Source organism: Nannobrachium achirus, assembly GCF_963921795.1.
Source record: "Nannobrachium achirus genome assembly, chromosome: 20".
NCBI lineage: Eukaryota > Metazoa > Chordata > Actinopteri > Myctophiformes > Myctophidae > Nannobrachium > Nannobrachium achirus.
Genome location: NC_137827.1, coordinates 51,425,002 through 51,485,949, shown reverse-complemented (window position 1 = coordinate 51,485,949; position 60,948 = coordinate 51,425,002). Strand labels below are relative to the sequence as shown.

The 60,948-nt window shown below is 44.1% G+C and overlaps 2 protein-coding genes across 2 annotated transcripts; both read right to left on the bottom strand.

Moving 5' to 3' along the window:
* Positions 1-2,543: 2,543 nt before the first annotated feature.
* Positions 2,544-6,093, bottom strand: LOC308306233 (stonin-2-like; the record flags this gene model as incomplete). Its single annotated transcript, XM_080751132.1, has 2 exons — positions 2,544-4,134; positions 5,869-6,093. Coding segments are annotated over 2 exons (306 nt in total), but the record flags the coding sequence as incomplete, so codon positions are not given.
* Positions 6,094-20,016: 13,923 nt separating this feature from the next.
* Positions 20,017-54,131, bottom strand: ston2 (stonin 2). Its single transcript, XM_080751131.1, has 13 exons — positions 54,060-54,131; positions 46,409-46,553; positions 46,184-46,273; positions 42,982-43,188; positions 35,591-36,217; positions 34,059-34,357; positions 31,498-31,674; positions 30,793-31,095; positions 28,811-28,951; positions 27,246-27,584; positions 25,320-25,545; positions 24,236-24,438; positions 20,017-22,452 (listed from the first exon to the last, which is right to left on the bottom strand). The coding sequence occupies exons 2-13, from the start codon at positions 46,494-46,496 to the stop codon at positions 22,372-22,374; spliced, it is 2,781 nt and encodes a 926-aa protein (XP_080607257.1). The 5' UTR covers positions 46,497-46,553; positions 54,060-54,131; the 3' UTR covers positions 20,017-22,371.
* Positions 54,132-60,948: the final 6,817 nt, after the last annotated feature.

The window sequence follows — 60,948 nt, the reverse complement described above, 5'->3', positions numbered from 1 at the left end:
ACAAAGTGAAAGAAGTAAATGTGACATGTAAGATCGTACATGTCAGTTTAACCCATAAAGATCTGAGGCCCATTCTACAAAACAATGTCTTATAAATCCTAGGTTTTCTATATTTCGTCTCTGTAAGGCAGAAACTTCTTATCTCCATATTTCAACTTTTCTTCTTTTTTTATCCCAAGATTTTGCAAGCCATTTTTCACCCAGTGCCAATTTCCTAAACTGGGCGCTGCACTCCCCCTGCCAACCTGGGGAGAGCCTCGAACTTAGCTCATGCTTCCTCCTTCATTGCACGAGGAGTGAGCTAGCCGCTTTATATCACCTGACAGGGGGAGTTTCCCTGGTAGGACGTAGCGCGTGGAAGGAACACATTATTCCAACTAGTTCCTTTCCCCTCCATGAGGCCCCCCTGGCTGATCAGGGGTCCATGGGTCTAGTAGTTCATTTCATTCCATAATGACTCATTTGTTGACAAAACCAGCCAGAGACCATTTAGATTTGATGACATCAGAAGCATTGTTAAAAAAAGAAAATAATTAAAAAAACAAAGCGTCATTTCATAACACTTTGATTTACAGTAAATCTGCACAGTAGTCTATTACATGTAGTCTATTCGTTGCACATTAGCGTGTTGTCGAGGGGAACATTTTTTGCCAAATAACTGTAAAATAAAAAAAGAGACAAAATGAACCTTTAAGAGTCTACCAGTGTTGGCTAACGTTATGTTTAAAAGTAACTAATTACGTTACAGGATCACTAGCTAAAGTATTCTGTTACGTTACAGGATTAAGAGAAAGGTAACTATTATTTTTGTGTTACCGATGGATGAAAACCCCTCTGTGAGAAAGTTTGTTTGGTAATCATTAAATCTAAAGTGCAGCCTTGAGTGAAGTTAGAGAGACCTCCAGTGTTGAGGAACTGTGCTGAACTTCACCTAGGTCTCGTCCAGAGTGTCAGCTGCACTGACGCTCTGACAGACCCGTCGCTGAATTATTAGACCGAGATTTCTCAGCCCCTACGAGCGCTCAACTTGAGTCAAAATAAACTAAACTACTTCACTACTCACTGAGTAGTGAAGTAGTTTAGTCACCAAACCCAAGGTAGTTTTGCGTTGAAATTCTCTTCTCCACGGTGGGAAACCTCTCAGCATCCCACCCACTCTGTAAAATACATTATTTTTGTCATGAAATGAGACACATCCAACTCGACCGCTGCTTATTTCCGGGTTGTGAACCGTTGTGTCTGCGGTGGCCACTCGGTGGCTCGAGGTGGGTGCGTTTTATTTCATGACAAAAATAATAGAGTGGGTGGGGCGCTGAGAGGTTTCCCACCGCAGAGAATAGACTTTCAACAACGCAAAACTACCGTTGGTTTAGTGTGTAGTGAAGTAGTTCAGTTATTATTTGACTCAAGTTGAGTGCTCGTCGGGGCTGAGAAATCCCGGTCTAGTCATTTAGCGACGGGTCTGTCAGAGCTAGACCTCACCAAGACATTCTCCTCCTTTCACCAAGAAATAAAGCAAATAATGTGAATATTCCACCACGCACTGATTTATTATTACTACTCCTACTACTTCCACCACCGTATTGAAGGAAAATCTCTCTGCCTTCTCAATCTTTCTGCCATTAAATTAATGTAATAAAAAACAACACCAGTAACATTGAATTAATGTAATAAAAACACCAGTAAAGCCGTGTCACACCAAAAGTGGTGGGTGACCTGTCGATTGGAACGATTACGCAATCACCACAGACTGCAAGGTGTCGGTCACAGATTTTCGTGTAACATCCGCTTAAGTCACTGTTGACAGAGACGAGCTCGTTCATTTATCAGGCAACAGAGCAAATGTGGAACCAAATGGACCCTCCATTGTGGAAACAAAGAACAGGGAAATATAGTACAGGTCTTAAATGTAACGAAATAACGCCATTATTTTAGAAACCGAGTACTCTACTTGCAAAAGTAATGTGTTACGTTACTCTGTTAACCCAAAAAAGGAGTCAGATTACAGTAACAGTGTTTCTTGTGTTACCCTCGACACTGTAGGTGACAAACTGTAGATCACAATGTTTTATAAAACCCACAATTTTATATGTTATATAATCTACTGTTGGATTAAGGACACTTGGATCTCTCTCTAAACCTCGACTTGTTACAAATCTGTCTTAAGTGACAGAAACACTGGAAGAAAAGGCTAATAAAAAAAAACAAGCTACTCCCTTAAAGCAAACATATTATTAACCACTAGTCATCAGTCTACAGTACATAAACATAACGAACCAATCAACGAGCTCCTGCTCATCAAACGCACCAATCACGTGTTGTGAACGTGTCAGGTGGCACAGTGGTAAAGTGCCTGCTCACCACCACCAGAGGTTGTGGGTTCCGGGGGGGGGGGGGGGGGAAGGACGGAAGGCTCTACAGGAGTCTTCAACGTTTTCAGGCCAAGGACCCCTTAGTTGAGAGAGAATGAAGCAGGGACCCCCACAACCTTTTCATAGATTCCATATAGTTTCATCATTTGACAGCACAATCGTCATTGTATTTTGTATTCATGTCAATTTGTGTTTTCAGATATTTAACCACTTGAACTGTCAGTACTTAATAAAGTTGACCTTTCACTCTGTACTTGGTCTGCTCTTTTTTCCCTCTACAAAATCTCTTTGCCTCGCACTGCGAGGCGTTGTGAGCTTGTAGTGGTTAATATAAAAAAAGGAGAAAAAAAGGTTTCTATCACACAAAGATTTGGAGGACCCCCTGTAGTGACTCCCTAGGGGTCCCGGACCCCCTGTTGAAGACCCTTGCTCTACGTCCTCCCGGTGGGGGCTCCTCACTGGCAGATGAGTCAGTAGCATACAACAGTAAGATCCTCCCGGTGGGGGCCCCTCATTGGCAGGTGAGCCAGTAGGATACAACAGTACGTCCTCCCGGTGTGGGCTAGCTCCTCACTGGCCGGTGAGTCAGTAGGATACGACAGTTTACAGTATGTCCTCCTGGTGGAGGAGGCTCCTCACTGGCAGGTGAGTCAGCAGGACACAACAGCAGTGACAACACACAAATGTGTGTGGGGAGGAATTAATTGGCGTAACGACCAAATGGGGGACAAAAGGGGGTACAAAACGAAACAAAGCAAAACAAAAACACAACTCCAAAGCGTTCATGTTTTAACAAAGTGCAAAAACTAGAGTCCATTTCCCTGTTGCTCCGCTGTCTCTTGTTCAGCCCAGAACGAACAGAGACTCTGTCTAATAGGTTCAATGCACGGCAGCCATTATGGAAAGACATTGGGGGGCTCTATTATGATCCAGGTCTTATGCCTTATGCCTTAACTTCTTTGCCTTTTTTTACTATATAGACATATTTTTTTTTATATTTCAAATAGCTGATCTGCAAGCTCACATTGTGCAGATGTAGATCAGCATTTGAAGTATTTAAAAATGTTTTTCAAAATAGTAAAAAAAGGCAAAGAAGTTAAGGCATAAATAAGACCTGGATCATAATAGAGCCCTAGGTCTCTTCCTAACTTATTATCATTGGGAAATGATAATAATGAAGGCTATGTTCCATTCTGGTCTAACCGAATCAGTGTTACCAATGATACTGATGAAGGCTCTGTTCCATTCTGGTCAGAGTCAGGGTGCTGATATTGTACATCACTGGAAACACTCTGCTACACCAGTGGGTCTCAAAGTGTGGTCCAGGGACCCTTGTGGTGACTTGAGGGTGTTTCAAATGGACCTTTACATGTGTGTGTAACTCTAAAAGTGTACAAACTGAACCAACACTCTCAAAGTTATGGAGGTCCTTGAAATTAAAAGGTTTGAGAACCACTAAATGGAACAGAGCCTTCATTAGTATCATTGGCAAAACCTGTGAAGGAATTAAGGAAGAGGCCCAGTTTCATTACAATACGGCTGGTGTGCACAGAGACTGTTGTCCCCGAGAATCCTGTATGTGCATGTCTATGGCTGTGCACACTCCCTGGGCTGGTGTGCACGTTCAGTGAGTGTCTATTAGCACACTCCCTGTGCTGGTGTGTGCACGTGCAGTGTGTGTCTATTGCTGCGCACACTCATTAGGCTGGTCAGAATTCAGTGAGTTTGCCGTGGTGCCGTCTCTCTTCTGCTCTATGGGAACCTGAGAGAGAGAGAGAGAGAGACAGACAGACAGACAGACAGACAGACATTAGATAGATACAGGAGCATCACTACAATCTCCATTTGCATTATATCTGTATTCAAACCTTGGGATCACATTGAGGGAAATGGCTCTTTTTGAGATATTCAATTATTATTTTCAGATGTTTCTTAACATCTAAACTAATATCATGTGGGACTATCATGGTATATATAACAACATATTGGACTATCATGGTCAATATTTCATGCTACATTTTGGTTAATGCTGTGAACTTTACCCAATGTAGATGTAGTGACTGTCTTTGGCCTGTAGGTGGAGACATAAGCTAATGTAAAGCATGGTGTCCTAAGCTTGTTGCATTGAAGTCTGTGTGTTTAAGACATTTCTAATTAGGTTCGTTGTTAACGAGTTCCATCAGCTGTTGTGACATATTAACCTGTTGTGTGCTTTTCATAATATTATGAGCAAAACAGCAAAACAATTTAACAAAGGCTTTGTGAATTTCACCACACCAAAGCTCGAACTACATCCCAAAGCAACAGCAGCCTGATTACAGTTTTGTAAGGCCTTAATATAATATACAGGTGGAAATACTTTAGTAAAAGGTGAAGCGGAGCCTCCGGAGGATTTCATGAACTTTAACTTGGCTCCACGCCAGCTGGAAACATTCTTTGACTGTCGACTTCCAACAGAAGCAGACAAATAGGCTCTTCTACGCACAGCAGCCATCTTGGAGAGAAATTGGGCCTCTTTCTTACTTCCTTCACAGGTCTTACCAATGATAATAATGAAGGCTCTCAAACCTTTTCAATTTCATGGACCCCCATAACTCTGAGTGTACAAATGGAGTGTACAAATGGAACCATTTGGAACCCCTCTGGACCACACTTTGAGACCCACTGGTGTAGCAGAGTGTTTCCAGAGAGCCAACATGCACAATATCAGCAATTTGGCCTGTGTCTCTTCCAAACTACCGGTGTCTCCTTGGCTTCACTGCAGACAAAATTAACTGGAAGCCAGGCTGAATGAATGAAACACCGAGGAACTCATCCCAAAATGAGTTTGGGATGTCATGTCATGTCATCTCGGCGGCACCAAACAGCCGACTTTAGGACAGGTATGACATGACATCCCAAAATGAGTTTGGGATGTCATGTCATGTCATGTCATGTCATCTCGGCGGCACCAAACAGCCGACTTTAGGACGGGTACCCCCCCACGCGACCCCTCCACCCCCAAACACCCGAACCTCTGAATGACACCATATTGTAGTCTGGACAGAGCCCAACCCATTTAAATTCTGCACTAAAAGTGAAGTGGGGTGTGCATCGGCCCTAAGGCCACCAAATTAACACTGATCTGTTTGACGGGGCTCTGGGCCGGGTAGTGACGACAGGGTTTGGAACGAGGCCCTGGGCAGGGACACTTGACAAGTAGGAACAACAGACAGACCGGTATCTTGTAGAAGTAGTGTGCGGTGTAGGGCTAACGGGACAGGTACCTTGTAGAAGTAGTGTGAGGTGTAGGTTTTAGGGCTAACGGGACAGGTACCTTGTAGAAGTAGTGTGAGGTGTAGGTTTTAGGGCTAACGGGACAGGTACCTTGTAGAAGTAGTGTGAGGTGTAGGGATAACGGGACAGGTACCTTGTAGAAGTAGTGTGAGGTGTAGAGATAACGGTACAGGTACCTTGTAGAAGTAGTGTGAGGTTTTAGGGATAACGGGACAGGTACCTTGTAGAAGTAGTGTGAGGTGTAGGTGATCCATCTCTTCGCGTCCTGTCCGTCTCCTACAGACAGGGACCTCACGGCCGCTCCGGAGGCCGTGGTGGCCGGCATGTCGAACTCCACCTCCAGGTGGCGCTCCAGGGTGGCCGGGACCTCCTGGTCGGAGCCCAGCTCCAGACGACAGAAGAAGGTGTGTGGGTGGGCCAGCGCTGAGGGGCAACAACACCACTGTTAACCTATAGAAGACAGTTTCCCAAACATGGGTCGGGACCCATTTTTTATGGGTTACGACTCGACTTCCCCCCCAAAAAAATCAATATATTGTTTTTAGAAATGAAAGAATTAGAAGAATTTTATACTTTTAAAACAAACAAACACATCTGTTTGTTTCTGAGTGACAACGCTGCCTCTCTCTGACCAAACACACGCACACGCACAACACGCACGCACGCACGCACGCACGCACGCACGCACACACACACACACACACACACACACACACACACACAGCTGGTTAAACATGTTGCCTCATGCTAGATGCAGAATAGTTATGCCTCATGCTAGATGCAAAATAGATATAGATACACCATCAAAATGCTATACAGCATATGATTTGTGAAAGTGACAAACGGGCTTCACAGTTATGTCAGGTGTGTTCATATGCTAATGGTGATGCGATTTCAGATCAATTGCTCCAGCCACTGAGGAGAAACGCTGTTACAGACAGACAGACACTCACTCAGACATTCGGAAAATTATATGTTTGATGTTTTCCCCTGTGATCACAAAATAAATGTTTGGCTACTGTGGCTCCCTTGTTGAGTGTGACCTTTAATTCATCAGCAATCAAATGTGTCCATTTGCAATGATTAAAACCATGCAGAGAAAACAGTGTTGTTGAATTTATCTACGTGTATCTACTACATCAGTGGTTCTCAACCTGTGGGTCGGGTCCCCCAATTATTTTGGGGGGGTCCCCAGATGATTTAATGTGCAACATTGTTTTCTCACTCAACAGTAAACAAACCAACATAGCGTTTAAGTGTATAGAGGGTGTCTGCTCATTTCTTAAGTGACAATTTAAGGACTTTTTTTCCCCTTGACAAATTCATTATGACAAATTAATTAGGACACATTAATTAGAGGCAGAAATTAATAGGACGAGTACGGGCTCACGTTTCACGTGTGTTGGCCTCAAATGTACTTAAAAAAGGGCAAAATGTTTGAAAACAGCAGATCTACGAGCTCACAACGCGTCGCACCGCGACGCGTTGTGAGCTCGTAGATCGGCTGTTTTCAAATAGCCGTGGTATACGACGGTTTAATAATATATAAAATGTATGTCTGCAAAGTAACTAGCAACTAAAGTTTTCAAATAATTGTAGTGGAGTACAAGTAAAAGTGGGTTGGGGGGTCCACGGTCAAGTGCTTTCAATGTTGAGGGTCCTTGAAAAGAAAAGTCAAGTCGTGAACTATTTTTGGCATTTATTTTGGACTTTTGTGTCCAGTATTTGGGTTCACGGCATGTTTGGGTGGGTCTATTTGGGTCCAGGGGGGTCAAGTGTGACCGGAGGGGGGTCCCAAACCCCACTCTGACAAAAACTGACGTGCTGTGAGCTTGTAGATCTGTATTTCTGAATGTCCAAAAGCAAGCGATACGTTATAAAATGTTGCCATAACCGGCCTTACTGGGGAGGGGACCCCCTGGTTTGCCCCCAAGGACCCCTGAGGGTTAAAAGAGTAAAAACTTTACCAAGTAGACTTCATAAATGTCTTACTGTGTTACCGTAGAGGCCTTCTGTCCTCCTTAACTCTCCACCTCGGGCCCTAATAACTCATTATTACGCATTATTGTCTGCTTTAACTGTAGAAAAATAGCAGATATACAAGCTGACCACTGATTTAGAAAAAGGATCTAGAAGACTTTCAAAGAATCGGGTCAAACATTTTCAAAGACTTGCACAAATGTTCACGGTTTAAAAAAAATAGCACACCTACAAGCTCACGGCGCGGCACCGAGTGCTCCGAGAGCGAGATGCACCGCCCTCGCTCGCATACATTTCCAAACCATGCACCGCCCCCAATTTTTTTAAGTCGACTAAGCTCCTCCCCTTCATTTACATAGGGTCGTCTGCTTTTTTTACACGCTGGGAAACACACCTTAACGCCCTCATTAGCATAATGTATGCGAGCATAATGTATGCGCACCACGCCCACACGCATTTCCAAACCACGCCCCGCCCCAAATTTTTTTAAGTCGACTAAGCTCCTCCCCTTCATTTACATACGGCCGTCTGCATTTTTTACGCGCTGGGAAACCTACCTTAACGCCCTCATTAGCATAATGTATGCGAGCATAATGTATGCGCACCACGCCCACACGCATTTCCAAACCACGCCCCGCCCCCAATTTGCATATGTCGACTAAGCTCCTCCCCTTCATTTACATACGGCCGCCTGCATTTTTTACGCGCTGGGAAACGCCACTTAACAGCCTCATTAGCATAATTTATGCGGACCACGCCCACACGCATTTCCAAACCATGCACCGCCCCCAATTTTTTTAAGTCGACTAAGCTCCTCCCCTTCATTTACACACGGTCGTCTGCTTTTTTTACGCGCTGGGAAACCTACCTTAACGCCCTCATTAGCATAATGTATGCGAGCATAATGTATGCGCACCACGCCCACACGCATTTCCAAACCACGCCCCGCCCCCAATTTGCATATGTCGACTAAGCTCCTCCCCTTCATTTACATACGGCCGTCTGCATTTTTTACGCGCTGGGAAACCTACCTTAACGCCCTCATTAGCATAATGTATGCGAGCATAATGTATGCGCACCACGCCCACACGCATTTCCAAACCACGCCCCGCCCCCAATTTGCATATGTCGACTAAGCTCCTCCCCTTCATTTACATACGGCCGCCTGCATTTTTTACGCGCTGGGAAACGCCACTTAACAGCCTCATTAGCATAATTTATGCGGACCACGCCCACACGCATTTCCAAACCATGCACCGCCCCCAATTTTTTTAAGTCGACTAAGCTCCTCCCCTTCATTTACACACGGTCGTCTGCTTTTTTTACGCGCTGGGAAACCTACCTTAACGCCCTCATTAGCATAATGTATGCGAGCATAATGTATGCGCACCACGCCCACACGCATTTCCAAACCACGCCCCGCCCCCAATTTGCATATGTCGACTAAGCTCCTCCCCTTCATTTACATACGGCCGCCTGCATTTTTTACGCGCTGGGAAACGCCACTTAACAGCCTCATTAGCATAATTTATGCGGACCACGCCCACATGCATTTCCAAACCATGCACCGCCCCAAATTTTTTTAAGTCGACTAAGCTCCTCCCCTTCATTTACACACGGTCGTCTGCTTTTTTTACGCGCTGGGAAACCTACCTTAACGCCCTCATTAGCATAATCAATGCAGACCACGCCCCCAACCTCATTAGCATAATCAATGCAGACCACGCCCCCAACCTCATTTGCATAATTAATGCAGACCACGCCCCCCAATTCGAATAATTAGGCTAATTAGCTCCGCCCCCTGCATTCGCGTGTAATTAGCAACAAGACGTGTGCGTCTCATTTACATAATTCATGCAGACCACGCCCCCAACCTCATTTGCATAATTAATGCAGACCACGCCCCAACCTCATTTGCATAAGTAATGCAGACCACGCCCCCCAATTTGAATAATTAGGCTAATTAGCTCCACCCCCTGCAACAAGACGCGCGCGTCTAATGCATGTTGTGCAGTCTCATTTACATAATTAATGCAGACCACGCCCCCAACCTCATTTGCATAATTAATGCAGACAATTCATTCATTGAATGTCCACCTTATCTATAGCGGATACCCAAGCAAAATAAATGAATGAATGAATGAATGAATGAATGAATGAATGAATGAATAAATAAATAAATAAATAAATACATAAATACATAAATACATAAATACATAAATACATAAATACATGAATGAATGAATGAATGAATGGTCAGTCTCGACAGGGGCCTTATATAATAATAATTAATGAAATAAGTAAAGCTCCTTTTAGTTGAGCTTGTACCAGGACTGTGCCTGTTCCTGCTATAGGCCTAATTTAGAACGAATCCATTCATTACCAGTAAGGCTCCCTAATCGGGAGATAAGCGACCGTAGGTCACTTATCTCCACAAATAGGGCAAAAATGTGTTTTGCCAAAATCTTCCTGATCCATGTTGATGACATGAGTGTAGACATACTGTGTAGTGATTTTCGTGATTTTAGGGCAAAATCTGTAGGAGCAGTGTCCAAAAATGTGTTTTTAAAAATCGGCCTGGAGGTGGCGCTATATGGGACAGATTCATGTTGATGGGATGAGTGTAGACATACTGTGTACCGATTTGCGTGATTTTAGGGCGAAAATTGTAGGAGCAGTGTCCAAAAATGTGTTTTGCAAGAATCGGCCTCATGGTGGCGCTAGAAGAGGGCCATGTGAGAAATGAGGGGTGGGGTCTCCGCGCCGGCAAGGCGGACGAATAGGTACCGGCCCCGGCTGTCCCGGTCGCTCCTAGCCGGAGTTACAGCATTTTATGTGAGCTGCAGTGTAGGGGGTCCTCCACTGGGGGCGCCACCACTTTTGCATCTGTTCTGGAGCACCAGGAGTCGGTGGTCCCCGGGAATTCCCCGTGAGCAGCCCCGTTGGGGTGGTCATTTGGTCATGTTTGCGCATTTGGTCATTTTTTACATCTGGGGGTCCCCCAGGGAATTTGGCATGGATCGGGGCAACGGTTGCGGAGATATAAGCAGGGAAAAAGTGTGACGTGTGAGGTGTGACAGACAGACTGACAGACAGACTGACAGACAGACGGAGGGACGGACGGACGGACGGACGGACGGAGTTACTTACACTTTGTGGTGGTTTTGATAGTAAAGTGCGACCTACGGTCGCAATAATCCATTATGTAATTCATTCATTGGGGCACTTTAATCCATTATATGTAATTTATTCATTGGCATGAGTAAAAGTAGCAATACATAGATATGGTGGAAATAGCAGATCTACAAGCTGGCTCACAGTGTAGATCGATCTGACTGACTGACTGATTGATTGATTGAGGTAATTATTACAAGTATTGCATAGATTACAGCTGGCTCTTCTTGGGGGAAATTGTGTTTCATTAAATGAATAAAGCTCCTTGTAGTTGACCTTGTACCAGTGATTTGTACTGTCATGAAACTGTACTTTTTTTCTATTGCAAACTTCTAATAAATTCTTCAATCAATCAAAAACTGAACGCACGCACGCACGCACGCACGCTGCGCAGGTCAGCTCAGCAGCTGGCTTTTTTTTTTTTGTAAAGCTCCAGCCAGAGTCAGGCGCCGAGGTGGGGGGACGGCACAAAGCCGGACTTGCGTGCTCAGGCAGCGGCCTTCGGCCGCTGCCCCCCCCCACCCCCTGGAAGTGCGGCAGACGTCAAGCCTCTAGAACCAGTCAGTAGCTCAACGTCAACAGACGGCGCTGTAGCCAAGGAATTACACCTGACCAGGAAGTGCCTCTCTGTCTCTGTGTTTACACCACGAGAGGAGAGGAGAGGAGAGTGGCTCTGTCGTCTGTACGTCTTCACTCACACTGCTAAATATGTGACAGTAATCATTCCCATAGAGTGTGTGTTCAGTAACAGTGTTAAACGGCTCTATATTGTCACAGGAATCATTCTTGTTTGTTCCCTAACAGTGTTACACTGTGATATGAAAGAATCCACACGAGGGCAGTGTTTCCATTCTCAACTCACTGAGAGGGAGTCACATCAATGTCAGCATGTGGTTTTTTCCTCTCTTTTTTTACATTTAGGGGAATGCTGCTTGTGCTGTATATTCTAGTGGACCTGTCTATTTATTACATTCACTACACTGATTTAAAAATCCGGGGTTTTCAGCTGAGAGAGAGATGAAGCAGGGACCCCCACAACCTGTTCATAGATTCCATATAGTTTCATTGTCATCAGTGTCTTTTGGATTCATGTCAATTTGTGTTTTCACATATTTAACTATATCATCATGAATATTTAATAGCAATGGTATTTTGACCGGTGTTTGCAAAGTGTTTCCTGATGTTTCCTTCAGAATGAGTCAACAGGGAATTGAGCGCAGGAAGTCATGACGTAGCTAGTTCAGGAGGGGCGAGCTAAGGGTTGACAGCGCGCCGGGGGGGCGGGGGCCAGCGGCCTCAGCCCCCCCCTTTACCCAGAGTACATTAGACCTAGCTGCACAGCTATAGTCAGTTGCTAAGCTCAACGCTGCAGGACACACACAGGTGCCACACCTGTTGCTGCTGGAAGCTGTGCTGCTGCCCATGCACCGCTCCGAGAGGGTGCCTAACTTGGCTGAGTATTTCTGGCTGTTCCTGCTATCTACTATTGCTTATTTCATGTTCTTAGCTGCCAAACTAACTTAGTTAAGAAGCTGTGTTCTGGCCAGGTAGTATGGGTAGTTTTGAGATTGTTATTCGGGTAATCGCTGATTCTAAAGTTTCAAGGTCCATATTGTCTTGCTAAAGTTGCTGGTGCCCCAGCTGAATTCTGTACTTTAGTCATGTTGCTAAAGCTAATCTAAAGGTGCTACGGGCTTGCTAACATGGCTAAATGTAAACTCAGGATCATAGAAAGTGGGCTGTGGCTACGGGCTAAATGCTAACTTATTTGTGCCCCGGTGGGCCTTTACTGGGCTACCATGAGTTAAGGGAATCTCAGTCGCTGGGTTTGTCGATGATAGCGACAGTGTTTTTGCGACTGCACGGGCCGTATCGGCTAGCATGGAGCAACAGGTTCAATGTATAGTCAGCCAAGAGCTAGCCGGTGGCTATTGCTAGCCGGCTACTCCGGTAAGGATGCTGTTAGCTGGTAAAACAACGTGCTAGCCATGTCAAGGCATAGAGCGGCGGCCCCTCGTGATAACGTGGCCCCGTAGCAAGTATGAAACACGCTAGGAGGATTCAGTTTGTAGGTTGTTGTAGGTATCGGCAGCATTCACCTAGCATCCGAGCTAGCCGAGTTCATGTCAAGCGGTGGTTTACGGCATGACGTCGTCAGCGCATACTAAACGCTGGGGATGGGATATGTAGTTCGCTAGCATGTCAAGCCAGCTGGATTCCGTGCTACAGTCTAATGTGGCAGTCGTTTGTTGCTAATGCTAATTTAAGGTGCTTATGGGTTTCGCTAACGTTGCTAAAGATTAGCGGCTGTCCAGGCTGGGTTCAAGGCAAGGATTATGGCATAAAGGTTGGGTTTGTTGTTGTGGTAAACACGGCCGAGGTCTACTTCTAACTACTGCTTCATCAAGGTAATGGTGCTCTTTCCAGCTGAGTTTGCATACTACAGATCGAGACGGGAGCAGTTGCGGCTCCTGGCTAACGTTAAAATAACTTCAGTGTGCTTGGCTTGCTTGCGACCGTTCGCTAAGGTTAACTCAGTTGCTTGTGCTTATCGGGAACAGTGGTGTATTTGTCGGGAACAGTGGCGTATTGGTGTATTTTGTCAGCCGTATCTGCTACTGTTGAGCAGCGTTCCTTCCTTGTAGTCAGCCAGGGGCTAGCTCTGCTTGTTGTAAGCCGGCTAGCTTTAACTAATGTAAGGATAGCTGCTAGTTGGTAAAACAGCTTGCTAGCCATGTTCTAGGCGCAAGTATGGCCCCGGCTGAAAACGTTGCCTCTATAAACAGCTGCTGCTTATGAGGTGCTAGTTGCTATACTTAGCAGCTACTAAATGGTTCCTGTCGCTTGTATGTCTGCGTGGGCTCCTGGAAGGAGGAAAACCCGCAAGCTCATGGGTGCCACAGTTTACGTGCAAACAATGTTTTGCGTCCGCTAACGCTAGGCGTGCTGTCGGTCTTGACGTCACCAGTTGAACTCGCTAGTGCATGCAGGGAATCGTAGTCTTCTCTAAATGCTCGGTAGCTCCAGCTAAATATTCTCTTCAGTTTCAGCACCCATCAGCTGCAGCTCATCAGCTTCAGATACTAAATTATTCGTATCATTACAGCTCCAGGCTAGAGCACTTCTGGTCCGTAAGGTTATAGTATTGGGTCACATAGCTCACTGTATGTTCTAGTAGTGTTTCCGTAGCTGCTGCACTCGGCTTCAGTGCTGGTTTACAGCTCACGCTCAAGCTGCTACATGACTGTTGTAACATCATGCGCATATCCAGGATTTCTCCTTATCCGTGGCGCCGCTATCTTGGAGGCTAAAATGGGCACATTATGGTGCTAGTGGCTCTTGCTGCCGCTGCTTCAGTCAGATACTAATGTCTCCTATAGTTTCAGCTATTGGTAGCTCCACTCAACCTGCGGCGGCATGCTAGCATAACTGCTAATAATTACAGCTAAGGCTGATGCTTGGCTGCATCATGTTTTCTTTCAGCTCATGCTAAAGCTAATACTTGTTGGTTGCTAACATTCTGTTATTATTTCAGCAAGGTATTGTTTCTACTGCATGTCAAGCTGTTACCAGGGTGTTGAGTGTTTCTGCTAACATGTTGTCATTTCTGCTCCAGTATGGCAGCTCCAGGCTAAAGCGGCACAGGTTCCACTAATCGTGTTTTACTTTATAGCTTCTTGCTGCGGCTGCTACATGTCTAACTGCTAACATAATTTCTATCCTTTCAGCTCGTGCTGGAGCTGCTGCATAGCTGCTACTACAGCAGGTCGCCATAGCAGCATGGCGCTGCAGCTGCTGAGGTTTTCTGCTAACATATTTATCATTACAGCTCCAGGCCGGAGCTGCGGCATGCCCCCTGCCACGGCATCAGGTTAGCATTGCAGCTTTATGCTAAAGCGGCTACATGTTCCACTAAATCGCGTTTTTCTTTATAGCTTCGGGCCACGGCTGCTACATGTTGCTGCTAACATCTTGTTTGTCCTTTCAGCTTCTTGCTGGAGCTGCTGCATAGCGGTTGCTACAGCATGTCATCATGGCAGCGTCGCGCTGCAGCGGCTGAGTGTTTTCTGCTAACATGTTTGTCTTTATAGTTTCGTCCACTACTGTATAATTCCATGAGACCAGTCAGGAGTCGGTTAGCACTGGAGAGGGCCAACTGCAGCTTCCGCTACCTCTGCCGCTACCATAAGCTGCCAGCCTGCCCGCCCGCCCGCCTGCCCGCCTGCCTGCCTTCCCGCCTGCCTGCCTTCCCACCTGCCTGTCGGCCCCCCGTCCGGCTGCCCGTCCACCTGCTACAGCATCAGTTAATGCTATTACTGCTGCTACCATGAGCATGAACCAGCGCTGCGTCGTGCTGGAAGCCGTGGTGCCGGCCCATCTTCCGGGGGCGCTGTCAGGCTGTGACCGTCGTCGCCACCGCCAGGTCGCAAGGGAACATGGGAAGCTGCAGTTTCAGCACCAGCGGTGGGAACTCCTTTCCCAGATGCGCTGAGGAGCCACACTCTAGCAGGTAAATAGCAACGCATTTGCTCGTTCGATTCCGTGAGCGTTCAGCCGCTCTCTAAGCTTGCTAATAATAGGCAATCATAGTTACATAGCAGCGACTTACTTGTACTGAATGTTGGGCTTTAGCCGCTCTCTAGGCTTGCATAGCTTGCCTTAAAAGGTCAAGTCGTGTATCTCGTGGAGATTCTTATTTGTGCAGCAGCAGACTCTGCAGCAGAGCGCTCTGTGGGCTGCGAAAATTTCTCGGTGATCCTAAAAGTCAGCGACCCTAGGCGTGGTTTCATTGTTATGGTCAGCTAAGCTAAGATTGTATTTTCCGCAGCAAGCACATGCGGTCACCAAGGCCAGGCTTAAGATGTGACTAGCACATGGCCTCTGAAGACTGCAGCTCGCAGTCAAAATCAGGGAAGGTACACCAGTGTCAGTCGCAGAACTAACTCTCCCTTCTGTCCTTTCATGTCCATGCTGAACACCGGGCTGTCTGCCCGACGTCCTCGTCACACGAACCCCGGAGAGAGCTGCCAGATTTGCGGCCCGATCCTGCACGCCCAGCTATCAAGCACACACAACACAGGACTGACCGAAGCGTGATGGTTCCAAGCTGGAGTTGGACGCGCTTCAGTTAACGCTTCTGCTGCTGATGCTAATAGTGCTGCAGGCACTATTAGCAGGGTTGTTCCATAGGGTTTCACTATGCTGCTTCTGCTGCGTTTACCAGGGGCATGTGCCCCCGATAGGTTGCGTGCTCAATTGCTGCTGCTGCTGCGTTTAATCGGGGCACCCGCCCCTGATAGGTTGCATGTTTACGTGCTGCTCTGTTGCGCTTCACAGGTCTTTAGAAAGAAGCTCCAAGCTCAGAGGCTCATGAGCAGCCAGGCGACGCTGGAGTGACCGAACCAGCGGTCGATTAAAGACTGATTGCGTCAAGCTGAGAGTAATCAGGGCGCTTCAGGCGGAGCCATGTATACTGTGGGAGGTTTTCTTCCCTAGCAAAGCAAGGTGGTCGGGGGTGGTAGAATATTAAAAAGGGCTGCATAAATCATGTATAAAAAATATAAAATGCATAAAAATAAAAAATAAAAATAAAAATTAAATGTATATAAATTAATAAAGTATTCTGGGTGCTGGGCGCAATGTTTTGTATGCTTAGATAGGTTAGTTTAGTTATATGCGCTTCTGGTCACAGCAGTGTCCAAGCTGTTAGGCCCGCGGAAACAAATCATCCTCACCGATGATTAGGAGCCTTATGGATTCTAAAGCATTGCGTGTTTTGGGGGGGGGACCCGCGTGGGTCCTTTCTTTGGGGGTATCGGATCATGTGTCCACGGAGAGCTTAATTCACGATATAACGTTATATATATCGTGACCCGCGGTACACTGATCCGATGGTAGAATCCATATGCCACTCCTAGGTTCCGCTTGAAGTTTAGATAGTGCTGCATTTATCCATGCTTGCTGCTTATTTCATTATGCTATCTGCTGCTCATGTCATTAGTTGCTGCTGTATTTGCTGCTTATCTCTATGTGCTATATTGCTGCTTGTATGCTTCATTCTTGTCAATAAAGCCCATTCAACCTAATGGTCGTCCCTCCTGAAATTGAGCGCAGGAAGTCATGACGTAGCTAGTTCAGGAGGGGCGAGCTAAGGGTTGACAGCGCGCCGGGGGGGCGGGGGCCAGCGGCCTCAGCCCCCCCCTTTACCCAGAGTACATTAGACCTAGCTGCACAGCTATAGTCAGTTGCTAAGCTCAACGCTGCCCCACCGCCATCCCCAGCGTCCACCTCAATGGATTATGCTTATCCCCGCTGGGGGTATCGGATCATGTGTCCACGGAGAGCTTAATTCACGATATAACGTTATATATATCGTGACCCGCGGTACACTGATCCGATGGTAGAATCCATATGCCACTCCTAGGTTCCGCTTGAAGTTTAGATAGTGCTGCATTTATCCATGCTTGCTGCTTATTTCATTATGCTATCTGCTGCTCATGTCATTAGTTGCTGCTGTATTTGCTGCTTATCTCTATGTGCTATATTGCTGCTTGTATGCTTCATTCTTGTCAATAAAGCCCATTCAACCTAATGGTCGTCCCTCCTGAAATCCTGACAAATTTTACTCTGGGATAATAATTTTGTTTGACGGTGCTGGTGGGCCGGTTATAATTTAGGAATGAAGCACACACTGACTATCAAGGCAATACAAACAAGTCATGTCATGTGAAAAACAGTTAGAAACCCTTTTAATTCATTTCTAGACTTTAGAGCAGCACACACACACACACACACACACACACACACACACACACACACACACACACACACACACACACACACACACACACACACACACACACACACACACAAACAATCTCACACACACACACACACACACACACACACACACACACACACACACACACACACACACAAGGCCGTATGTACACAGTATGTAAATTACATTAGTAGTACTGATGCACGTTGTTCATGTTAATCACAAATGGACATTAAAGGCATACTATGTAACTTTACCCTGCGCATTTTGGTGTTTTCACGGTTTGTTTTGTTCGATGCCCCGTCAACCCTAACAACCAGGAGGAAAAACACCACCGCCACTACTCCAGTGGCTGATGAAATTACGTTAAACATGTTATTTATTGCTTTGTTATGTAAACACTGGGCAAAGTCACATACTATGCCTTTAAACAACAAAGTGAAAGAAGTAAATGTGACATGTAAGATCGTACATGTCAGTTTAACCCATAAAGATCTGAGGCCCATTCTACAAAACAATGTCTTATAAATCCTAGGTTTACTATATTTCGTCTGTCAGGCAGAAACGTCTTATCTCCATATTTCAACTTTTTCTTGTTTTTTTCTTATTTTTTTATCCCAAGATTTTGCAAGCCATTTTTCACCCAGTGCCAATTTCCTAAACTGAGCTACTAAACTAAGCTGCACTCCCTCTGCCAACCTGGGGAGAGCCTCCAACTGAGCTCATGCTTCCTCCTTCATTGCATGAGGAGTGAGCTAGCCACTTTATATCACCTGACAGGGGGAGTTTCCCTGGTAGGACGTAGCACGTGGAAGGAACACATTATTCCAACTAGTTCCTTTCCCCTCCATGAGGCCCCCCTGGTTGACCAGGGGTCCATGGGTCTAGTCAGGGGCGTCACACTAAATTCTGGGCCCTGGGTACAAGGATTCACTGCGGGCCCCCCATGAATGTTAACTATTGAAAAATAGCAGATATACAAGCTCACAGCGCGGCACCGAGTGCCGCGCTGCGAGCTTGTAGATCTGCTATTTTTTGAAAAATCGTGAAAATGTGTGCCAAGAAACCTATGTTTCCATGTCAGTGATGCTGAAACTTTTTCATGTGAAGGACCCCCCATCCCAAAATATTTAGTTCCAGGGAACCGCCAGAAGCAAAATTTGAGTTACAAATGTTCACTTAAAAAATACATTCAAAGATTTGCGCACATTTTCACGACTTTTCAAAAATAGCAGATCTACAAGCTCGAATGAATTGTGAGCTTGTATATTTGTATATTTGCTATTTTTCAATAGCTAAAGTTACTAGGGCCCCTCCACCTTGGGCCCTGGTAACTCAGTCCCACTTTCCTACCCCTTGTGACGCCCCTGGGTCTAGTAGTTCATGTCATTCCATAATGACTCATTTGTTGACAAAACCAGCCAGAGACCATTTAGATTTGATAACATCAGAAGCATTGTATAAAATAATTAAAAGAAACTAAAACAAAGCGTCATTTCATAACACTTTGATTTACAGTAAATCTGCACAGTAGTCTATTACATGTAGTCTATTCGTTGCACATTAGCGTGTTGTCGAGGGGAACATTTTTTCCAAATAACTGTAAAATAAAAAAGAGACAAAATGAACCTTTAAGAGTCTACCAGTGTTGGGTAACGTTATGTTTAAAAGTAACTCATTACGTTACAGGATCACAAGCTAAAGTATTCTGTTACGTTACAGGATTAAGAGAAAGGTAACTATTATTTTTGTGTTACCGATGGATGAAAACCCCTCTGTGAGAAAGTTTGTTTGGTAATCATTAAATCTAGAGTGCAGCCTTGAGTGAAGTGGAGAGACCTCCAGTGTTGAGGAACTGTGCTGGACTTCACCAGCTGCACTGACGCTCTGACAGACCCGTCGCTGAATTATTAGACCGAGATTTCTCAGCCCCTACGAGCGCTCAACTTGAGTCAAAATAAACTAAACTACTTCACTACTCACCAAACCCAAGGTAGTTTTGCGTTGTTGAAAGTCTATTCTCCACGGTGGGAAACCTCTCAGCACCCCACCCACTCTGTAAAATACATTATTTTTGGCATGAAATAAAACACATCCAACTCGACCGCCGCTTATTTCCGGGTTGTGAACCGTTGTGTCTGCGGTGGCCACTCGGTGGCTCGAGGTGGGTGCGTTTTATTTCATGACAGAAATAAGGTATTTTACAGAGTGGGTGGGGTGCTGAGAGGTTTCCCACCGCAGAGAATAGACTTTCAACAACGCAAAACTACCGTTGGTTTAGTGTGTAGTGAAGTAGTTCAGTTATTATTTGACTCAAGTTGAGTGCTCGTCGGGGCTGAGAAATCCAGGTCTAGTCATTTAGCGACGGGTCTGTCAGAGCTAGACCTCACCAAGACATTCTCCTCCTTTCACCAAGAAATAAAGCAAATAATGTGAATATTCCACCACGCACTGATTTATTATTACTACTCCTACTACTTCCACCACCGTATTGAAGGACAATCTCTCTGCCTTCTCAATCTTTCTGCCATTAAATTAATGTAATAAAAAACAACACCAGTAACATTGAATTAATGTAATAAAAACAACACCAGTAAAGCCGTGTGTCACACCAAAAGTGGTGGGGGACCTGTCAAATGGAACAATTACGCAATCACCACAGACTGCAAGGCGTCGGTCACAGATTTTCGTGTAACATCCGCGCAAGTCACCGTTGACAGAGACGAGCTCGTTCATTTATCAGGCAACAGAGCAAATGTGGAACCAAATGGACCCTCCATTGTGGAAACAAAGAACAGGGAAATATAGTACAGGTCTAACGCCATTATTTGGGAAAAAGAAACTATGTAACCAAGTACTCTACTTGCAAAAGTAATGTGTTACGTTACTCTGTTAACCCAAAAAAGGAATCCGATTACAGTAACAGCGTTTCTTGTGTTACCCTCGACACTGTAGGTGACAAACTGTAGATCACAATGTTTTATAAAAACACAATTTTATATGTTAAATAATCTACTGTTGGATTAAGGACACTTGGATCTCTCTCTAAACCTCGACTTGTTACAAATCTGTCTTAAGTGACAGAAACACTGGAAGAAAAGGCTAATAAAAAAACAACTACTCCCTTAAAGCAAACATTATTAGCCACTAGTCATCAGTCTACAGTACATCAACATAACAAACCAATCAACGAGCTCCTGCTCATCAAACGCACCAATCACGTGTTGTGAACGTGTCAGGTGGCACAGTGGTAAAGTGCCTGCTCACCACCACCAGAGGTTGTGGGTTGGGGGGGGGGGGGGGGGAGTGTTAGGTGGGAGGAGGAGTAGGACGGAAGGCTCTACAGGGGTCTTCAACGTTTTCAGGCCAAGGACCCCTTAGTTGAGAGAGAGATGAAGCAGGGACCCCCACAAACTTTTCGTAGATTCCATATAGTTTCATCATTTGACAGCACAATCGTCATTGTATTTTGTATTCATGTCAATTTGTATTTTCAGATATTTAACCACTTGAACTGTCAATACTTAATAAAGTTGACCTTTCACTCTGTACTTGGTCTGCTCTTTTTTCCCTCTACAAAATCTCTTTGCCTCGCGCTGCGAGGCGTTGTGAGCTTGTAGTGGTTAATATAAAAAAAATGAGAAAAAAGGTTTCTATCACACAAAGATTTGGAGGACCCCCTGTAGTGACTCTGAGGACCCCCTAGGGGTCACGGACCCCCTGTTGAAGACCCTTGCTCTACGTCCTCCCGGTGGGGGCTCCTCACTGGCAGGTGAGTCAGTAGAATACAACAGTAAGATCCTCCCGGTGGGGGCCCCTCATTGGCAGGTGAGCCAGTAGGATACAACAGTACGTCCTCCCGGTGTGGGCTCCTCACTGGCCGGTGAGTCAGTAGGATACGACAGTTTACAGTATGTCCTCCCGGTGGAGGCTCCTCACTGGCAGGTGAGTCAGCAGGACACAACAGCAGTGACAACACACAAATGTGTGTGGGGAGGAATTAATTGGCGTAACGACCAAATGGGGGACAAAAAGGGGTACAAAACGAAACAAAGCAAAACAAAAACACAACTCCAAAGCGTTCATGTTTTAACAAAGTGCAAAAACTAGAGTCTATTTCCCTGTTGCTCCGCTGTCTCTTGTTCAGCCCAGAACAAACAGACTCTCTCTAATAGGTTCTAAGCACGGCAGCCATTATGGAAAAAAATTGGGTCTCTTCCTAACTTATTATCATTGGGAAATGATAATAATGAAGGCTATGTTCCATTCTGGTCTAACCGAATCAGTGTTACCAATGATACTGATGAAGGCTCTGTTCCAGTCTAGTCAGAGTCAGGGTGCTGATATTGTACATCACTGGAAACACTCTGCTACACCAGTGGGTCTCAAAGTGTGATCCAGGGTCCCTTGTGGTGACTTGAGGGGGTTTCAAATGGACCTTTACATGTGTGTAACTCTAAAAGTGTACAAACTGAACCAACACTCTCAGAGTTATGGAGGTCCTTGAAATTAAAAGGTTTGAGAACCACTGTGCTACACTAAATGGAACAGAGCCTTCATTAGTATCATTGGCAAAAACCTGTGAAGGAATTAAGGAAGAGGCCCAGTTTCATTACAACACGGCTGGTGTGCACAGAGACTGTTGTCCCCCAGAATCCTGTATGTGCATGTCTATTGCTGTGCACACTCCCTGGGCTGGTGCACGTGCAGTGAGTGTCTATTGTTAAGCACACTCCATGAGTTGTTGTGCATGCTCAGTGAGTGTCTATGTGCACGTGCAGTGTGTGTCTATTGCTGCGCACACTCATTAGGCTGGTCAGCATTCAGTGAGTTTGCTGTGGTGCCGTCTCTCTTCTGCTCTATGGGAACCTGAGAGAGAGACAGACAGACAGACAGACAGACAGACAGACAGACAGACAGACAGACAGACAGACAGACAGATTAAATTAAATGGCTACCAGTGTATTACAACAGTGGGTACTTTGAGTGACAGTTGGGACAAACACTCAAAATATGATTTACGATTCTCTGCCTACTGCTTCAGGACATAACTCTGACTCAGTCGTCTCAAGCGAACTTCGCAACGTTCGGCATGGTTTAGCTCACCCTGCGGTGCCTCTCATGGCTCAAGTTCGCTTGAAATTGTGTGTCTCTGTCGTGGTCAAAAACAATACTTTATATACCAGCCCCAAAACAATAGTTTGAGATTGTTGAGACAGTGGCGGCACCGGGATTGATCCCAAAAGGAAAATAATACCATCACTACAATTTTCCATTTGCATTATATCTTATTCAAACCTTGGGATCACATTGAGGGCTCTTTTTTAGATGTTCAATTATTATTTTCAGGTGTTTTTTAACATCTAAACTAATATCATGTCGGACTATCATGGTATATGACAACATATTGGACTATCATGGTCAATATTTCATGCTACATTTTGGTTTCAACAGTGCTGTGAACTTTACCCAATGTAGATGTAGTGACTGTCTTTGGCCTGTAGGTGGAGACATAAGCTAATGTAAAGCATGGTATAGCCACGCTGTCCTTGTTTAAGACATTTCTAATTAGGTTCGTTGTTAACGAGTTCCATCAGCTGTTGTGACATATTAACCTGTTGTGTGCTTTTCATAATATTATGAGCAAAACAGCAAAACAATTTAACTAAGGCTTTGTGAATTTCACCACACCAAAGCTCGAACTACATCCCAAAGCAACAGCAGCCTGATTACAGTTTTGTAAGGCCTTAATATAATATACAGGTGGAAATACTTTAGTAAAAGATGAAGCGGAGCCTCCGGAGGATTTCATGAACTTTAACTTGGCTTCACGCCAGCTGGAAACATTCTTTGACTGTCGACTTCCAACAGAAGCAGACAAATAGGCTCTTCTACGCACAGCAGCCATCTTGGAGAGAAATTGGGCCTCTTTCTTACTTCCTTCACAGGTCTTACCAATGATAATAATAATGAAGGCTCTCAAACCTTTTCAATTTCATGGACCCCCATAACTCTGAGAGTGTACAAATGGAACCTAATGGACTCGTGAGGGTCCATTTGGAACCCCTCTGGACCACACTTGTGTAGCAGAGTGTTTCCAGAGAGCCAACATGCACATTATCAGCAATTTGGCCTGTGTCTCTTCCAAACTACCGGTGTCTCCTTGGCTTCACTGCAGACAAAGTTAACTGGAAGCCGGGCTGAATGAATGAGGAAACACCACAGAACTCACCCCAAAATGAGTTTGGGATGTCATGTCATCTCGGCGGCACCAAACAGCCGACTTTAGGACAGGTACCCCCCACCCCCCACCCGAACCCCCCACCCCCAAACCTTGTAGAAGTAGTGCGAGGTGTAGGGTTAGGGATAACGGGACAGGTACCTTGTAGAAGTAGTGTGGGGTGTAGGGTTAGGGATAACGGGACAGGTACCTTGTAGAAGTAGTGTGGGGTGTAGGGTTAGGGATAACGGGACAGGTACCTTGTAGAAGTAGTGTGAGGTGTAGGGATAACGGGACAGGTACCTTGTAGAAGTAGTGTGAGGTGTAGGGATAACGGGACAGGTACCTTGTAGAAGTAGTGTGAGGTGTAGGGATAACGGGACAGGTACCTTGTAGAAGTAGTGTGAGGTGTAGGGATAACGGGACAGGTACCTTGTAGAAGTAGTGTGAGGTGTAGGTGATCCATCTCTTCACGTCCTGTCCGTCTCCTACAGACAGGGACCTCACGGCCGCTCCGGAGGCCGTGGTGGCCGGCATGTCGAACTCCACCTCCAGGTGGCGCTCCAGGGTGGCCGGGACCTCCTGGTCGGAGCCCAGCTCCAGACGACAGAAGAAGGTGTGTGGGTGGGCCAGCGCTGAGGGGCAACAACACCACTGTTAACCTATAGAAGACAGTTTCCCAAACAGTGGGTCGGGACCCATTTGTGGGTCACGGACCAATTTTTATGGGTCACAACTCGACTTGAGTAAAAAAATATATATTTCAAAAGATTTTCCCCTTCCCCCCAAAAAAATCAATATATTTTTTTAGAAATGAAAGAATTAGAAGAATTTTATACTTTTAAAACAAACAAACACATCTGTGTGTTTCTGAGTGACAACGCTGCCTCTCTCTGACCAAACACACGCACAACACACACACACACACACACACACACACACACACACACACACACACACACACACACACACACACACACACACACACACACACAGAGAGAGAGAGAGAGAGAGACAGTGTTTTCTGAGTGAACAGAACAAAAAGCCAGAAGGAGGGGTAGGGGGTTGGGGGTGAGGGGCAAGGAACAAAAGAGAGCTCAAACAAAAGAATGAAAAGGAGAGAGAGAGAGAGCGAGAGAGAGAGAGAGAGAGAGAGAGAGAGAGAGAGAGAGAGAGAGAGAGTTCTCAATAGATTAACTAATGGTGACTGCTTTGTATGTGTTCAATGGCATCAGAGCACTGGCAGCTATGTGGCCAATAGGAGCTAGGGACTGGCAGCTATGTGGCCAATGGGAGCTAGGGACTGGCAGCTATGTGGCCAATGGCAAGAGGGCACTGGCAGCTACGTGGCTAATTGGCAGCTATATGTGCACACACTATTAAGAGAAGCCATGTAGGGCACAGGAATCCAGGCAGGCAGACAGGCAGATAGACAGATAGACAGACAGACAGACAGACAGACAGACAGACAGACAGACAGACAGACAGGCAGACAGGCAGACAGACAGACAGGTACCAGAGTTCTTGTCAGGCAGACGGGCGATCCTCCAGACGACAGCCTTGAAGGCGGGCTCATACTTGGCGGTTCCCATTGTAACCCTCATGGCGGGCTCCGCCCCGGAAGCGCCCGCAGAACCAAAGCTGGCCCCTTTGTTGAAGCGGGCCTTCAGCGACCGCTCACCCCCCATGGAGCCTTCCCGCCGGAACACCTTGGTCCAGTTCTCTGGGATGGGATAACGCACCTGGGGAATGTAGTTTTATAGTCGTTAGTTCTATAGGATAATGCACCTGGGGAATGTAGTTTTATAGTCGTTAGATCTATAGGATAACGCACCTGGAGAATATAGTTTTATAGTCGTTAGTTCTATAGGATAACACACCTGGAGAATGTAGTTTTATAGTCGTTAGTTCTATAGGATAACACACCTGGAGTGTTTCCCCTATATGCATTAAGGAACGGCGGCCCCGTAAAAAGCTCAGCACATCTGAGCTGACTTCGTTGCCCCTCGTTAATAAACATTTGCTACTGGTGTGTAAAATCAGAAGGAGATGGAATGGACAAAAGAAGTTCCTCTGTGACGGTTTTAAAAGTAGTTTACCGCTGTTTGGCAATAGTACTTGTTGCATGCTAATGAGTGCTAAGCTATGGTGCTAACTGCTAACAACAACAACTGTTGTCAGTCACTTGTCACATGTGGAATAGAAACGAAGGACGCATCCTCACTAATCACTATCATCAGGCAACAAAGTTGATAGGAAACATTTTTGACTGGTCAGATGTAAATAAACTTGTGCTTTCACACACAGTGTGTAGCAGTAAAGTAATCAGTACAGGAGTATTTCCAATTTTCAATACTCCACAATACTACACATATCTAGGCCAAACATAAGCCACACTTCAGTTTACTTTAGGGCCCGTACATTTTTGGGGGGAACCCAAAAAATTCAGATGTTGGAGCTAGGGTTGCCACCTTTCAGAAATTGAAATAAGGAACACCTCTTCCGGGCATGCGGTGCGTGCGTTCCGTGCGCGTGGCACAGCCGCCGGCCGGCGAAAAAATGCAGTCCCAAACCCATGAAATGCATAGAATAGTTATAACTATAACACACAACATGGTATAACCTATATTGTTTTGCAGTTTGAAGTGGCCAATTGTTTCTAAAATATGAATAAGTTAATTTTGTATGAAATAAAGCAATGTATGAATGATTTGAACCTGGCTCTTGGGTCACTTGGTGGTCAGTAAAGAGAAGGTAGTCAAGAAACCATTAAGTCATATACTTAAAGTTTAAATTGCTTTATTAGCAACGAAGATTAAACATTTTTTACTTTAGGCTGAATAGGCTTCACTAGCCTGAACCTGAGCATAGCCTAGTTTAAAGTCCTTTATTAGCAATGAACATTGAACATTTTTACTTTAGGCTGAATAGGCTTCACTAGCCTAAACCTGAGCATAGCCTATTTTATAAAGTGTCTACTGTCTACAATCTACTGTCTTGACACTCGAACCAAAATTGTTCTATAGATCATAATCTACAAATTGGAAGTAAAAAATAAACTTTAACACAAATTTATAATGAAAACCAAAAATTACATGTACACGGAACCCCACTATAGGCAGAGCGTAGAGCGCACCACCGCCTCACAGAAGGTCCTTCGTGCCTCTCCCTCCTTTTGCTGTCTTTTCCTGTGTTTTATTTCATTCATTATTGTTAAATTCTGTGTTGATGTTTGTGTGACAGACCTTTATGGGGCATTTGGTTAAATACGGAACAAACCGCGTTCCGTATTGGTTCAATACGGAACGCATCTTTTAATTGTCCAATACGGAACGATTCCGTATTATACGGAACGGGTGGCAACCCTAGTTGGAGCTTAGATTCTTCCAGGAGCACCGCTCCAAAAGCGCGTGACGGAGGACCAAATAGAAACGATTCTTACCGCCACGTTCTCGCAGGGGACCAGGTTCAGGGGGTCCCTGTTGGTGGAGAAGCCCTGTGACATCAACAGCCAGGATTGGACGGTGACCTCGGCGCCGGCGATGGCGGCCACAGTGCGCAGCGTGAACGGTGGTGTGCGCTCCGGGAACGCCGTGCGGAAGCGAATCAGCTCGAAGCGCCGCGGCCGGGCCGGCGGGGTGAAGGCCACGCAGCGCGTTGACAGGAAGTCCAGCTCGTTGGCGTGATCCTCGTTCAGCTCCACGTCGTGGAGGCGGAGCCAGCGCTGGGGCGTGGCCGTGGGGATGATGTCGTGGCGGGACACCGCCTCCTTCCCTCTCACCTATGGGACGAGGTCACACTTTAAACCAGGGGTCTTCAACAGGGGGTGCGGGACCCCTAGGGGGTTCTCAAAGTTACTACAGGGGGTCCTCCAAATCTTTGTGTGATAGAAGCTTTTTTTTCCCTCCTTTTCAATATTAACCATTTGAACCCTAGCGTCCATATTCTGAGAACTTTAGCCAAAAATAGCAGATCTTGATCGGCTATTTTCGGCAAAGAGGTTTGGTGTATTGGGGAAAAAGAGCAGACTAAGTACAGAGTGAAAGGTCAAGTTTATTAAGTATTAAAGATAAATATAGATATAAATAAAGATAAATATCTGAAAACACAAATTGACAGGAATCCAAAATACACTGATGATTGTGCTGTCAAACGATGAAACTACTGTATATGGAATCTATGAACAGGTTGTGGGGGTCCCTGCTTCATCTCTCTCTCAACTAAGGGGTCCTTGGCCTGAAAACGTTGAAGACCCCTGCTTTAAACTTTTAGCTTTAAAAGGTAGGATAAGTGATCAGTTTTCATGTAGGTGACAGGCGGGGACCTTCCTCCAATCATGATCAAGTGGGGTGCGCGTAAGGCCCGCCCCCAATCTATCCTGATTGGAGGAGAACCAACAGTTTTGGTGGAGCAACTGAAACTGCACATCTACAAGCACACAACACGTCGCTTCGCGCCGCGTTGCGAGCTTGTAGACTACCAGTAAGACTCCCTAAATCGGGAGATAAGAGACCGTCAGGTCGCATACACAAACTTTATAAGGCAATGGTAGCCAATCAGGAGGGAATATGGGAAATGGGACAGATCCATGTTGATGACATGACTTTAGAGATACTGTGTACCGCTTGTAGATTATTAATTATTATTATTATAATTAAATGATTATTATTATTGATTATTAAAATATTGTCAGATTGAGGGTCCAGAGACAAATACAGAATCAACTAAATAATCAACTACACTTTAGAAACAAGACCAAAGAAAACCTGCAACCACCAAAATGAGCTCTAGAGCAGTGGTTCTCAAAGTGGATTCCAGGGACTGTAACTCTGACAGTCTGTAACTCTGACAGTGAACAAATGGAACCAAATATTTGGTTTGATTTGTACACTGTCAGAGTTAAAGGGAAACCTTGAAATTTGAAAGTTTGACAACCACTGCTCTTAAAAAAAAAAAACAAGCCCAAAGTGTGCTGCCAATGAGCAGACCCATGGCGACGCTGTTCACCTTGACGTCGTTCAGTCCCAGAATGCAGCGGGGGAAGCCGGACAGGAAGGCCAGGACGTGAACCCTCGTGACGACCAGCTGGTCCACCACCCTGCCGTCCCCCTCGGACACCGTCCCCACAAAGTCATCCCTCACCTCCACCTGCCAGACAAACACCACAGGAAAACAACAAGTCATGCCTGAAGCTCCAACTGTGGAAAACAACAAGTCATGCCTGAACTAGGGATGCGACGAAAAGCACTACTATCGTTTATCGTGATGCCGATAGATGGCGCCCATATTGCCAAAAACAGGGTTCTGAATGGAGCGTGTTCTGTCTCCTAAAAAGGAAAATGCCAAATGTGTAGGCTACTTTCTTATGCTTTGAATTATGCTGGTGCTTGTATAATCTTTCAGGGTGTATTCTTTATGACAAGTATTATTGAATGCAGTGTTTACGTTGACGTTCTATCTGCAGTACCATTCCCTGTCAATAGATGGCAGTCAGTCACTAATACCTCACTGCACTAGAGGTCACATTCCTCTTCGTTTCACTTCCTGTTTATCCTCCACTTTCTGAGCCACATGAATGCAAGCAGTGTTTACAATTCCAGTTGCTTTCTAAGGCGCGCCACACACATATGCGTGAAACATCTTCTCCGTATCGTCTGAGAATGGCCACTGGGGGCGCCGTACTAATGCATTGTCAATGGAAGGTTGTTTGGTGTATTGTCGTTGCCGTCTCTCTTGGCCAAAAGACAGGCTGTGGTTGAGCTAGAGACACGGCAACGACAAAACACCAAACAACCTTCCATTGACAATGCATTAGTACGGCGCCCCCAGTGGCCATTCTCAGACGATACGGAGAAGATGTTTCACGCATATGTGTGTGGCACGCCTAAGCCTTGGAGTAGATTTATCTGTGAGTATCAGTGTCAACAGTGCCATAAAGGGAAACAATTTGATTGTTTAGAGTGGATTGTATTCGTTGATATTAAGTTTGAGTTTGTTATTTCCATGTTGCCTCATCACCAAGTTAAGCTTCTAGTTAAATATTCTACATGCTTATATTCTTGCAATTATAATTGATGGAGATCTTTTCTTGTTCCTGAATGCATACAAACAAGCTGTTTTAGAACAGCATTGGGTTTACTATATCAATATTACCTATAACCTGGTGAACTGTAAAAATATATTTCATATTTGTCTAGACTGCTGTCAAAGGTTAAAACACACTAATGGTTAAAAAAAAGGAACTTGTAACTAAAGTTATATTTCATTGTTGCAATGTTAAAATGCCATGCCTTATGCTGTTTGGTAAGATACATTTTCTTTCTGTTTATGTTTCCAGTTTTAATTTTTTTTGAGAACTTCCCAGTAAACTACACTCTGAGGAAACAGTTTGTCTGGACCTTCATTTTGTTAGCTGTCTGTCTAAGCCTTGCTAGGACGCAATTGCCAGGGCAGAACAGAGCGAGTGAAGAAACGCACACCCTTCGGACAACAACCAAGAACAACAACTACAGCTGTGATATTCCGGTAAGATGCAGGGACAACGTGACCATTCCGTCACGTTATTCCTAAATCTAACCTTAACCCTAAACCGCTTTGTTATCTGTTTATTCATTCTAGCGAAAATTGAGTTTTTATTTTCATAAATAACCAAAGAAGTGTTTCATTTTTGTGTTATTATGTGTCGCCCACTACTACTGTGCTTTCTGTGGAGATGCGCTTGACACAAGCTTAAGAGGTTTCCCTTTGCCTCCCTTCTGCATCGCAAGCCTAGGTCTGATGTAGTGATTGGGGGGGCGGCGTCCACTTTGGTTGCAACCTGCACGGATTTCACTCCTCGCTGTTCCAGTGAAGTGTACTGTCATAAAACTGTACCTTTACCCATGCAAACATCTGATAAAGACTTCAATGTACTGCTACCAGGCTGTGAGGCGTCAACTTTGGTAAAAAAAAAACTCAGCCGATTTCGCTGCTCGCCTCCCACTATATACCTGCACTTCCTCCTCGGCGGAGGCCACGCCCCCGCTGGGCGGGGCCAGTGGCGTGGGCGGGGACCAGTCCCCGGCCGCGTCGCAGGGCAGGCGCCTCAGCAGCTCCGACAGCGCGTGGCGGAAGCTCAGGTAGTCCGCGTAGCTGGCCGTGGCCAGCTTCACCAGCTGCTCCCTGATAGGCTGGTGCGTGACGGGCGACTTGGCCTGGATGCCCCGCCTCCTCTCGCGGTATTGGACCAGATCCACGCTGACGGAGTGGACCGGCCCCGACTCCTCGTAGCTCTGGAGACGGTGCTCCGACACCTGGCGGTGGTGTGGGGGAGGGGGGCACATCGTTAGCCTCGTAGCCTAAATCATATTTTGGGCTATATGCCAATATTGGAGAGAAGTTGGGTCTCTTCTCACTTCCTTCAAAGGTGTTACCAATGATGCTAATGAAGGCTCTGTTCCATTTCATGCAGCACAGTGGTTCTCAAACATTTTATTTCAAGTGTACAAATGGAACCAAATGGACCTGTACAGGTCCAGTCCATTTTGGTTCCATTTGTACACTCTCAGAGTTACAGACCCATACGGGGCCATTTGGTACCCCTCAAGGACACTTTGAGACCCACTGGTGTAGTAGAGAGAGTCTCCAGTGAACCAACATGCACAATATTAGCACTTTATATGGAGATGGAGACGGAAGTTTTTTTTTTTTCTGACCTGATGTCTGGGGTCCAGCCGCAGCGTTCTGAAGGGTTTGTCCAGACCCTGTTCGTAGAACAGGAGGATGTCTGCTCTGTCCCCCTCGCTGGACAGACGGACGTAGATGGGACCCCAGTGACGAGACGACATGATGTTCTTCTTCTCTGGGATGCGCAGCAGCATGGGCCAGCCCTCCTGGGGGAGGAGACATTATTATTATAGTGGAAGAAATATGTGAAAAAGGTGTTCACTTCCGGCAGAAAGCGTGAAAATTTGCACCTAGGGGTATTTTTGTGTGCTGAATTCAAAAATTGACGGTCCCAAGCACTTTTCTCTCATTCACTTACCATAGGGTTAGGGTTAGGAAAAAAAGACCCCCCAAAAATCTTCTTTAAGTAGCATGTGAGGGGTCTATCTAGGGGGTTTTCATGATTCTGAATCCATTCCAAGCATTTGTTTTGCACAAAAAACATTCCTTGGGGAAGAAATGGACCCCACAAACTATGGTTTAGTGATGAGTCATCACTTTTCAAAGTTTTGTTGTGTCCATTTCTCGGAAAGGAATGTTTTTCGTGCAAAACAAATGCTTGCAATGGATTCAGAATCCCGAAAAACACCTAGTTTGACCCCTCACATGCTACTTGAAGAAGATTTTTCGGGGGGTCTTTTTTCCCTAGTATGGTAAGTGAATGAGAGCCACCAGATCCCATGGGAAAAGTGCTTGGGACCGTCAATTTTTTAATTCAACGCACAAAAATACCCCTAGGTGCAAATTTTCACGCTTTCTGCCGGAAGTGAACACATTTGCCTTTTTTTGTTACATATTTCTCCCACTATTAGTAGTAGTATTAGTAGTATTAGTATTATTATTGGCCAGCCCTTCTGGGGGAGGAGACATATCATCATCATCATCATCATCATCATCATCATTGTGATGGTCATTTAAAAAATGCTTAACCCATTCTCTGCAAAAAGAAAACTCCTTCTCCGGGAGGCCCGAGGAACCCGAGAATTTAATAAGCTTTAATTTAAAAAAAAAGAAAAAAAAAATGTTTTATCGCAGTGGAACTAAAATTGGTCGGAACTAAAGCTCCGGGAACGGTTTCAACACGGAGCCATTAACCCATTTAGAACGGGTACACAGTATTGTGTATCATTATTTTATGCTTTAACTATTGAAAAATCGTGAAAATTAGAATTTTGACCCGATTAAGTGTCTTTTGAATCCTTCTAAGATTTTTTGAAAAAAAAGTGTCCCCCCTAAAGTCTCCCTTGATGTCCCCCCAAATGTCTCTCCCAGTGTCCCCCCCAGTCCCATCACCGTTCGAGTGCTGATGGACGTCTGAAAAAGAAGCAGAATCAAATTTGCCTGCTGTGAATTACAGTAGGTTTGATTGATTGAAGACTTTATTAGAAGTTTGCATAGGAAAAGGTACAGTTTCATGACGGTACAGTTCACTGGTACAAGGTCTACTAAAAGGAGATCCATGAAAAGACCACAGGAAACCATTTAAGTATCTCATATAACATTGAATGACAGACGAATAGAACACAGTACTATGCAGTAGATATGTAAAGAAAAGAAAAATGAGAGAACAAAAAAAAGAGTCTAAACAGTAAGTAAGTAAGTATATACAAAGAAGGGGCAGGGGAGGGTAGGGTGTAAAACAGTATGTGGAACTAGTTTTTGGGCAACAAGCTCCATCTTTTTGGTTATTTCCATTTGAGCAAGGGAAGAAGAAAAAGGAGGAGGAGATGATGATGAAGAAGGACGGTCGGAGGAGTCACGGTTAGGGTTAGAAAAATGGATATATCTCGGATTCTTTAAGTGTCTTTTGAATCCTTCTAAGATTTTTTGAAAAACCTGTGTTTCTATGTCAGCAATCTGGCCAGCCATCGTCAAAGAAAAGGTCCTTTTCACTTAAATGGAGCTCAGTTAGTCTGGCCACGGACCCCCATCTCAAAATATTAAGTTCCAGGGACTACCCAAAAGCAAAATTTGAGTTACAGATTTGCACACATTTTCACGACTTTTTCAAAAATAGCAGATCTACAAGCTCGCAGCGCGGCACTCGGTGCCGCGCTGTGAGCTTGTATATCTGCTATTTTTCACTGGTTAAAGCATTCAATAATTCTAGGCCATGGAGCGGAAAACGGAAGTGGAAACGGTCCATCCCTGCCTTGGGGCCGTTTGCTTTCTGTTTATACAACACGGCTTGCAGAGAGAGAGCGTCTGGACGGATTTTCACCGGGTTTGTTTTGTTTTGAAGCTGTGAACTACCCGCACACGCACAATGCATTGTCCGTGTCTCTAGCACCCACGTTAAAAGGTAAGAGAAGACAGGCAGATGAAAGACACATTTCTCGGGTTCCTCGGGTGGTCGCGGTCAACGAGTTAATGAAATTAACTCATAAATGGCACCGCTCACTTCACACTAGGTGTGATTTTTAAATGAAGGAAAAGAAAATGGGATTTTGGGGATTTTTACATATAAAAATCGGTCCGCAACCCATAAATGGGTAACAGTTCCTTGTCCACCCATTGGTTTACTCTCGGGGGTGGAGCTGGTTAAACCTACCCGAGGGTTCATGTGCTCTGGTTGGTAGGGGTCATCCAGCACCTCGGTACCATCGTCCAATCCCTGCTCTTCCTCCAGCGACGGGTCATCGGGGAGGGCGGGGCTTCCCGGTTGATCTGGATCGGCGATGTGTAGCGCCCTCAGCTGGTCCAGGACCAGCGTGTCGCACGGAGGACCGCCACGGGCCACCGCCTTGTCTGTCCCCCCCAGTGTCCCCCCTAAAGTCTCCCCTGATGTCCCCCCAAATGTCTCTCCCAGTGTCCCCCCTGTCCCATCACCGTTCGAGTGCTGATGGACGTCTGAAAAAGAAGCAGAATCAAATTTACCTGCTGTGAATTACAGTAGGTGTAAAACAGTGTGTGGAACTAGTTTTTGGGCAACAAGCTCCATCTTTTTGGTTATTTCCATTAGAGCAAGGGAAGAAGAAGAAGATGAAGAAGAAGAAGAAGAAGAAGAAGAAGAAGAAGAAGAAGAAGAAGAAAAAAGAGGAGGAGGAGGAGATGATGATGAAGAAGAAGAAGGACGGTCGGAGTAGGGTTTGGGTTAGAAAAATGGATATATCTCGGATTCTTGAAAAATGGATATATCTTGGAGTCTTGAAAAATGGATATATCTCGGATTCTTTTCCCAAATCGCGAGTTGGGTCAAAACTGACCCTTTTTTATGGACCATGACTTGCGCACGGATCATCGTGGTTGTGTTTTTTTCTTCTCCGTGTGAAAGAAAGGGCGTTTGTCTCCTGCCCTTGAAAATCAGGTAAAACAATAGGAAAAAAGCCTTGGCAGTAATCAACATTAGTTTGATTAAAACTATGGCAGTCAAAGTGTTAAAACCAATCCCAGTCTGTGGCGTGACCAAACCCAATCTGCTATTATGGCAAGAAGAATGGCAGTAATCTGTGCAATGCGCCTTGATGTCTTGAGGTGAGAGAGACATCAAGGTGCATGAGTATAGCAACAGATATATATACTTAAAGATGGGGTGCCATGATTTTCCCCTCTATAAAACATGATTATCTACTATTATGATTATACTAGGAGGAAGAATTTTTCCAAAAAAGTGTACAGAAAGAGTTAAAATGTTGTTTTTATGTGGCCACACCCACCAGTTCATTGGTATGCGTGGTTGTCATGGTGGGTGGTGACCCAGCTGAAGTTAGCCACACCCACATGTGATGGGTGAATGGTAGTTAGGGGAGGGGTTCATTCTATGATGTAATAAGTATGGGTGTTTTTGGAACGGCACATCTGACCCAGCAGGTGGCATCCTCCAGCTAAAAACCCAAATAAAAAGAGAATGCATAATTGCTCATAACAAAACCACACCAGGGGGTCTAATGAAGTACTGTCAACCTCCTAGACACATGAAAACCAGAAAAAGTACAAAACTATGGCACCACCTCTTTAAAGTTAAAGTCCTGCTATTTGTCGCATACACTGCTGTATGTGAAATTTGTTCTGTACTTTGTACTGTACATGATAATGCTATGTATGGACCTTAGTTAGGGCGTAAGAAAAGAAAAGTTGCCTGACCTTGGGACTCTTTGTCGGCCGACGACTCAAAGAACCCAAAGGTTCCGGGACCGCAGCCCTGTGGGGCGCCGTTACTCTGCAGCAGCGCCGGACACCACTTCCTGTCCTCCTCCCGGGGTGGTGGCGGTGCTTCAAAATAAGAGCTGAAGGGGTTTATGGCCGAGGGCTGGATGTCACTGAACTCTGCGTCCAAGAAGGGGTTCTTCTTGGTGTACGCTGGGCCGCCGGTACCGCCGGGGGGTCCGGGGGGTCCGCAGGCTCCGTTGTCCTCTGGCGTCAGATCCAGTAGGTGGCGCTCAGCGCCGGAACTGTGGGTTTTGTTGCGTTTGGAGGCAGCGGGATGAGGCAGAAGAAGAAGAACAGGAGGAGGAGGAGGACCAATCAGGTTGCTGCTTTTCGCGTCCTGTCGCTGTTGGAGGAGCTGGCCGTCCAATCGGCCGTGAGAGGAGGAGGAGGAGGAGGACCGTCCGGGCCGTGGGACGGAGCGCGTGACCTTCCGGACGTCGTCTTCGTCGTCGTCGAAGGTCACCCAGGTGCTCCTGGAGGCCTCCGATTGGCTGCCGGTCGACGTCCAACCGACGGCGTCCATCATGTCTCCACCCTCATCCTCTGTGAAGACGGACGAGTCTGTTGTAGGAGACAAGAGACACACTGTTGCATCATCACTGGACGGACAGACAGAAAGACAGACAGACAGGCAGACAGACAGATTTTTAGGGTGTGTAACTGATTGAAAAAGTGTTTTTATTCATCAACATACTGTAGCATAACAAGTAACACCAAAATACTAAATCATCTACAAAGATATATATCTTGAACCGGAGGAACCAGATCCAACATAGAGGAACCAGAATGGGTTCCTTTACGTTTAGGATTAAGGGTTTTTGTACACTCTCAGAGTTACATTTGGGTCCATTTGGTTCCATGTATACACTCTCAGAGTTACAAACCCGTAATGGTCCATTTGGAACCCCCTCACACAACCCAGAGGTCCCCGGACCTCACTTTGAGACCCTCTGAATTTGCTGCGAGAAGTTATGATATTTAATGAATGCTCATTAACATGTATTATAGTAACTAGCCTTCCCCCCGTGGTGTGAAGCTGGGAGTGCGCTGCTTGTTGACGCCCATTTGTGATGTAAATCGCATCACAGGACAAAGCCGCCTACAGGCCAAAATTTGGGAAAATATTTTAAACATTTGGGGATTATGAGAAGTAGAGACACATTTGAAGGTGATAAAGTTGATGTTGTACATACGTTATTGATTTTTGTATTATGTTTTTTAGACAATTGAACAACTGCTGAACGTGGAGTTACAGATGGAAACACACACTCATTTTTTGGGGCGATTCTGATTAAGGTTGTGGGATTTTGATAGGCTAATTTTACACTTAATGGCCCTTGTTGACTTACTTCATTATAAACAGGGGTGCACATAACTTTTTTTTTTTTAACTAGTACTCAGGGGAGGACCTAGATATGTTGCTTGGTGCGCACTTTTGTTTTTAGGCCTATAAACATGACCAGGGCTCTGCCTCTGACATGACCAAATAAATGCAAGCCTTTCAGTGCTGCACATCAAATAGTTATCCTATTCAACAGTGCCATTTTAATATTTTTAAGGCGCATTGGAGAACTATGGCGGCAGATGTTCATGTATCAAATAGATATGCTGCACATTCAGAAGTCGCTCATGCAAGTGCAAGACAAAATAAATAATAGCCTAGTAAAGAGAAAAGACGCCGGCGATGGCCGATCTCGTTTGCACCTGATAATAACTGCACAGCAAGCGTTTTATTGGAGCTACAAGCTCTGCTCCCACAACGTTACGTGAAAGCCTTGTGACGCGACGTAAACCAGTATGAGACAGACAGACAGATGGAGAGTTTAACATGACGTATTTCCCAAGTGTGTTCATTGTTTAAGTCACAGCATGGTTTAAATAGCCTATCGTAAATATGAACTGTGGCTAATATATTGTTTGTAATCCACGTGGGTCCGTGTTTACTTAGTTACACTAGAGTTTCAAACAGCATAACAACAGAAGTGTCATGGCAGCTGGGTTACTGACTTCCTCTAAAATCGTCGGATTTCAAAATAAGAGAAACTTGTAATGATTAGTCAACAATACTTTTATTTCTAGGTCTACTTACAGGACGTACGTGTTAACGTGCAGTAAGTGACACCAGAGCTAGTGTCTGACGCTAAATAAATAATTAAATAACGCTACCAGCGGCAGTGCGCAAAAGCGATTCACGTTGTTTGATCCGGTACGCAATATTTATTTTGACGGCGCATGCGCACTTGCATACCAGTTATGTGCACCCCTGATTATAAGGCTCAAATATATTTGCGGCTCCAGGCATTTTGGGGTGTCAAATGGCAGGTTTGACATTAAAGGTTACTGACCCCTGCACTAGAGAGATGAACACTGCTCAGCTCAGCATGTTGAAACCTGCCATCTCCATATTTAAAGTTCGGAAGGTTTTCCCCCTAAACTAACGCTCTACTTCATTCAGAGCGTCACTACTTTCACTTGAAAGTAGTGAAAATAGCAGATCTACAAGCTCACAGATCAGCTATTTCTTCCCCTGATTTTCACTATTTGGAAAAGTTTCAAATAGAGTCGACAGGCACAACATGACATTTAAAGTGAAAAAAAGAAAAGCTGTCTAGTTTGTATGAACATGCTGTACGTGTGTGTGTGTGTGTGTGTGTGTGTGTGTGTGTGTGTGTGTGTGTGTGTGTGTGTGTGTGTGTGTGTGTGTGTGTGTACACCACAGCAGCCATGCTGACTCAGTACTGTCTAAGCTCTGTGGTCTCTGCCGATGTCAGCACACACACACACACACACACACACACACACACACACACACACACACACACACACACACACACACACACACACACATACACACACACACACACACACACACACACACACACCCCAGTGTTTCACAGCCATCTCACCTCTGCTCATCACGTGATCAAGTCTCTCTGTTCTACTGCACTGCTCTACAAACCCTGAAGTGCTTTTCAGACGGAGCGCGGTTGACGCATCCTAGTAATTCATTCTCAACAAGGTGATTATTTGGGACCCGAGGAGAAGTTGAGGAGCGGAGAAGCAGGCGGACGCGGTCCCGTGTAATGTTCGTGCGCGTGCTCGTTTGTGCCCGCGGGCGGCATGAGCTGGATTGTGGTAATCTTTGTGAAATACCGCCCGTCGTTTACTCATGGAGCGATTGTGCTTGATCCCCGCTGATCCAAGCGAGAAAGCCCGCGATCAAAAAGTTCAAGCTTGTAGATCTGCTATTTTCACTAGTTTGGGTCCCTGGCAAATGTCTCATCTCTCCTTTGGGTCTCGACCTGAAAAGTTTGGGAACCAATGTTTTGGTGAATGTTCCCCCCCAGAATAGGGATGCTGGTTAAACGTTATTTTCAATCTGTTCTAATAGAAACAGATATTCACTCAAGTTTTCCTAGTGACACAAACTGTATTTTAAGATTGTACGATTTACTGTACATAATTACCCACCATATTAACAATACGGTTCTAAACATTAATGTCATTCAGGGATGCCCTGGATGAAAAAGGTTATTCACAGTCAGGCACTTGCACACATGGACATGAAAGCCTTCATCTGTCTGTAAAAAGTGCCCTCTCCAAACCATGCAAATGCCCTCTTTCCATGCCATACCTGAAGGCAGCTTTCAAGAAAATGTTCTTGTCCAAACTCTCCTGAACTTGAATGCAGCATCTTATGTTGAAAGAATTGCCCTCTCTGTGTTGAAATCCATGTCGTTACGCCACATCTCCAGCATTGACTTGATTATACTTATTTCAGAGTCGCGCTGCGACGCGTTGTGAGCTTGGAAGTCTGCTATTTTCGATATTTTCACCAAAAGGCCCTTTTCATTTGTTTACGTCTCGACGCCATGGCAACAGCGGTCGACACGTTGCCCAATGAGGAAGACCAAAGCGTGAGAATACTCAGAATAAAACGTGTTTTTGGGGGGGAAATTCTTGTGGGTCGAATTTTCACTTCTGTTTCCCCATTTTCCTCCAGACCTCAAAAAGGTCTGAGCACTAAGAGCGTCACTTTAGTTTTCAGGAACAAACCAAAAATAAACCAAAATAAAGTTTAAGTGTAAGTGACAATTATTATGCGATTATTTTCCATATTCCATATTTTCCATTTTATACGCCGGTTTTGAATTTGCATGACATGTCATGTTGGAGAATTCCATATAGGCTACTGTATATTGTAAAACCTACAATACTATCCAGGAAATCACAAATACCTTGTTACAGTACGACTTAAAGACACAGTAAAGACCCATGCATGCGGTGAGCTTGTAGATCTGATATTTTCAGAGCATAAATCAAGCTTCCCAAGGCTTGGTTTGGCCTGAATGGAAATCAAAGGAGAGCGGGCACTTCCTGAACAAACACTATACAGTACACACACACACACGCACACACACACACACACACACACACACACACACACACACACACACACACACACACACACACACACTAACAACACACACACACACACACACACACACACACACACACACACACACACACACACACACACACACACACACACACAGTACACACCCCAACATTAAACTCACAGCAGTTCAGTTCCACCCTGCAGTGTCCAGGTGCTATCAGAGCTATAGAGTCCATTCAGGAAGATAAGAGATAAGAGTCAACAAACCCTCACATCAGACCTGTGTGAATGTTCACAGCAGACTCTCATGTACGTTTAGTCATAATTATGTAGTCTTTTGGATCAAATTCCACTTAGTTTCAGTCACATTTTATAGTCATCTGAAAGGTTTCTCGTTTTAGTTGAATGAATACCATGAGATTTTAAATCAACTAAATCTACAGCTGATTGGGTCGACTATTTTGGCGAGCTTCGATGGCGTCGCAATGCCCGGTTTATACCTGCCGTGTGGAGAAAATAGCTGATCTACTGTACAAGCTTACAAAAAATTGTAGATCTGCTGTTTTTGGAGAGTGACACCCACGCACAGCCATACATAACATGACTTGTCTTTTAGTTGTACGGGATCTCTTCACCACTAGTCTTAGTTTTACTGGATCTCTTTTCCACTAATCTTAGTTTTACTGGATCTCTTCACCACTAGTCTTAGTTTTACTGGATCTCTTTTCCACTAATCTTAGTTCTACTGGATCTCTGACTTCTCCACTAGTCTTAGTTCTACTGGATCTCTTCTCAACTAGTCTTAGTTCTACTGGATCTCTTCTCTACTAGTCTTAGTTCTACTGGATCTCTTCTCTACTAGTCCCTCCCAAACATTTTCGGCTACTTTGTTGACGGAATTGCCAACATATTTTGTCATAGTTTTAGTCATCATAGCTTAGCTTTCATTTGGTTTTCGTCAGCGAAAAAAGGTAGTCGACACAACATTTTTCGCCATGGTTTTATAGTCCAAAAAATTAACGCAGCTAGTCCTTTGAGAAGTTGTTACAGTACATGCCCCACTGTCAAATAACTGATTTATATGAAAGAAACAACTTACCAGTGTCGTATTGTGAAGCAGTCAAGTTGTGTGAGTGTGACTACGTAAAGTGTGTGTGTGTGTGTGTGTGTGTGTGTGTGTGTGTGTGTGTGTGTGTGTGTGTGTGTGTGTGTGTGTGTGTGTGTGTGTGTGTGTGTGTGTGTGTTGGTGTTCTAGGGCTCAGCCACGAAGCCGTGTCATTGGACGAGCGGGGGAAGAGGGGGCCGGCTGTCAGCCAATAGCGCAGCTCGGGCAGACAGGCTGCATAGCAGAGGCTTGTGTGAGCTTGTAGAGGCTAACACCCCCCCCCCCCCCCTCCAACACACACACACACACACACACACACACACACACACACACACAGTCTCTGTTTTGTCTACTCTGTATTTTGCTTCAACTTCAAGGTAAACTCATGCACCCCCCCCCCCCACACACACACACACACACACACAAACACACAACCATGCGACCTTTCCTACTCTAGCGCCCCTAACAGGCCACAATGTGAACTGTGTGCACAGGTTATCTCATAATAATCCTAGTGGTTACCTTTTTCATGATGTTTTTTATGTCAAATGCCACCATAATATGCTTGCACGCACACACACGTCACACACAGACGCACACAGCATGCACACACGCACACAGACAGACAGACACAAGGAAAATATGTGCTCCTCTCAACAGTGATATAGATTTATTATCGATTTAGCTCCAGGCCTTTCTATTGGCCAATGAGTTAATTACCAATCAGGGTTAACAAGCGATGACCCCCGTAGGGGTCATTAACCCCTTCAAACCCCCAGCATCTGTATACTGGGAAAATAGCAGATCTACAAGCTCACACCTTCTAGACCAGTCTATCTGTCATTCACTACATGTCTGTCTGCTTGCAGACTGTGTTTCTCTTTGATCGTTCCACTCAGAAAGAAGAGATCAGATAATTATCAAACATGTTTCAACATTCTCACAGCGTTCCCGGCTGTCCTGTTAATTAACTGAGGATTTAACCCGTTAACTCATTCACTGCCAGAGAAAATACTTATGTACATAATTTTTTTCCCCTGACTTTTCAACTAGTCACGGAATATTTAGCTTCAGTCTGATGGACCCCCCTGCCGTTGGAAAACGCGGAGCTGTTTGCGTGGTTTCCGCGAGAAACTAAATAAATAAAAATAAATCCACAGACCAGACTCTACCGTTCTCTTGTAAAGGTAGAGTAAGGGATTTCATTTAATTCAAATAATAACAAAAGGTAGGGTAAGTGATGAGTAACAAATTGGGTCTATGTTCTGATAGTAATAGTTACTATAGAGTAAGATATATCTAAAATGTACCTTCATCATCATGCAAGATATTCAGTACATATCGCGGGAGACAGCATTTATCGAGGTAAATTGGAATATTATTATGTCTAGTTGCAGATTGAGCAAAAATCCCAGTAGCCCCTCATGAAACTGACTTCAACTTCACTCCAAAACCAAAAGGACAATTTCATTTTCCATCCTGAATGCCAGCAGGGCTAATATATATTATTATTGCATGCATTAGGCTACATGTGCAATAATGCAGCTGAAAGTCAAAGCCAGAGGCTATTGGTTACCTTTGTTAGGCTAGATATTTGTTTACATTTCTTGAATTAATGTCTTTAGTTTGCAAAAATGTAGGCCTACAGAAGCAAAAAGAGATTAAACTATGTATTATTTGACGCAATATTAAACACGTCTATGGGAATTCAGAATGGGGGGAGAAAACACGACCCAGGTAAGATGCGTACTTTACTCCAGACTTCGGTGTTCTATTTGTGTCTACACGATTTTTAAATGCGCTGGTGAATTTTTAACTTACTGGGTGTCTGCGGGAGTGCTGCGTCCTCATTGGTCAGCTCCTCCGCGTTGAGGGAGGGCAGGTCACCGGTCGACGCCCCCATGCTCACTGAGCTGTGCTCCGATTGGCTGACTGAGCTGTGTTCCGATTGGGTGCAGTTCCAGCTGCCGTCCGAAGGGGGCGCCACACTCCAGAAACTGGCCGTGGAGCAAATGCTGTGTCTGCTTCCTGTTGATGAGACAATAACCAATCAAATGCTGTGTCTGCTTCCTGTTGATGAGACAATAACCAATCAAATGCTGTGTCTGCTTCCTGTTGATGAGAGAATAACCAATCAAATGCTGTGTCTACTTCCTGTTTATGAGATTATAACCAATCAATAAAGTATTTATTATGACAACGCTTACTAAGGTAATAAAATCAAGTATAAAAAAGTCCTGATTTCAACAAGCATAACATGACTTGTCTTTTAGTTCTACTGGATCTCTTAGACCCTCCCTGACATGTAAAGAACTACCTACATTCTAAAAATAAAAATTCAGAGCCATCTCTAATGAAAACAGTTCTTCATGAACAACATCTACAAGGAAGTACCAGGAAGTACCCAGCTACCAGGAAGAGACGAGTGCTTGTTTATTCAGCCAGTCTAGCCAGGCTTTTCCCAAACAATAACAGAAACAAAACAAAACGTAACTTCCCTGTTAACTGCTAGCCTAGCTACTTAACCTAGCAGCCGGGAATTCAGCACAGATCGTTTGAGAAGGATAGGGAGCGCTTGTTTTCCTTACAGGCCCCGCCCAAAGCCCCTCAGCCGTCCCACACGGGTGGTGCTTAGAAGGGGTGCATCTCTCCATTCCGACATGTCTCCTTCCCAACAGACACTAACCCTATCTCTTACCCTAACCCTAACCTTAACCTCTAATGAACATGTTGCCACTCCGACAATAAGAAGTCACTGTCGGAGTGGCGACATGTCGGAATGGAGAGCGCCCCCCACTTAGAAGCCCAGCACGACCAGGGCATGTAGGGAAAACAAGCGCTCCCTTGCCTTCCCTCTTCAGCTGCAGATAATATGCTGGATTACAATTTACAATCTAGGCATTTAGTAGACACTCTTAATCCAGAGTGTTTTACAGTAAGCAAGGGAAACACAAGATAATACATCAAATGTATAGAAATAGTCATCTAGGATCAAAGGTAAAACAAGAAGCTAAAATCAGTCTAACAGTAGAATACTGTCTTCATGAGTGGTTTTCAACCTTTTCAGGCCGTGACCCCCAAAATAATCATAGTTGAACTGGGGACCCCCCACCCTGACGAGCACTAAGAGTTGTAAGACTTTTGTTACACGGTACTATTGTGAAAATAGCAGATCTACATGTTCACAATTTCTGCCTCTAATATTTGACAATATGGAGAATGTTTATTTTTTTTATTTTAGAGGTATTAAAAGGGTCTTAAAAGTCCTTAAATTGTCACTTTAGAAATGTGCAGATATACCCTCTAAACACTTATACTCTATGTTGCTTTGTTTACTGTTGAGTGAGAAAACAATGTTTCACATTAAGCTAATCCCCCACAAATAATTTGGGCCCACAGGTTGAGAACCACTGGTCTACATAACAGGCTATTTAACATGCTATTTAAATTAAATTTTAGCCTTAAAATTGTATAAGCCTGCAAGGTCGTCGAGTCTACGCAAAGTGCTACAGGCTACGGTGGAGTCTGAAGAGGGGAGTCTGGGACGTGTGGAGCATTGTCCCGGAAGGTTCTGCCAGCTTCCCCGAGTTTGCTGATCTGAGTGAGAGGGAGGGAGGGGTTGTAGGGTTGGGTCGGAGGAAGCCTCTGATCCCTAGAATGTTAGAGTGTGAACCTACAGCAGGGGTGCCCAAAAGGTAGAAGGGTGTGCAGGTAGACCACATGACATGCCTCTTAAAATATATAATTAAAATATAAAAAGAATATGTCAATATGACATCAAGAAGGGCCTGTCAGCTCCCTTCATGGCTTCTAAAGTAGGCAAACCTCCAATGCAATACTTTGTCCAAGAGTCAGTAGCATTACAAAGAACCCCAAAACCTACCACTTCCATACCGAATGGGATGAAGACATTTCCCCCAGTATTTCCCATTTATTTCCCCCTTACAGTAAGTGTGTTTGACTAAAATGTAATGCCAGTGCTGCTATTCCAAAGCCCCCCTCAGGCCCTCAGCTAAACATTTTGGATGGGTAGATCATGTTGAGCAAGTCATTTTAAAAGTAGATCTCACGTCAAAAAAGTGTGGGCACCCCTGACCTACAGGATCTAGTAGTAGTTACCGCTGCAATCTGTGCCTTGAATGGATCACTGTAGAAACAAATGACACACCTGTGATCTAGTAGATAGATATAGTCTGTTTTATCACGTCTACTAAACGGATACCAGCCAATCACAATCAAGAAATGGCAATAGCCGTTTTAGAAGACGAAATGAACACTGTCAAGGAGTGTGGAAAAAAAAGAAGAAAAAAAAAAAAAAAAAAAAACGTTTTAAGAAGCAGGGAGTGTGGTTAAAAAGGTTTGTGCATTCTGCTGCCATGCTTTGAGAAGCAGGGAGCGTGGTAAAATGGTTTTGAGAGGCAGGGAGCGTGGTCAAAAGGTTTTGAGAGGCAGAGAGCGTGGTAAAAAGGCGACTGAACCGTAAAATCAGGAATGAACAGGAGCTCCAACTTGTCCTGATATGACCTACTGTATTCCTGAGGCTAGGAGTCTCGGAAAAACCTAGTATGAAAAAAAAAGAGATTTAAAATACTAGAGAAAATAGCAGATCTACAAGCCAGAGTCTAGTAATTGCTTGCCCGGTTGACAATGAACAACAAGGCAGTTCATTATAATAATTATCACTGCAAATCAGGCACATTTCAAATCCTCTGCTTTGCAAGCTTTCTCTCTCTCTTTCTGTTAAGTTAAACCTATTTCATGTTAATAATAATAATAATATAGCTGCACGCAACGAAAAAGTGGCCAAACCAGGAAAAAGTAGGAAAACAAAAAAAGCAGGAAAAACAATAAAAGTGGGAAAAGAAATCAAAGAAAAACAAGAAGCAGTGTTCTTCTGAGAACAAGTCTCCCTCAGGTCAGGTAGGTTTTTTTGTGTGTGTGTGTGTGTGTGTGTGTGTGTGTGTGCGTGCGTGCGTGCGTGCGTGCGTGCGTGCGTGCGTGCGTGCGTGCATGTGCGACATACCTTGTGTGTGGGGAGTGTTCTCCTCAAACAGCACCCAGTGGGTGCTGCTGGGTGAGGGAGCAGGGTGGGGGTCCATGCTGCTTCCTACATCTGACAATACAAACACTTTATTATTATTATCATCATCATCATCATCATATTAGTCTGGCTGCTATAGGCAACACACTATTGTATTCGGTCCGAGATTTTATTTGCCATTGAGATGTTACACTCATACACTGGTACCTGTTTGGCTCTCAGTGTCGCCCCCTGAAGGCTCCTCTGTGAACTCCACCCAGCCCACCCTGCCGCTGCCGACACAAGCGGCGGCCATGTTGTTTACGTTTCCCTCCAAAACGCCACGATGTTTAGAGGATGATCATCTCTGTATCTGTTGGAGGAGATTTGTAGTGCTGTGAGCTTGTAGATCTGCTATTTCTGTTTTAAATCATCTTTTTTTTTTTTTTAAATCTTTTGAATATATATTTTCCAAAGCAAAGCTGTGTAACTTCAATCTCTGCTTCTGGGGGTCCCTGGAACAACATTTATTTTGAGATGGACGTCCATGGCATGTAATTTTGGGGGTCCTTGACATGAAAAAGTTTGAGAACCACTGATTTAGAAGATATTTATAGAAACGGGAGAAAATGGTCAAAGTCTTGCACAATTTATTTAAAAAAATAGCAGATCTACAAGGTCGCAGCGCGGCACTCGTGCGGCTTGTGATTGGCTGAGGCCAGCGCTCCGCTGTGTGGAGAGGACGAACGGGGAGGTGGGGGAGGGAGGGAGTTGTTGAATCAACTTTAACAAGTAGTTGATTGGCTCAGGCTGTACTTAAAGGGATATTCCACTTTCAAAAAAACTTTATGTCATTGTATGGTCTAATCAGGCTTGTATGAACAGTTTTAAATTTTCTTCATTCAGTATTTAGATATTTGATGTAAATGTTATCAGGCCCTCCGGCAGGTTCAGGCCCCAGGGCCTCTCCCCACACACACTCATTGTAACTTCAAACTCCATTTTAACCATGATAGATTCATTAAAAACACCCATTATTTTTTCTGGTGACTCATACTACCCTCCTAATACGTGAGCAGGCCGTGTTTTTTCCATAACGTTTTTCATGTATTTTTAATAATTCTTTGGGAAAATGGAAACAATTAAATGCAATAAAAATATATAAAAAATACATGAAAAACGTTATGGAAAAAACATGGCCTGCTCACGTATTAGGAGGGTAGTATGAGTCAGCAGAAAAAATAATGGGTGTTTTTAATGAATCTATCATGGTTAAAATGGAGTTTGAAGTTACAATGAGTGTGTATGGGGAGAGGCCCTTGGCCTGGAGGGCCTAGTAACATTTACATCAAATATCTAAATACTGAATGAAGAAAATTAAAAACTGTTCAGGGTGTTCATACAAGCCTGATTAGACCATACAATGACAAAAAGTTTTTTGAAAGTGGAATATCCCTTTAAGGGCTGTAATTGTTTTGTTATAATACACAAACACAATCACTTTTTTTTGGCATCTACTGTTAGGTATGGCCATATAAGTCATGCTGATATGCTTTTAGTAAATGATGGTCAACTAATTCATAAATAAAGTAGAGTATGTTTCTAAGGTTTCTACTGGTTCTACTGAGGGGAGGAGAGAGAGAGGGGGGGAAATGACAGAGAGAGAGAGAGAGAGAGAGAGCGAGAGAGAGAGAGAGAGAGAGAGGGGACAGGATATGTCCATTCTGCAACTGTCTGATAAACAATTGTCTTATGCTGACATCACACACAAGCACGCACGCGTGCTCACGCACACACACACACACACACACACACACACACACACACACACACACACACACACACACACACACACACACACACACACACACACACACACACACACACACAGCTATTGTTGAACAGTTTATGTAGAAGATGTGAAATAGCGAAACATAGTCCATGATATATTGCAGCCAGCTCTGGTGTTCAGCGCACAGAGTGATTCTATTGGCTTACGACACACAGAGTGATTCTATAGGCTTGCGGCACACCGAGTGATTCTATTGGCTTACGGCACACATAGAGTGATCCTATGGGGCTTTTAAGCCGTGACATCATTTTGTAGGCAGAGGAGAACTCTGCCCCCAGAGCATTTTCTGTCCCTCGCTATTTCAACAGATCCGAGACAAAAATAACGATTAAAGTATAATTCTAACACTTTCCTTTCAACAACAAAGAGAAGAAAAATGTGTAAATAGTAAAAATAATAAAAAGATTCACAGAAACTGGGGGCAGAAATTCTCCTCTGCCTACAAAATGATGTCATACTTAACAGCCCCATTGGCCTTTCAGCACACAGAGCGATCCTATTGGCTTACAGCAGACAGAGTGATCTTATTGGCTTACAGGATTAAAGATTGCTCAGATGGAAGCAGCCATCTGTCACACCCTTTGAAGTGCCCTTGGGCAACGCACCAGCTGCTTGGCGTTCACAATTAGAAGTCAACCTGCAACCTAATGTTAACATCCTGATCAATGTTTTATATTCATTATATTCATTCATATTAACCTGCATCAGAGGAATATTAACATCCTGATCACAATAAAACATCAGAGTAATGTTATGGGTGATCCTGATCACAATGAAACACAGTTTTATATTCCTATTAAAGGACAACTTTCGTTTTTTTACAACAAGGGTTCATATTTAGAGTAATTAAAGAATATAAAATATGAGTGTTAAAATGATTTCATTTACATGTTTCTATTTTTTTAGAGATTTTTATTTCAGTGGTTGGGGGCATGCGTACAAGTGGCTAAATATGTCATTTTACACAGAATAAGCCCATTCCCAAGATACAACGCAACCTTTCATGGTTGGATGTGACTTATGGGAGCTAGAAGTGTTACTGTAAATAGCAATAAAGAAACTGCTGGCTTATTTTGTCTGAAAAGACATATTTAGCATGCCCCCATGCATACGCATGGCCCACAAATTTATCACGGTAAACGCGATAAAACAGTAGAACGAAGCAAATGAAAACATTTTAAAACTGACTTTTTCTTTTCTCTAATTACACTCTAAAATATGAACCCTTGTTGTAAATAACCAAGGTTGTCCTTTAAAGATCATCACTGATCATTCATTATCTTGTGTGATCAGGTTAGGATTGTTCCTGCTGCACCTAGCATTCACTTCACTACGCCACACCACGGCCAAGCATTCACTTCCCCAGGTCATGAAGCACCAGTTGGATTCTACTGTCATTTGTCACAATAACCTATTCCTAACATGTTCCTATGAGTGAATGATTCTAGTGTCATAACCATGGCAGGAATTTCATGGAGGCCATGAAGGCCATGGCCGTTGTTGCCCCTCAGTTTGGCCTTGTGCCCCTCCAAAAATGTCATGTATTGAGGCCACAGTGGCCTTAATGCCCCTGCCCAGCTGATTTCTTTCTCCTCTGTCTCTGTCTTGTCAATATGTAGACACCAGTGTCTTGTTGAGTCCCCATTTTAAACCAATCCAGTATCTTTGATAATGTGCAGGGCTGAGCATAAGATTGTAAATACCAATTTATTTATTTTACAGCAGATATTAAATGTAACCCTTAATTTCAATTCATTATTTCAATGGACTAAAATCTTGTTTTATTTGATGGCCTTCCTGCCCTAGCATTTGACCTTGTGCCCTTAAAAAATGGACAAGCCCAAAGGCACAGTGGCCTTGCCCCTAAAATGATGAAATTCCAGGCCTGGTCATAACTGTCATTTATCATAAACATTTATTACTAACATGTTCCTATGAATGAATGCAGAAGTAAACATCTAAGTCATTTATAACATTACATTTAAAGGCTTCCGGGGCGCCCAGCTTGCCTAGCGGTCCAGGCATATACCACATAGGCTCTGATGCCTGACAGTGTGTCACAGGTTCGAGTTCCGATCCCAACAACCTAGATGCATTGTCATTCCCTGTCTCTCTCCCTGTTTCCTGTCTAACAACTACCAACTAAGGCAGAAAAGCCCAAAAAGGCTTCAGACCAAATGTAGGCTACCATTCCGTTCCACTGAACTGTATTTAACAAGAAGCATAAACCAGTATTATGGACAAAATATTCAAACTATTAAGCATTAATTAAGAGAGAGAGAGCTGACAGAGGGACAGAGAGAGAGAGACAGACAGTCAGAGAAAGAGAGAGAGACAGTGAGAGAGAGAGAGAGAGAGAGAGAGAGAGAGAGAGACAGACAGACAGACAGACAGAGAGAGAGGAACAGAGGGGTGGATTGTTCAGTACCCTGGGTCCTCTCCCAACATTGACTCTGTGCCAAGTCACACACACACACACACACACACACACACACACACACACACACACACACACACACACACACACACACACACACACACACACACACACACACACTCACACTTACTTCCCACCCTGCCGGGCTAGCACTGACATATGGGTGTGTTTGTGTGTGAATTACATCACACTCCCACACACACACACACACACACACACACACACACACACACGCACACCCACACGCACGCACGTGCAGAGTGAAGAGTAGACATAAAGCATGGAATGTAATTGGCTCTCTGCCTCTATTAGATAATGATGACTGTACCCCCCCCCCCCCTCCCCCTCACCAGAATGTAAACAAACAATGCAGTAGTGCTGAGTCATCCGCCGAGTGAAAACAATCACATAACGTTGTGTACAGTACACTTTCTGCTGGCTCAGGGTGTGTGTGTGTGTGTGTGTTTGTTTACAATGTAGTCATATTTTTTTATCAGACGCTCTTCATCCAGAGTTACTTACAGTAAACACGGTAAAAAAGTACCCCTAGAACGGCTGTGATGTTACAGAAACACAGCCACATATGACCAATCGGGACGGCATTTAAAGGAATACCTAGTTCATCCCCAAAATGAATTTCTTTCATGGAGACTTGACTTGAGTTCAATAAAATATTTTAGTTTTTGTCGCATTCCGAAGCCAATCATTTGAAGAGACTCTTTGTAGGCCCATTGATTCTGGATGGAGAACCAAACGCATTTGGGTCTCCATCATTGGAATCAATGGGGGTATATTTATTATAATCAAATTATTGGCTTAGGAATGCGACAAAAACAAATAGTATTGAACTCAAGTCTCCATGGGGTGAGTAATCAATAGAAAAAAGTCATTTTGGGGGTGAACTCCTTTAACCTTGTAGCGCTGCCTGCATAACCCAACCAATAATTCATTACTGTGACTTGGCAGTCAGATATTGTACTCTAGTTTCATATCCATTTTGAAAGTTCTGGTGGAAAACTTTCTGGTGAAAACATCTCCACTTTTCCACAAGCTTCACACAGACAACCTTCTCTTTCAGCGACGGGGACGGAAATGACTGCTGGAATGGAAGTGTGAAAAAAAAAACGTCCTATGGGGAGCACAAAGGAAGGACGAACACAATTTACAGGTGCGTTGCGGTTGGTGCGGGGTAATGATTTGTCACCTGTCAATTGTGTTTCCCTTACGTATGTGCTTCCCAATAAAGGACGTTTTCATATGTTCAGCCTGAGTGAGGGGTTCCCAGGCCAGTGTGTAGGCCTGTCACATTATTACATAATCGTCAAATCGCAATTATTTGACATAATCACAATTATTTTGTCATAATCGTTTACATGTTGAGAAATGTTCAGATGTTTTCAAACATTTTCAAAAAATAGTGGAAATAGCCGATCTAAAAGCTTACAACGCGTTGCGTTACAAGCTTGTAGATCTGCTATTTCCACGATCAATGTTCTTTTTTAAGTATAAAGTTGTCAAATAAGTCAGTCATTTCGTTGTATACAAGTTATGTGTCATATCTGCCATGTGAAACTTCAAAGCCTACAAGCCAAACAAAAATGTAATTGTCAATGACAAAAACACAATTAAGTCATTAATCGCAATTAATCGTCATGTAAAATGTCATATTCTTGACAGCCCTACAGTGTGAACAACTGGGATGTGTTTATAAACAGCCTATAACGCAAAAACATTGCATGAATGCACCTGGGACGTATCCTCAGTGTAGCCCAAGCTCATCGGGGTTTCGGGTCTCGCAACGTCATACCCCTCACTCGGGTGACCCAACCGCGGTTGATCAAGTCCCGACTTACATCCCAGTAGCTACCCACGATCAGTCCCATTAGGGAAAGACAGGGCCACTCCACCGCTCCGGAACTACTCCGCAGAGACTGGGAGAGGCAATCTGGTGCTTGGAAGGACTATAGGCTCTGTGGATTGACTCCTGTCCAGGCCCCTCCTACGACTCACCAGGTCCAGGACCTGTGCGTTGCACCGGACTTCCAGCCCCAGACATTTCACTCTGGAGGCAGGAGCGGTGGATTCTTGAGCCTACAGTTACAGTCCAGCAGTAGGTCAACAGTGGGACTACTGGGATGTGTTTTATAAGTGAGATGATTCAACCTTTCAGGGGTCTTCAGCGTTTTCAGGCCAAGGATCCCTTCGTTGAGAGAGAGATGAAGCAGGGACCCCCCACAACCTTTTCAGAGATTCCATATAGTTTCATCGTTTGACAGCACAATCATGAGTGTTTTTTGGATTCATGTCAATTTGTGTTTTCAGATATTTAACCTCTTGAACTGTCAATACTTAATAAAGTTGACCTTTCACTCTGTACTTAGTCTGCTCTTTTCCCCTCTACACCAAAGCTCTTTGTCAACGCCTCGCAGCGCGTAGATCTGCTATTTTTGGTTAAAGTTCTCAGAATAAGGATTAGGAATAAGGACACTAGGGTTCAAGTGGTTAACATAAAAAAAGAGAAAAAAGGTTCTATCACACAAAGATTTGGAGGACCCCCTGTAGTAACTCTGAGGACCCCCTAGGGGTCCCGGACCCCCTGTTGAAGAACCATTGTAGGCTATACATACATAGTTGATAAGAAGAGCCTTGTTACAATGTCAATACGACAAATCACTGCTCAGAATAAGGCTATATATATTATAGGCTATATATAGCCACAATGTATCCAAACACACCTAATTCAGTCTATAGACACTTTGACTACAGTTTTCAGTTTAAAGGCATTTCATCAGAGCACAGTAAACATGACCTCTTCTAAGGGGGTCATTACATGAGGTCGATTTTTTTTTTTAGTCAACAATGAACAAGGTAAATAGAGAGACAACTAAAAAGAGGGCATAGCTCCTAAACAATCAACCTATAGATGTGAGTTCAACCTCTATTTACAGTCACACTGTTGACAACAACAATCACTTTGTTACAATGTAAACACGTGTGCTGCTGGCTGCCATATACCACCAGTCAGAGTCCCTGCTCACATGCTCACAACATTAGAGCAGATATATGGAGACGCTATAACAAGTCTATAAACGTATCTGTCTACAGTTTTCAGATTAAATGCATTTTAAACAGAGTAAACATGAACTCTCGACAATAATACAAGGTGGATACACTTAGTAGAAGTTATTATAGTGGCCAATAATGCAAACCAATGCAACCAATGCGTCTTTAAAGGTGGATTGTCGGTCGGACAGTTCCTTTACGGGGTTCTAAATGGACCCTTAAATTACTTTCTGGCTGTAACTCTGACAGTGTACACATGGAACCAAATGAACCCTTAGATTCCAGTTGGTTGGTTCCATGTGTGGGCTACACTGTCAGAGTTTAAGGGGAGACCCCAACGGTCCGGGACGTTGAAACGGTTACAAAAAAGTTTTAGACATATCGAGGCACAGAGAGAGAAAGACAAGACAGACAGACAGGCAGGCAGGCACTGCCAGGCAGACAGGCAGGCAGGCAGACAGACAGACAGACAGACAGACAGACAGACAGACAGACAGACGTATAAAACATTATTATATTGAACCTACCTGCTTAGCGATCAGCTCCAGTCTAGAGCTGTAGCGTGTCTGTCTCTCTCTCTCTCTCTCTCTCTCTCTCTCTCTCTCTCTCTCTCTCTCTGTGTGTGTGTGTGTGTGTGTGTGTGTGTGTGTGTGTGTGTGTGTGTGTGTGTGTGTGTGAGAGAGAGAGAGAGAGAGAGAGTCGAGAGACTAGTGTGCATGACTGAACAAACACACTGAAGCATGTCGCCCTGCTTGCGTTCTGCACGCTGATTGGATGAGAGACCGGAATGTCTGTCTGTCTGCATGCTGATAGGACCAGGGGGTTGGCGTTTGACGTGCAAGCTCCGCCCCTTTAGCACACACACACACACACACACACACACACACACACACACACACGCACACACGCACACGCGCGCGCACACACACACACACACACACACACACACACACACACACACACACACACACACACACACACACACACACACAGCACACACACACACACACACACACACACACACACACACACACACACACGCACACGCACACGCACACAGACAATGAGCATAGGCTACTTGTGGAGGATGTGATATCCAATGAAAAGGAAATAGAAAACAACAATTATACTTATAGTAGGCCTATATAATTATCTTTTTCTATTTCAATCTGAGGAACCAGTGGTGCTCTGATTAAACTGAATGAAAAGGAACAAAGGAGGAATAGAAAATGAGTGTTGTTAGATTTGGAAAAAGCATATAGGGTAGAGTGGGGGAAAAGGCCCCCCTGGGGTAATAAGCCCCCCAGCTGTATTTGACTACAGAACTACAAGGTGGCAAAAATTTTGATTTCAGCACATTCCTGGCATCCTTAGCTCTTCATGGATACAACATTTCATTGTCTCACCTTAATCCAGGTCATAACTTTCTCAATCAAACACATTTAAGATACACTGATCTAATTCTTTGTCACTGTGAAAATGTTCCAAACTCGGTGTAAATAAGTTGAACCTCTTCACTTATTTTTTGTATATCATTAGGAAGGCCTTATGATATATTATCAACTTAAAAAAATAAAAAAATAAAAAAGGTTTAAGATTTAAGATGACACTCTTTGCAATGACAGCGTTGGGGTAATAGGCCCCCCCCCTCGTGTGGGGTAAGAAGCCCCCGGAGGCTTTTTGCCCCATGGAGAGAATAACTGCTTATTTTTGGCAGAATCGTTCAGTTAATGATACAAACGTGAAAATTGGCATTAGCAGTTTCCATGGGTCACTTTGAAATGGACACTTTCAAGATGACAGACATTTTTCAAGATGGCTGACACCTAATTGGAGCAGTTATGTGATATAAAGGGTTATTTTACCCAGGGGGCAAACCAGCCTTTTTTTGGGAAACCTGCATTTGCCCCGACATAAAAAGTTGTCCACCAGAAGTATTATCTATGACCCAGTAGGATCACAACCTATATGGACAACCCGGTCAATTTGTACAACAAAGTCCAATATGGCCGCCTCAATATTAGCCCCTATTAGTTTTAATGGGGGGTGAATAGGGCAACATTTTAAACTGAGGGATATTTCCACGAAACTTCACAGGTTGATCAATGGTATACATATGAACATTTTTTGTATTGCAAGTTTCCATGAAATCCAATATGGCCGCCACAATATGGCCGCCATAATGTAAGGACCCAGAAAATAGGTTTTGCCTCTAACTTCTGAACCAGATGAGCTAGAAACGCAAACTTGGTGTCTATTTCATGGTGTCTGACCATGGGAGACTCAATGGAATAGCTAATTTTATTATTGGGTGTGTCTGGACCTTTATTGTGCATATTTGCAAGATGGTGGATTCCCAAAATAGAGCTTTAACATAATTTCTACCATGATTGTTGACTGCTTTTGCAAATACAAGCAATATGAATCCATTTGCTAAGATTTATGGCACAGAAGGGACTTATACCTGTATTATTCTTGAGTTTGCATGTTGTCAAAATGGCTGTAAACGAGATATTATATTTCCTGTCCGATTCTACTGTATGTAGTTGTAGCAATGACTTCAGATAAAATCAGAGACCAAAACAATGTATCTTAGAAATTATTTTTTTATTAAAAAAAATATAAAAAAAGAGAGAGATTATCTCAATGAAATGAATGCAACTGCCTTTTTGGGTCTTTCACACATAGACATGCACATGCTTTCCAACAACTTCAGCTTCAGGGAAATTATAATGAACACATGATTAAAACAGGCTGCATTATAATGCAAATAATTGCTAGTCACTATCACTGTCATGTGTACCTATCCTGCTGCATCTTGTCTCCAGTCCTTGGCAACGACACCCCAAGTAGCATGCAATTCCCTTCTTCGCACTTGAACAGTTTTTCTGGCAGCCTTTGATACAGCTACATGATCTTGCCTTGTCCATTGATATAGGCCAGGCTGGCTCTGTAGATGGACAGGGGACTGCCTTCCCATGGCGGCAGCATGATAAAGGCATCTATATCATGCTGCCACCCACCTCCTAGACCTTCCAGAGCTGTGGGTGAGAACAGAGCAGGATGCATATCTTCCTATCCATCACATGGTCTCAGCCCTTGGACTCGCACAGTGTCGTGCCCTGCCCTTTATTCACAGCCTGAGTGGCAGAGATACCACCAGCTATCCCTTTTTCACTGGAAAGAAGGCATGGTTCAAGACCAGCATGGGTATAGATCTCCCTGCACTTCAGGAGTTTGGTGAAAATTCCTCTTATTCCCTCTCAGAGGATGTCAAGAATCAGGCTAGAGACCTCACAATAGCTGTATATGCATCAAAAGCTGACCATTCGGAGGACTTTGACCTGGCAAAGCTGAGAGTGTACAAGTTCCTAAATAACCGATCAACCCTGTTGAAGCTGCTGCCACCTACAGAAAATGCCTTTGGCCTGCACCTGAAAAGAGCTGCTCTTGCAGCCATAATAGATAAAACTGCACACATCGCGAAGCCAGACATCCCTTGCTTCACTGAATATGGATGGTCTCTCAGTGATGGGAAGGCAGTCCCCTGTACATCTACAGAGCCAGCCTGGCCTATATCAATGGACAAGGCAATATCATGTAGCTGTATCAAAGGCTGCCAGAAAAACTGTTCATGTGCCATCCATCCATCCATCCATCTTCAACCGCTTATCCGGAATCGGGTCGCGGGGGTAACAGTTCCAACTGAGACTTCCAGATTTCCTTATCCTGCGCAACTTCCTCCACTCCCTCTGGGAGTATACCGAGGGGTTCCCAGGCCAGTCTGGATACATAATCCTTCCATCTGGTCTTAGGTCTGCCACGGGGTCTCCTCCCAGTGGGACGTGCATCAAGGACCTTCCTAGGAAGGCACTCGGGGGGCATCCGTACTAGATGCCCGAACCACCTAAGCTGACTCCTTTCCAAGTGAAGGAGCAGCGGTTCTACTCCAAGTCTCTCTCGGGTGATTGAACTTCATGTGCGAAGAAGGGAATTGCATGCTACTTGGGGTGTCGTTGCCAAGGACTGGAGACAAGATGCAGCAGGATAGGTACACATGACAGTGATAGTGACTAGCAATTATTTGCATTATAATGCAGCCTGTTTTAATCATGTGTTCATTATAATTTCCCTGAAGCTGAAGTTGTTGGAAAGCATGTGCATGTCTATGTGTGAAAGACCCAAAAAGGCAGTTGCATTCATTTCATTGAGATAATCTCAATTTGGGAATCCACCATCTTGCAAATATGCACAATAAAGGTCCAGACACACCCAATAATAAAATTAGCTATTCCATTGAGTCTCCCATGGTCAGACACCATGAAATAGACACCAAGTTTGCGTTTCTAGCTCATCTGGTTCAGAAGTTAGAGGCAAAACCTATTTTCTGGGTCCTTACATTATGGCGGCCATATTGTGGCGGCCATATTGGATTTCATGGAAACTTGCAATACAAAAAATGTTCATATGTATACCATTGATCAACCTGTGAAGTTTCGTGGAAATATCCCTCAGTTTAAAATGTTGCCCTATTCACCCCCCATTAAAACTAATAGGGGCTAATATTGAGGCGGCCATATTGGACTTTGTTGTACAAATTGACCGGGTTGTCCATATAGGTTGTGATCCTACTGGGTCATAGATAATATTTCTGGTGGACAACTTTTTATGTCGGGGCAAATGCAGCACACCTTCCTTTGCCCCCTGGGTATTTTGGTGATACAAGCCTGCGAATTGGCATGAGTAGTCTCTGTGGGTCACTTGGCAATTAGCCTCGGAAACCCAGACTTACTTGGCAATTAGCCACCCACAGTTACTTGAAATTTCAATATGGCAGCCATTTTTCAAGATGGCCACCACCTTAGTGGAGCACCAAATAAACCATTATATCACTTAACTGCTCCACAAGGTGTACGCCATCTTGAAAAATGTCCGCCATCTTGAAATTTCAAGTAGCTGTGGGTGGCTAATTGTCAAGTGACCCACAGAGACTGCTCATGCCAATTTTCATACTTATATCACCAAATAAACTATTATATCACATAACTGCTCCACTAAGGTGTCAGCCATCTTGAAAAATGGCCACCATCTTGAAAATTCAAATTCCTCTGACAATTATCTTGTCAAGTGACCCATGGAAAATGCTCATGACAATTTTCATGATTGTAGCACTTATTCTGCTCCAGGACATAGAAGGGGGCCTATTACCCCATAGAGGGGGGCCTATTACCCCAGTAGTGGGGCAATAGGCCCTTTTTACATGTTTTTCTTTTTGTACTATAAAATCAAATGTATCTAATTTTTCAACATGCTGCCCATATAGGTGTATTGGGTAAAGCATTGTTAACATGTACATACTGAATTAATATCAAAATGTATTTTAATTGGTCATAAAATAGACATTATCCTTAGGGGGGGCCTTTTACCCCACCTTACTCTATATAGGCTATATAGCCTATATATATATATATTTGTATTTATATTTATTATTATTATTATATATTTATAATTAGAGCCTAAATGTGAATGGAATGAAACTTCTTGTTCAGTGCAACTTGACATCAGATCAACTTGGCAAAGTACTGTACATACTTGCAGCTATAGGTGTATACTTTTTTTTTAAGATATTTTCCTGCATAGTACTGTTTTATTTGTCTGTCATATATGACTTTTAAAAAAATGACCCCAATTAAAACAAGCCCGGAGGCTTTCTTGCGTGTTTATCCTTTTAGTTGATGCTGGCCTGTAACTGTAGCCTATACTGTCATACCCTTTGTAGGCAAACTTCTTAATCAATCAATCAATCAATCAATCAATCAATCAATCAATCAATCAATCAATCAATCAATCGTATTACATGTCATAGCCTACTTATAGCTATACTCACTCTCACAGCAGGCCTTTCAGTGTAAAATGCAACATTTAAACCAGTAAATTGTTAATTTGGCTATTCAAAAAAAAAATAGCAGATCTACAAGCTGGCAGCCATCACTTCGTGCTGCGCTGCAAGCTTGTACGTCAGCGCCATCTGGTGTCTGTTTTGTAACATGTCAGCTACTCACCTTCAATAAACACGATTGATTGATTGACACTGATTGATTCATTGATTGATTGAAGTATTTATTAGAAGGTTGCATAGGAAAAGGTACAGTTTCTACACAGTGCCGTTCACTGGTACAAGGTTAACTAAAAGAATAAGCTCAGGAAAGCCGCAGCTTATAGATCCTTTTTTCAACTCACATAACATTGAATGACAGACAGATAGAACACCGTACTAGTATGCAGCAGTGGCTTCAGTTCAGAAAAAGCTAAGGTATGGCAACATGACTGGTTTCTTGTACGCGCACCTTCGCACGCGTGCAAGAAACGAGTCATGTTGCCATACCTTAGCAACAGGCATGATACATTTATTTTAAGAAGTACATTTTATGTTTTTATTCCCCCGTTTCTACGGTTAATTGGGCTGGATATGGCAGCCTAGAACATTGTTCAAGTGCAGCTAAACTTGGCATGTTAGTAAACGTGCCACAATTAACACTAATGCATTGCAGCTGACCTGCGGAACCTGGGAATATACCATTTTGTCAAGATGGGGAGAATAAAGTGTGGAGAATACAATTATAATACCTTGTTAAAGTGACCATTTTGTAAAATGTTGCATTTGTAGTTATTTTACTGTAATTTAACAACATAATAACCAGCACAGATAGACAAAGAGACATTCATGGATTTATATTTAAAAGTAACTTTTATTCTCCCCCCTGGACCCAGGGTATGGCAGCTGCATACCCCTGCCATACCCAATTGACGCCCCTGCTATGCAGAAGATTATTATCAGAAAAAACAATCATAGAAATGCAATGCAAAATAAAAGGTGATAGAAGGGTCAGGGAGAGGTTAAGGTTAGGCTAGGTTTACACTCCTTTAAGGACAACTTTAGTTTTTTACAACAAGGGTTCATATTTTAGATTGTAATTAAAGAATATAAAAGACAAGTGTTAAAATGATTTCATTTACTTCTTTCTATTGTTTTAGAGATTCTTATTTCAGTGGTTGGGGGCATGTGTACAAGTGGCTAAATATGTCATTTTACACAGAATAAGCCCATTCCCAAGATACAGCGCAATCTTTCATGGTTGGATGTGACTTATGGGGGCTAGAAGTGTTACTGTAAATAGCAATAAAGAAACTGCTGGCTTATTGTGTCTAAAAAGACATATTTAGCCACTTGTACGCATGCCCCCATGCGTACGCATGCCCCACATTTTAGCACGGTAAACGCGATAAAACAATAGAACGAAGCAAATGAAAACATTTTAACACTCACTTTCTCTTCTCTAATTACAATCTAAAATACAAACCCTTGTTGTAAAAAAACAAAGTTGTCCTTTAAGGCCTTCTGTAGGGCGTTCCACA

Bases quoted from the DNA above. Each gene is read 5' to 3' on its own strand.
- ston2 (XM_080751131.1), bottom strand. From the start codon at position 46,496: ATGGCCGCCGCTTGTGTCGGCAGCGGCAGGGTGGGCTGGGTGGAGTTC. The intron at 43,189-46,183 runs GTATGTCGCACA...TCTCATCAACAG, and splicing joins GAACACTCCCCACACACAAG to GAAGCAGACACAGCATTTGC. The intron at 34,358-35,590 runs GTCAGGCAACTT...CTTCTTTTTCAG, and splicing joins GGCCGACAAAGAGTCCCAAG to ACGTCCATCAGCACTCGAAC.